At 38.1% G+C, this 61968-nt stretch overlaps 6 protein-coding genes across 14 annotated transcripts in view; 4 read left to right on the forward strand and 2 right to left on the reverse strand.

Moving 5' to 3' along the window:
• The window catches only part of LOC140802422 (putative disease resistance RPP13-like protein 1), an 8907-nt gene extending 7399 nt beyond the window's left edge, over positions 1-1508 (forward strand). Inside the window, exons 2-4 of one of the 2 annotated variants that reach the window (XM_073157945.1) lie at positions 1-867; positions 959-1075; positions 1196-1508. The exon at positions 1-867 is cut by the window's left edge and continues 2143 nt beyond it. In XM_073157945.1, coding sequence (XP_073014046.1) covers positions 1-867; positions 959-1056 — 965 coding nt within the window. In that variant the 3' untranslated portion in view covers positions 1057-1075; positions 1196-1508. Of the gene's footprint in view, positions 868-958 lie in introns of both variants that reach the window. The other variant, XM_073157943.1, reaches the window with a different exon arrangement.
• Positions 1509-5736: 4228 nt separating this feature from the next.
• LOC140802187 (putative disease resistance protein RGA3) lies at positions 5737-13731 on the forward strand. Its single transcript, XM_073157629.1, has 2 exons — positions 5737-6045; positions 10870-13731. The coding sequence occupies exons 1-2, from the start codon at positions 5737-5739 to the stop codon at positions 13729-13731; spliced, it is 3171 nt and encodes a 1056-aa protein (XP_073013730.1).
• A 1172-nt stretch (positions 13732-14903) lies between these two features.
• LOC140801802 (stromal 70 kDa heat shock-related protein, chloroplastic-like) lies at positions 14904-22655 on the reverse strand. Its single transcript, XM_073157093.1, has 8 exons — positions 21832-22655; positions 20713-20965; positions 19425-19504; positions 18107-18249; positions 17910-18008; positions 17483-17672; positions 16418-16816; positions 14904-15578 (listed from the first exon to the last, which is right to left on the reverse strand). The coding sequence occupies exons 1-8, from the start codon at positions 22396-22398 to the stop codon at positions 15174-15176; spliced, it is 2136 nt and encodes a 711-aa protein (XP_073013194.1). The 5' UTR covers positions 22399-22655; the 3' UTR covers positions 14904-15173.
• Positions 22656-30378: 7723 nt separating this feature from the next.
• On the forward strand, positions 30379-33482 carry LOC140802022 (lysine histidine transporter 1-like). Its single transcript, XM_073157428.1, has 7 exons — positions 30379-30608; positions 30707-31090; positions 31511-31904; positions 32421-32526; positions 32625-32716; positions 32883-32951; positions 33032-33482. Exons 1-7 carry the CDS (start codon positions 30424-30426, stop codon positions 33128-33130), a joined length of 1329 nt encoding a protein of 442 aa, XP_073013529.1. The 5' UTR covers positions 30379-30423; the 3' UTR covers positions 33131-33482.
• A 2975-nt stretch (positions 33483-36457) lies between these two features.
• On the forward strand, positions 36458-51136 carry LOC140801639 (uncharacterized). 4 transcript variants are annotated; one of them, XM_073156846.1, is made up of 16 exons: positions 36458-36645; positions 36737-36812; positions 38078-38209; positions 38343-38712; positions 38791-38886; positions 38967-39046; positions 39130-39205; positions 39298-39465; positions 42793-42897; positions 42996-43091; positions 43176-43268; positions 43465-43509; positions 43634-43675; positions 49731-49861; positions 49952-50078; positions 50469-51136. In XM_073156846.1, exons 1-16 carry the CDS (start codon positions 36570-36572, stop codon positions 50616-50618), a joined length of 1863 nt encoding a protein of 620 aa, XP_073012947.1. In that variant the 5' UTR covers positions 36458-36569; the 3' UTR covers positions 50619-51136. The 4 variants fall into 4 exon arrangements, with proteins under 4 accessions (XP_073012947.1, XP_073012949.1, XP_073012948.1 ...); XM_073156848.1 differs by having other exon boundaries at positions 43182-43268; XM_073156847.1 differs by having other exon boundaries at positions 36459-36645; positions 43465-43506.
• A 954-nt stretch (positions 51137-52090) lies between these two features.
• Positions 52091-59464, reverse strand: LOC140801835 (transcription factor GTE10-like). 5 transcript variants are annotated; one of them, XM_073157155.1, is made up of 11 exons: positions 59311-59464; positions 57428-58699; positions 57256-57304; positions 57024-57176; positions 54515-54585; positions 54012-54081; positions 53811-53891; positions 53598-53710; positions 53438-53504; positions 53223-53353; positions 52091-53137 (listed from the first exon to the last, which is right to left on the reverse strand). In XM_073157155.1, the coding sequence occupies exons 2-11, from the start codon at positions 58643-58645 to the stop codon at positions 52874-52876; spliced, it is 2217 nt and encodes a 738-aa protein (XP_073013256.1). In that variant the 5' UTR covers positions 58646-58699; positions 59311-59464; the 3' UTR covers positions 52091-52873. The 5 variants fall into 5 exon arrangements, with proteins under 5 accessions (XP_073013256.1, XP_073013257.1, XP_073013254.1 ...); XM_073157156.1 differs by having other exon boundaries at positions 57428-58662; positions 59311-59462; XM_073157153.1 differs by having other exon boundaries at positions 59261-59411.
• Between the last annotated feature and the right edge of the window lie 2504 nt (positions 59465-61968).

Here is a 61968-nt window from a genome sequence, read left to right on the forward strand (position 1 = left end):
AGCTCCCCACAAACCTAACCAGACTTATAATTGGCAACTGCCCAGTCTTGGTGGTTAAAGAAGATCTACAGCATGTTTCCCCACTGCCGCTGCCGACAGCGCTTAGAGAACTTACCATCAAGGCTTGCAACATTACCAACGAGGCGCTCTCTTCTTGTCTCCAAGAACTCAGAGCTCTTACCTATCTGCATTTAGTTGACGTCCGGTCAATGACCACTCTCCCGCCCGAGGATGTGCTGAGCCACCTAACAGGTCTCCGACATCTTCATATTGAATCCTGCTCTCATCTTGAATCTTTCGGCGGTTTTGGAGTTCTTAGTTCCCTGAAGCAACTCAAGATACGCCGATGTCATCGCCTCCTTTTGGACCGCCTGGTAAATAGTTCTTCCCGGATGGATGAGGGCAGTGTCCATGAACTCCAGCTCATCTCTCTCTCTGTCGAGGACTCTCCTGATTCAACATCCCTGCCCGCACGCCATTTGACATCACTCGTGAACCTAGAGGTCAAGCACTGCCCAAAGCTCGTCTCCCTGCTGTCATCGCTCCACAAGCTCACCGTAGATGACCCCGTGCTGCTCGCCAAGCTGCTCTCAAGGGAAGGTCTCGCTTCTCTGAAGGAACTGACCATCAAGAACTCTAAAGAGAAATCTTTTGCCGATGATGGATTCTCACACCTCTCCTCCCTCAGGAGCTTGCAAATACAGGACTGCACAAATCTGGAGTCACTGCCGCACCTGCCAGAATCACTCGAACGCCTTGAATTAGTTAACTGCAGTGCAGAACTACAGCAACGGTGCGGTGAAGGAGTCGGCTTCGACTGGCCCAAGATCAAGCATATTCCTATAAGAAAATTTATCCAGCTTCCTAGTAAGTTAATCCTTCGACCCGACACATTTTTCTGGTAACGATATCATTGACTACAATCCACTTATGATTCTCTCTTCTGTTCATCTTATAGAACCATCTGATGACGGGGAGAGGAAGAAGAGAAAAGGGCATGAGGAGGAGGAGGAGGAAGAGGACGGAAAAAGGGGGAGAAAGAGGAGAAAGAAGTGAAACTCTTCAGAACCAACTGGTACGCCTCCTCACTCTATTATGCTTCATAATGAACATTTTCACAGCATGCAATTGGTGTGGGGAAACTCAGTTGAGGCGGCCATCCCTGATAAACTTGTGCTTGCTGATGCTCTTCAAGGTCATGTTCGCTTATTAATTACCAGAGCTGATCATCTGAAAGACTGAAGCAGTCCTCCTCTGCATCTGACGTTGTGGTTTCCTAATTATCATTTAGTCGTATTCTGTCAACTATCCTAATTCTTATAGGATTCCTAAACTCAAAATCTTTCTTCTGTAAGTTTTCTATGTCAGAATGTCTTCTATTTAAATTAGATTCTTGGTCATTTTAGCATTTTTTTTACTCGCTTTAGGATAGTTTTGCGTTGTGTATGGTAGAGAAAGTAGTATTTTTTTTTATGGAATAAATTATTAGTTCTATTTGGCAGTAGTAATTTTAGTATGTTTTTATTATTTTGTGTAATATTTTTTAGATTCTTATAACTCTTCCAATCGTCGGCGCATTAGAGAAGAGCCTGATGTTATTTTTATACCAAGTGGGGTCCGGGACCCGCTATTATCCAAAATAAACTACACCAAAAATAGTTTGAATTGATCTAAAAAACATGATAATTGAATAACGAAGATAAACTCCTCTATTAACTATACATAAAAAAAAAAATTAAAGTATAAAAGAGTGCAAGACAACTTCGATAAATTCATGGATCCAGCCCCCCAACACAAACACAAATAATAGTGGCATCGTGACTCATCTGCTAACCTCATAAATGGATTTTGTTTGTTGACTTCGGTCAATGTCATTAAGGATATTTTGTTTTTATTTAAAAAGGATTGAGACACCCGCTGCTTACAGAGACAAAACTCCCAACGCATCCACAAGAATGATATAGTCAAACTCAAGAGGGTGAAATCAACCTCTCAGAGTACAAAAAATGCTTCCATCTACCAAAATGAGCAGCCTAATTTGCTACCCTATTACATTCTCTATAGGTACATTACTGAAACCCTTAGAGATGGAACACTGATAGATGAGGTTGTGAATGGCCCGAGAAAGTTCTCCAACTCTTATGATAGATGATGAGGTTGTAAATGGGCCCAAGAAAGTTCTCCAACTCTTAAGATTGTCGAGATGACTATTTGAGAGTCACCCTCTAAAATGGCGTTGGAGAAGTCATGTTTAGCTGCTAGAGAAAGTTCCTCTCTCAAGACTAAAGCCTCAGCTTCCAATAGGGACAAAGCTGAGACCAACCTTTGCACCGACAAAGTGGAGATTATTTTTGATATCTCTAGCAACAATTATGTTAGATTTTTAGTATCAGCAAATGTGTACAAAATAATTTAAGTGCTTTTATACATATACATGAGCATATCTATAAATTTTTATAATATTTAGACTAAAGATTTTTAAGATATAGAGAGATTCGCTAGGTATGAATTTTCATAGAGATAGACAATCTTTAATTAGACCTCCTATTCTTGATAGATTAAACTATGGATATTGAAAAGCTAGGACGAGAGCTTTTATGAAGTTTATAGATGAGCATGTTTGGCTTGCCGTTGTGAATGATTAAAGTGTACTTATGCACTTGGTGAACGATAAATTAATTGAAGAACTTCCTAAGTCTTAGGATAGGTCGGATTTTGAAGCAAAGCAATTATATTTTCAGTTGTGTTTCTTCAGATGAATTTTAAAAAAAATTTACATGTGAGATTGCTAGAGATGCTTGGATGATCTTAGAAATTACACATGATGAAATCATGACTGTTAAGCTTTCGAAGCTTCAAATATTGACAACTAGTTTTAGAACTCTCCGCATGAAGACCAATGAAAATCTTGATGAGTTCTTAATTAAACTTAGTGAATTAGTCAATTCTAATTTCAATCTAAAAGAAAAAAATTTATAAATATAGAATTATTCAGAAGATCCTTAGGTCCCTACTTGAAAGGTTTTATGCTAAAGTCACTGTCATTGAGAAAAATAAAGACATCGATACAATGAAAATTGAGCAATTAGTAGGTAATCTATAAAAATAGTTAACTCGACCGGTTCGCAAAAAACTAGCCAGGTTGCACAATTCACCAATTTAACCACTAGGTTAGTTAGTTTTTACCGGATTGATTGTTTATCCGGTCTATTAACAAAACTGAACCGATTTAGTGGTCGATTCACTAGTTCATCGGTCTGACTATCCAATCCGATCTGATTCTGATAATTATGTGAATTATGGTAAGGAATGAAAGTAACGCAGAGATGCCTCCACAAGGGCATTTCAACATATACATGGTAGTAAGAAAGTTAGTGTGGTTGTGAGTTTTTAACCAAAATGGGCCTACGCGTAAAATATTATTTTACTAGAATGTTCTACCAATGAAATTTATTATTAAAGGGGGCTTCTTTTATTCAGTTCAACTGTCATTTCGGCTGAATAGTTTATCAACTTACTACTACACTTATTTGAAGAATCAGTCTGTAGCTCGGTGTGAACCAAAAGAAGACTTTCTATTTCACAAGAGTAGTTCATCCTAAAATTCATCTGTGAGATAATTTAAACACTCAAACATTGCTATGTCGAGAGGGGTTGTAAGTATGTTTTGTTTCTATGTCTTAGCGGAATATATTTATTCAGTTTGATCCATAGTTTTTTTTTTTCTCTTTGATAAGAGAGAATTTTAATGTTAAAAAAATTATTTTACTTTTCCTATTCATATTTGACTCTCCTTTCCACTGGCTTTCGATTTTTAAGGTACATTTATAATCCAATTTTCTAATCCTTAGGATTCACTTTTTTCTAAAATTGATCCGATTCAGTTTTTGTCTTTGGTTTTGACATTTCATACATACTCATACTCATACCCAGTTAAATCAGAAATCCAATCTCTTCCAAAATTTTAGTCTTCCAAAGTCCACCGAAGTCCCGGCTTGAGGGCGAGGCGGTCAGCCGCCGTCACTAGAAGTTGACGGTGACCAGGCCAGGCAATCTAGATCACCAAGCATCCCATTGGTTGACAAAAGTATTTGCTGGTAGCGCTAGCAATCTCGTTGGAGAAGATTTTGTTCGATTAGGACCTTATTCAAGTTAGCAGTTTGCACATGAAGGAGCTCTCTCACCACCTTGATGGCTTGATATACCCTCGGGTAGATTGAGATCTGAGATACTGACGAGGTTGGATTGGCAGAGGTCACAGTCACAGAAGATCGAGATCTTGGTGTCATCCCAAGCTATCCACTTGTGTAACAGCCCATTAAGGGAACAGTTGAAAATAATTATACATTTGTTGTGCAAATACTCGAAAGGAAGCGCAAGCAAAATCTTCACCCCCAAATACTACAATTGAATGGTAATGGCAAAACCAATATAAGTTTGGGAAAATTTCTAATATAGTGCTAATAGTGATGGAATAGTAATAAACAAGTTCTAATTACGTATTAGGCATCCTAATGTAAGTAATCACAAGAATTGAAGCAAAAGAGACAATAGAGAGAGAGGGGGAGATAAGATTTACGTGGTTCGGCGATGTGTCTATATCCACGGGCGGAGCAATTTTCTTCACTATGCATATCTCCCAATTACAAAGAGTTTAGCAACTCTAATCACTTTCAATACAATGGTAGTTCACCCTCATAAATATTTTCTTAACAACCCAAGCCCTAAAATGGGGCTAGCTCAAAATGGGGCTTTTCCGCGGGGCATTCGAACGCTCGCGGGGCGCGCTCGAACGCGCTTAGTAAAAACACTACTGAACCCAAACTGGCGTTCAAATGCAAGGGTTCCGTTCGAACGCCAACATCATAGTTTGCTCTCAGATTGATATTCACATTCGAACACGGTTGGGCCGTTCCAACGCCTGCATCAAGTTTGCTCTCGGGTTAAGATTTACGTTTGAATGCGGCTCGGTCATTGGAACGGCTGCATCACGCAGCCCCAGGGCTCGTTCGAACGTACTAGCACAGAAATGCTGAAATTTGCTGAAAACTTATTGAAACTAAATCTGAGTCAAATTTTAACATACATATTTCTCCGGTCTCGTTCATGTGCTCTATGCCTCTATTTCTCCACTATTCCACCTGCCCAACATCACCCAACTTGCTCTATTCCTCCACGTACTGTTTTCTTTTCTCTCTTACCCTCTCCTACATGTTACTCACTACTTTCTTAGTAACCTCTCAGATACAGAGCTGTTAGGGAGGAAATGTTGAGAAGTACCCTTCAGCAGAGACGAGCTAAGAGGTTCGTACAATATAATTGTTATGCTGCTTATAACATTCGAGTATGTGACAACATGTGTACTTTTGTAGAACTTTATATGATATAAACAGGTGTTCTTAATGGCTTCTCATGGATTGTCATATGTGATAATGTATGCTGGAAATGTTCATTGAGATTATAATATAAGTTATTTCTGGAATAGATAGTTTTTTTTTATTATTACTCCTCGTCGGGTCTTTCAAGACATGATTATTGCCTTCTGGAGAGTGCTTTTCACGTTGAGGATCTGAGTTCCAAACCCAAGAGGCATCTAAAATAACTTAGATGCACTAGTTGACTTTGCAGCAGTTGACCGCGAATATATATAGAGAGAGAGAGAGAGATAGTAAGCGTTGTTGCTTCTCTTCTCTAAACTCACAGGTTTAACTCTCGATCTTGCTCGACAGCGATTCCATGGCAGAAGCAGCAATACTTGCAGGGTTGGGGTGGGTATTGTCGCCAGTTTTAAACAAGCTGGTCAACAAGGGGCTGTCCTACTTCGGAACCAATTCCGAGGACAAGCTAAAAGATCTGGAAGCCATCATCCTTCCCCAGATCGAATTAGTGTTGGAGGGAGCCGAGAACAGCCAACGCAAGGATAAGTTTGTGATGTGGCTTCAACAACTCAAAGAAGTGATCTACGAGGCAGAGGACGTGCTCGACATAGTCGAGTACGAACGCATTAGGACAAGGGTGATGGAGAATCAGAGAAACGAGAACGAGGTACGTTTAATATATATTTTAACATAGTTACAAGAAGTGCCGATCCTCTCTCTCTCTCTCACACACACACACATCTAGTCATCTCTTAAATTTCCTTTGATTTCTTTTACTCCTTTCAATAGAATTCAATGGATTTTATTTAGGAATTGTTGTATTGCACAGTCTAACAATGGATTTTCATCTTTTCTTTTCTTTTAAAAAAAAAGTCCACATAGTTGCAAGCTTACAAGTTTTTAAGTTCATACCTCGCGAGCTTATAAGCCCGTAATTATTAAAACTATATTGTCTTATATTTTTCCTTTTTTTCAAGTCTTATTTACATGCCCACAACCATCAATTTGTTACTTGTAGAGGATTATGATTCGACCATGAGAGTCGAGTCAGTTATGTCAAGTCGGATCGAGTCGGGTTACTTGATTTTACTTATTACTTTTTAATTTTAAATTAAAATAGTTGTAAGCTTAATGGGGCAAATTAGATTCGATTCGCTATGACTCTACTATTACAAATAAGAGTAGTCATGAGTTAACTATCATATGTGGAATGAATATTGAGTTCAGCTAATTATTTATTTGGCATTTATCATTTATTCATAATCATTATATTGTCTTTACTTTCCTAGGAGTAGACCTAAACCTTAGAACCATTTCAAGCTATTAAATCCTAATCCAAAACTCGACTCATGAGTCACTCTACCATATGATCGTCCTCCACCCTTAGTCGTTTGCTACCCTCCGACGACTGCTGCAATATCGGTTAATCCGGTTAGCCCAATTTTAACCTTATCCCACCATTTTGGCCATAATTTCTTGCTTTGATCTTTAAATCCACTCAGATTCTAACTTGTGAGGCTATATCGTGTATTAAAATTTCATAATTTTTCTATGAGTGAATTATTCTATATATGGTTTGTAACGGTGGTATTAGAGCAACTATTCCTCAGTTGACGATTAACACAAGATTGAGGAAGACGAATGAAAAAGGAGCACCCATGAAGGACTAAGAACTCATTTCCATACCTATGGAAGTTTTTAAGGCGCCACCACCACTACAGCCACAGACGTGGGCGAAGGCGATATTTATATAATTTTCAACCAATTTGAAAGAGAATTTGAAGGAGATACAAACTTCCCTCAAGAACTCAATCCAAGTCTTGGCAGAGGCTCTAGTAGCCAACTGCCATCACCCTACGCTGCTGGCCAGGGTGGAACCAGGCCCCCACAGCAAGAAAAGCTCAAACCATGAGGGAGGGGAAGAGCAGGCCCAAACTACAGCAACCACCTGTCCTCTGATTATGGTGGAGATCCCTTCACCCCTATAGACCCATCTCACCATAGCAGCATCGTTGGAGCAGCCCGCGGTAGTAGTTCCTGAGTCGTTTTGCCCACTTGCGATAGAAACAAGGGCCTAAAACCCTAGTTTTCCACCGGCAATGGTACGCCCCAGCTCAAACCATCAACGTCGGTCCCTTCCCTATGACCTCCACACCTGAGCCAGCCTAGGGGTAGATGCAAGAGATGGCCAATAGATTGTCCGCAATAGCCCTCTCTGTTGTAGCAAACCCATGCATGGCAGTCTCGAGGTCGGCGTTCCAACAACCATCGACGACCATGATCGACTTCCACTAGCCAACTACAAGCCCATGGTCAATTGACTTCACAGCCTTTGACAAGTGTTAGATGGTCGAGTGTGTCCCCCTTCTGCTCTACAACCTTCACTTAGGCTTATCTCGTCGGAGCGCCAATTAGATTGTCATAGCTCCACTACATTGGGGCCATGGGTACTAGCCAAGGGAACCGCTGGAGGTGCATCGTTGTGGTCCATGCAGCCAAATAGGGCTACCAAAATAATCAAGCCAGCTCGAGCTCAACTCGATAAAGCTCGATTAAGCTCAGCTTGAAAATGATTTGAACTGAGCTTGATTCTCAAAACAGGCTCAAAAGTTCAAGTCAAGCTTGTTCATGAGGTGGTTCAATCAAATAATCTCGACAAGGCTTACGATAATATAATATATGTACATATAATATGAGTAGTATTTTATATACTATACTATAATTCTATTATATTCTATTTTTAAATTAGGCCTTATTTTAAGTTTGATTTAAGCCTAAATCAAGCTTAATTTAATTCAAGTTTGATCAAGCTCAAAATTTATTTATCTTGAGTTGATTAAAGCTTGAAATTGTTTATTGATTGGCTCGTCTCGAGCTTGAAAGTAGCTCGAGATTGGCTCGAATTGAAATGATTTCAATTCAAGCTTGATCATATAGGCTCAAAATCAATTTCAATCCAAGCTTGATTAGAGTCGGGCTTGATTACACCCCTACAACCAATCCAGCCAAGAAGAATAATCTCCTCCCACCGTCGCATGTTGATATTCCACCACCATCGAGATCGGCTGGAGGTCGACTATCAGCAGCCCATGCCTAACCTGGCTACCACCGATGCCCATGCAACCCGTGGTGGCCCCTAGGCCGAAACACAATTTTGGGCCTAGGGCTAGGGTTAGGTCAATTAAGTGGAGGAAATGAAGTGCATGTAACTCGAGGCAGGTTGAATTTTTTTGAATTGGCTCGACCACCGTGTGAACTAGTTGGGAACTCATAAGCACAATTTGGTGCTTGAGTACAAGCCCGAGGACAATTGGTGGAACAACTCGATGGCCCCACGTGAGCTAACGGAGACGAACCCACATGCAACTCCAACCCGATGCGAGTCAGACCTATGAGCTCATGACCCATGTGACCAGCATCCATTGCGAGGTTGCTCGACTCACTATGGTGGACCATATTGGAGAATTCAAGCTCGGATCATCAAGCATGATTTCTAAAAGTTCTCAGGAGGAGACCCGTTAAACTGGACCTACTTGGTGGAAGAGTTCTTTTACATATCATGGCACACTCGACCACCAAAAAGTCTAGTTCGTATCATTTCACTTGAAGGGCGTGGTTATTAGGTAGTACCAGTCCAATAGAGTGGACTCAACCATTTGAGTCTTGGCAGGCTTTTGCTAATGCAATTTGTGCTCGATTCGGTCCGACTTAGTACGAGAATATCTAGGCCATTTTGACTAAGTTAACTCAGTCAAAAATAGTTCAGGCTTACCGACATGAGTTCAAACCCATCTACAACCGAGTCACCAACCGGTCGAAATCTGCCCTAAAGAGTACCTTCATCGGTGGGCTCAGATCTGACATATAGGCTAAGGTCAAGAATCTAAAGCCTACTATTTCTAATGATGCGTTCTCCCAAGATGCACTGATAGGTTCGAAGTTGGACCAATTGAACCAATTTCGCAAAGAGGAGAGGAGGAAGGTGACTCACACCCGCAGCCCACTTGTGCCTACTCTTGCTCCAGTTCAATTCAGCCTACACAGGCGGCTCAACTCAAAGGCTAGCAAATCACGCGTTGCTTATACCTAATGACTTGGAGGAGCGTAAAAGAATGGCTTGTGTTTTGCCCTAAATGCAAGCGCTAGCTAGCTCACATTATATTCCTAAGTAGGCTCAAAGAGGATAAACTTTAGTCCACTGATTGGCGCGATTAACCCTACGAGTATAAAGACATCAGGGATTAGTCACCTTAAGTACAAAGTGTCAGAAGCGTGATGGATTATTATGATCTCATGGTCGAGTCTAATCTAATTAGTTGATTTTGCCTATTGTTTTTAATTTCAAATTAAAACGGTTGTTAGCCTAATAGGGTGAATTCATCTAACTCGCAATGACTCCACTCCTATAAATAGGAGTAGTCATAGGTTAATTATCATGTGTGCAATGAATATTAATTTTAACTAATTATTTATCTCATATTTACTGTTTATTTGTAGTCGTTTCTTATGAATAGATCTTTAACCCTAAAACCCTTCCAACCTACCAAACACTAATGTACACTGACTCCTCCCACAAGCCACCCTACCATATGGATGTCCTCCGCCACCTATGATCATTCGTCACCCTTCGACGGCTACCGTAACGTCGATTAATCTATTTCAGCCTGATTCTAACCTTCCCTTATCCTTTTGAATATAACTTCTTATTTCAATCTCCAAATCTACTTAAATGAGATCTAAAAGAATTCTAACTCGTGAGACTATTATCCATTAAAATTTTATAATTTTTCTACGAGTAAATCGTTATAGATCTGGTTCATAACATAGGGTTGTAAGCTCACAAGTTTTTTTCCATCCTTTTTTTTTCATGTCATATAACACTCAATCCTTGGAGAATACTTGATACAAAATTGACTATATCTAGTTTGGTTCTACAAATCCCAATCATGAATCTTCACATACTATTTTACTATGCATTTATTTCGCGCCTACTATACAGAGTAAATTCACTGTTCGTATATATATATATATATATATAGTAATTGTGGATTAACTTACTCATTCACATGGTATATTTGTCTTCTTTCGTGGCCCAGGACACTCGATCTTTATTTTTTAAGTAAGAGAAAGCCAATAGGTTCTCTTGCAAGGCTGCAAAGGAAAATGAAATATTGATACTTTGGCACCAAAAAAAAAAATATTAGCTTTTCATGCAAATTAATCATCCCGTTACCCTTCATTAAATTTTATCAAAACAACCCACCACATATTTGATCATCCACTAGAGAAAACAAAATGATTTTACGAAGAGGATAAAGCCACTCAAAATGCACGCATGGTGACAAAGAGGATGGAAGCCAACTTGAGAGGTGGATCTAACAAACTGTTAATTCTGCTGCTCAAAGTTTTTTCTTCTTCTTTTATTAATTACTTAATATCTGCCGATTTCTCAAGTAATTAGTGTATGTTATCCCCTCCTACCCTTCCTCAGGTATCCGGAGGAAATGAAATGTCAATTGGACTCATAGAAAAGGAAAAACTGAAGTCTACTTTGGTGAAGTTAGAAGATGTGGCCACCAAAGCGAAAAGTAATATGCGTGAGCTATTGGACGTACAAATTCCAAAAGATAAGAACCTCATCAGCATGGTACCCCTTAACACAGTTGTAGGACGAGAGACAGATCGAAGAAACATAATAGACAAGTTGAGCAAGCCAGTGAGTCTCAGAGGAGGATGCACTGCACTTACAAGTCTTCCAGTAGTCGCCATATTTGGTCGGGCAGGGATTGGGAAGACCACACTTGCACAGTATGTCTGTGAACATGAGGATGTTAAACGTCATTTTAGCTGGATAACTTGGATCAATGTATCGCGCCCTCTCTCTATGAAAATGATCATGGAGTTTGTATCAGGAACTGAGGGCACTCTCAATGATTTAAATTTGCTTCAAGGAGCACTTCGGATGAAGTTGAGGAACAAAAAATTTCTGCTGGTTTTGGACGACGTCTGGTGGGACAAGGACTGCATTGAAGAATGGGAGCTACTGTTTAGATGTTTGGAGGTGGGGGAGAGCGGAAGCAAGATTCTCATAACAACTCAAGAAACTAAGGCGGCACAAGCATTCGGTGCAATAGGAGACAACTTTTACCAATTGCAGGATATAGAAGAAGGTGAGTTCGTGAAGCATTTCATGCGGTATGCATTGCCTGCATCATCAACTACTAGTCCATGGGACCTGAAGGAGTTTGAAGAGGTTGGCATGAAAATTGCTCGGAAGCTGAAGAGAGATCCAACAGCAGCCAAGAGAGTGGGCATGCAACTGCTTCAGAAGGGAGTGGAGTACTGGAGGGAAGTTTCCGAGAACGACTGGTTGGATGACACTTTACAAGCTCCGATGAGGAGTTTCCGGCGGTTACCAGCGTATCTCCAGCGGTGCTTCTCTTTTTGTAGCATATATCCGAAAGAGTTTGAGTTTGAAGAATCATATCTTATTTCTCTCTGGATTGCAGCTGGTTTCATTGTAAAACCTCAAGATTCAAGTGAGCGGATGGAGGACATGGTGTCTATAGCCAAGACGTACCTGGACGATTTGGCATCGATGTCTTACTTCCTCCAGCTGGCTAATGTTGGTAATAAAGATGGAACTTACTATGTCATGGATAAGTCATTACATGATCTTGCCGAAAGGGTCTCCAAGGGCGAATGCTTTCGAGTAGAGGATTCTAAAGAAATCCCACCAACTGTCCATCATCTATCCATCTGGGTGAGCGAGGTAGCTGAACACAAAGAGAACATCAGCAGATTAAAGAACCTGCGCACCCTCATCTTCATGAAGGAACTTGACACTAATGAGGCAAATGGTCTTGGAGAGCTTCTTAAGAACTTGGAAAAACTGCGTGCCATATCGATGTCTTTTCGGGGGGAAGTGATGTTTCTTGAAGAGATGGGTCGTCTGAAGCATCTTCGTTTTCTGGAACTAGGTAACATTCGAGTAAATGATCCCGATTCTTTTAGCAAACTTTATCATCTGCAGGTGTTGTCTTTCACCCAATGCTTGTCGAATGTACACCAAAATTTGGGTAACCTGATTAATCTGAGAGTGCTGGATATCATTAGCGAAGAAGCTTGCTCGATGCCGAAGATCGGAAGCCTGACTGCCCTCCGCAAATTAGGGAGATTTTTTGCGGAAACAGAGACCGGCTATGACATAGGACAGCTAGGTAGCATGAAAGAGCTTCGCTTTCTTTCCATTGACAGGCTAGAGAACGTCGAAAATGGAGAAAAGGCCATGGAGGCCAAGCTGAAGGAGAAGAAGCATCTTGAGTGCTTACACTTGGAGTGGCATGGTGATGAGATGGAAAACAGACTGGATGACGAAGACGTTCTCGAGAGCCTCGAACCACCTCCGAAGCTCGTAAAACTAACTGTGGTCGGCTATCAGGGTCGCATATGCCCGTCATGGATGATGGAGAATTCATGTCTTCCATGCATAAAATCTCTGACACTCTTCCGTTGCCTTATGGAGGGCCTCCCATCCATGAAGGAGTTGCTCCCTCGTTGCGAGACCCTTCAGCTGGAAGATCTCCCGCGGCTTGCCAGTTTGTCCGAACTCCCTGCAAACCTAACGAGGCTTGTGATCGTCAATTGTCCACGGCTTGTGGTTAACTGTGACGAAGATGTACGAATGAGTGACCAAGAGAGGTCTGCTTCAGAGGCCAGGAAAATGAAGCTGAAGGGTTTTCTGATAACAGACATCATTTATGACACACTACATGCTTCACCACTGCTGCTTCCCTCATCTCTTAGAGTACTTACTATCAAGGCTTGCAACATTACCGACAGGGCTTTCTCGGCTTGTCTCCGAGGGCTCACTGCTCTTACCTATCTGCACTTAGCTGACATCCTGTCGATAACCACTCTCCCATCCGAAGAAGTCCTGCACCACCTAACAGAGCTCCGAGATGTTCGTATCGACTCGTGCTGGTGTCTTGCATCTCTCGCAGGCTTACACGCGCTTCATTCCACAATCCAGACCGTGACCATTATGGACTGTCCCAAGCTCGCACATCTGCCGTTCCCAGTGAATCTGTCATCGCTCCACAGGCTCACCATAGATAACTCCGTGCTTCTAGACAAGCTGCTCTCAGAGGAAGGTCTCGCTTATCTGAAGGAATTGACCATCATTAATTCCAAAGAGAGTTCTTTTGCTGATGATCGATTCTCACGTCTCTCCTCCCTCAAGAACTTGCAGATGCAGGACTGCAGAAATCTGGAAGCATTGCCGCACCTGCCAGAGTCACTCGGACGCCTTGAAATAATTAATTGTGGTGCAGTACCGGATACGGCGCCTTGAGAGTCTCGGCTTTGATTAGAAAAATCATCCAGCTTCAACCTATTGCAGACGATTTGCTACCCCTTTATTCTCCAAGAGGGAGCCTCTTGCAATATTGTGATATATTCGATCAGTGAAAAAGAAATGGTGTACAACATATTTTCTTAGCAGATTTCAAGTAATTCTACTTTGTTACGTACCTTTCAATGGAAAGAACTAGTTCGTTGAATTTTATGCTAGACTGTTCCTTCTGCACTGCATCGGTGCATTCTTTCGTTGAATTATGACTCCTCATCTGGGATTATATTATTTTTAACAACTAGGACGTCGGATACAATTACAACTATGATTTCAGTCTTCACCCAACTTTTTGGACGACTTTCCTATCGGATGGTTGTTCGTGATAGTTGCCATGATCAATGAGGTAGAACTGATCTTTTTTATAAACTATTTTAAAATTACAAAAAACCTAAATTTTAAATAATAATAATTAGATAAATATAAATTACTTTCATGTATAATCTAAAATTAATAAAAATGACTGATTTCAGAGTGGGATCGGGATCGAATAACATTATAAAAATGATTCATATTTGAAGAATAAGTATGTCTTTAGATTACTAGGTTTTATTTCAATTTAGGATAGTTTGGGAATAAAAGGAGGGTTTTCTTAGTCAAACTAGCCCTCTTTCAAACTTTATAATGATATTTTTAAAAGTCAAACCTGATAGTTTTCAGGATATAGGAATATTGTAATGTTTTCAAACTTTTCAACAACCGATGAGTAAAAGGAATAGTGGCAGAGTTAATGTACTCGGCAATGAGAAAAGGGCTGGACAAGTATGAAGCAAGACACTCGTTGATTTCATTATACCTGTATAATATGTTCTCTCGATTCAATTTACACAGTTTAACTGAAATCCTATTTGAATATCTCTAATCACAAGCATCATGAATAAATAGCATACTGCCAGCATCTAAATTTATCTCATAACAATAGGAAAAGTTGAGAACATCTAGCCTACCATGAGCAATATCATAAGCATTTGCATTTCCCTGTTTTGCTCATACAAACGTATTTATCGGTTAGTGAATTATCATAGAATAAGCTCCTGAAACTAAATGATGTCTCACATTAAGATATGAATTGATCATTCATTCTGTCAAGCGACTAGAACACCCAGACAAATTCCTTATTTGACAAACATAAATATGAAATATAGTAATCATTTACAAATTATAAGGGATCAAAATAGACATCATTCATCCTTGCGTAATACTACTTTTGCAATTAATATAACTTCTCTGGAACTCGGCAAATAAAATAGTAGGAAAATGTCGAAAATTAACTAGTATATGCTGACAGCGCCCTGACTAACAACACCGATACCCTATACAAGTTTATGAAGAAAAAAAGAAAATTAAGACTTGGTTTAATGAATACCATCACCTCCTAGAATTCATCATTTGCTATCGGTAAAATCAGCATCGATTACATCTCCATTGTCAGGCCCCTTGCCAGATGAGCTTGTGGGACCAGCATCAGCACCTGGGGCTGGCCCAGCCTCAGGCCCAGCTGCACCCGGTTGGTTGTATAGGGACTGTCCAAGCTGCATAACCTCTTGATTCAATGCAGCCATGGCATCCTTCATCGTTTGGGTTGATCCACCAGCGACGGCATCTTTGAGCTCATTGAGCTTTGCTTCTACCTTCTCTTTCACAGCAGCAGGGACCTTGTCCCCAAGCTCTTTCAATTGCTTCTCAGTCTGGTAGATGACCGATTCGGACTGATTCTTAGTGTCAATGGCTTCTCTCTTTTCCTTGTCCTCCTTAGCAAATCTCTCAGCTTCTTTCACCATCCGCTCCACCTGAATTCACATAACAAGTGTTATGATTCTGAAAAATATTTAAAGCCCACTATGGAAGATGCACAACAATCAATTATGTTTGTGGAAATATATATATGAATCTACAAATTACAGACAGTTGTGAGCTGCCAAAGCTATTTAAATCTGATTTTCACTGTATTAACAGATTAAATAGGCTTGGATGGAATATTTACACAACACAAGACCTATTTCAACAATATTCGAGAGCATTTAACAGGAGGGAAGAAAGGACAAAGATCAAAGAGAGGCAACATTAACCAAGATATCAGACATCAGTTTACAGGAAATCAAAGAAAACAAAACCGATCAACAAACCTGCATTGAAACAAGTAATACATTGGAAAATGCATAATAAACTTAACGATGCACTTCATTAAAAGCTTATTAAAGATCAGAAAAAAAAATAAGGTTGAATACTTGGCCAAAATTTTAACTAGGATATCAAACATAATTTTGCAGCAAGCTAGAGAAAGAAGTTCAAGAAAGCAGCTTTGAAAAAAAAAAAAGTAAAGCTTTGTAGAATGTCTAATTCAGTGAAAAATGATCTTCGTTCATCATTCAGGTATTTGATTAGTTTGTTCAACGCCCAAACTCCACAGATATCTTAAAGCCAAGGCAACACTTAATAGTCATATACCATATATGCACAAATGAACCTACCAGTGCCAGTGCTAGAAGATTCCTAGCTAAAAGAAGAGGAAAACATTAGCTATTCATTTCCTGCTCATTATACACTAAAACAAATCATTTGAAATGGAAGTTACTAATCTCAGGTTGACTTTCAAGTGGTATTACTACTGACTAATGATATAACATACCTCATCGCTTGGCAAGGTGCTAGCCCCAGTAATGGTAATGTCTTGCTTCTTTCCAGTCCCCTTGTCCACCGCAGTAACAGAGAGAATACCATTGGCATCAATATCAAATTTAACTTCAATCTGAGGTACTCCACGTGGAGCTGGAGGAATCCCATCTAGTCGGAAGCTTCCAAGTGATTTGTTGTCCCTGACAAACTCTCTTTCACCCTGAAGAACATTGATCTCAACACTTGTCTGCCCATCAGCAGCTGTAGAGAAGACTTCTGATTTTGAGGTGGGCAATGTTGTGTTTCTTGTGATGATCTTTGTCATAACCCCACCCAACGTCTCCAAACCAAGAGATAGTGGAATAACATCCAAAAGAACAATGTCACTCACATCTCCAGATAAAACCCCTGCCTGTTACAGGAAATAATTACCAAAGAAACAAGAGAAAATGTCAAAGCTTAGGAAATCTATAGACAAATTGTACTGAGATTATGCAAGCTGGAAGATTTAAGGTAGTGGTAGCACATTGATGCCAGAGGGGCAAACTTATAGGGTAGAATGGGGCATAGTAACTCAAGCTACAAATGGCAATGCATAACAGCGATACACACCAGGATTCCTGACTATCTATAAGTTTCCTGGATTTTTCAATATGTACTTTTTTGCTATGTTCAAAAGAGACTAAAGTTGAATACCACCAAAATAGATCCACAACAAAAGTAAGCTGGTTGGAACTCCGAAATATTCTCTCCCAAAGGCCAAAACTAAAACAGAAACAAACCTTGCTTATGAGTTCTTATATTGTCTAATGAAACTATAACTGCAATACATTGTACTTAAGAAAGAGTGATGAGAAAACTTGCCAATTATGGTGTGTGGAACTATAGCACTGAATACTATTTTATATGTTATACCAACAAATCCTTTAATTCAAGGGCACAAATATTCATCTCATTTTTCAGTCTACCATTACAAGATGTGATTAATAAAATGGTAAAATAGATATTTTTCTTTTATTATACTAACAATAAGAAAATATGAGAAACACACATACTCAATGACATCTCAAAAACTGACCTGAACTGCTGCCCCAAGAGCCACAACCTCATCAGGGTTGACTGTAACATTGGGATCTTTTCCAGTCATTTTCTTCACAAGTTCCTGGACAGCTGGTATTCTGGTTGACCCGCCTACCAGAATTACCTCATCTATATCCTTGAATGAAAGCTTTGCATCTTTCAGAGAATTTTCCACAGGAGTCTTAAGCCTAATCAGCATGAAAAAGCAAACATGAGCTTCCCCAAAACAGGAATAAGTTCACATGACAAAAACTGGACATTACATGATCAAGATCACATAATCGTATGAGAAAGAATGGGTTGGGTCATGCTTTCCTCAAAAGATCAAAAAATCACAAACAAAGAAGTGGTCTTCTCCTGCAATAGGAGAAAAACCCATAATTTCTTGTCATATAGTATCAATGCAACCAACAATTAATGCATACCTGTCAAGAAGATCTGAACACAACTCCTCAAATTTAGCCCTCGTAAGTGTTGCTTCAATATGCTTGGGCCCATCAGCAGTGGCGGTAATAAATGGCAAGCTGCCAAAGAGCATTTAAAAAATAAACTAGGTTATAAGAAAGCAAAAACAGAACCCACAAAATCATGACAGAACTTAGAAACACATAAATAAGCTAACCTAACATTTGTCTGTGTTAATGATGACAATTCCATTTTGGCCTTCTCTGCTGTCTCCGTAAGCCGTTGAAGGGCTTGTTTATCTCTCAAAAGATCAATGCCCTCATCTCTTTTGAAGTTGGCAGCAAGCCAGTCTACAATTCTCTGCTCGGGATGAAAAAAAAAAAATGAGTATATTTTCAACCTCAACTGTGGTGCGTACACATGCATGTGTTGAAAACATGTTTCTAGGCACAAGCAGGTTACAAAGTTCTAATGGAACTACAGTTCTATAAGGCTTCTCACTGCAAGCAGCATAAGTACGGATTTTCTTTTTGGCCCTTAAACCTTATAATAAAGTTACAAGTTGCGACCATAGAGGAAACTAGTCCAAGAAGTTATTGAATCAACTAGCGTCTTTTTAATCAGAAGTATATAACAAAAGGGACATATACCACACTTAACTCTGTTGCAAGAAATTATAGCTTTGTAAAGTGCCGGTCAGGGCATCACAAAGAACTTAACGAGGCAGCAGAGCAGAAATGTCAGGATAATGTTGGTAACAATACATAGGGTAAAGAAATAACATGGATCGGTGTGATACGCCAATATGACAGAAGAACTACATTAAAGCATCAAGCAAACTTCTCAAACCAACAAAACTAATTTGGATATATATATATTAATCCCGAACAAATCCAGGATTTGCTGGAAGCTCACTTGCATTTTATAATAAATGACCTGAGACAGGATGGGAATCCCAAACCTATGAGAATGGCTTCGAATTCATAGAAGGAAATGAAGCTCATCTATATATATATATATATATATATATATATATATATATATATATATATATATTACCAGGTTCTTAAATGACCATAAAAATAAAACAGCAACCTAACCTTTCAGTTTTTCATGCGCAAAGAGATATCAGAAGAAATAGATCAAGAGAGATTCGCATTATGGCTCTCTTTGCTTAAGGCAGTAGAATAGGTTGTCCATCATTAGGGTCCTCTTTGCTGTAAGACTCATGTACATACATGCAAGTTTATCTTGACTTAGGGCTGCCATTAGCATGCAGTTTTAACTGTTAACAGACACAATACTTGCATAAAATGACATTGTGAATCTTCTTTTAATTTGCTTGAGCTCAACTCAATGAGTCACATTAAATGATTAAATAAGGAAATTTTGCAGATTAAGTGCATAATGGCATTTACATAAGGCATATATTTATGATGAAAGATGACACAAGATTATCATGTGTAAACATGTATCCAATTACTTCATATGACTAGTTATGCTATTGCATCATAAGGGAAGGGATGTAACACAACCTTGTCAAAGTCATCACCTCCAAGATGAGTGTCACCAGATGTAGACAGCACCTCAAAGACACCATCTCCAACCTCAAGAACTACAGCATTATGTAATGACAATGATCACTTTACAAGTAGTACTAATAAATAACCAAGAACAAGACCATTCAATGTACATTAGCAAAGTTCTGCACATCAAGCAACTGTATTTCCTACATAACTTTTTGTCAAGTTCTTAATAATATGTATACAGAAATTATATTCTAGCATAATACTTAAAAAACCAAAAATATAAGCTATTATTGATGTCAGACAATGTCTGTGGAGTTGCTTAGGTCAAATGAATTGCAAGTGAAATGCCACTTTTGTTGTAGTTTGCTGTGGGAATGTATCTGGCATTTAGTCCTGTAAGTTAATTTGGTTGAATGGGCCATTTTTTGGTAAAATCGCTTATTCATCCAAATTAAACTCCACAATGTGAGCTGTAAATCCAGTTCTATTCATTTTTTCAAAAGTCCATTTATGTTGTCCAACCCCATTAATCACTCTCAAAACCTCCATACGCAGAAGAACATGTCCATTTTTAGCTTACTAGACCTAATCAACCAAATAATAGTGGCCTGACTATGCCTAACTGCAGCCTTGAATTAAAATAACCAACTTTCAGAACAGATAGTTTGACAACTCTTTTCTTTCTTTACAACTCTTGTCTTTCTTTTCTTACTTTTTCAATTTCATAATCAGAGCCAACCTTTCAAAGCAGGAACACATTCCTCATCCCACATCAAATATCATGGAAAAGCAATCGTAGTTTGGCCTCAAGATTGAGTTCCCACAAGAAAAGCAAGGGGATAGAGGCACCAGTGGAACAAAGTCAAAATATTATTTTGGAGAGAAGATGCACTATTATTAACATTAATGATTTCAATTATCCTATTACTATCAGAGCCATATTGTAATATTACTTTAGCATAACAAGCTTCTTAATTAACACTCTTACCTATTTCCTAACAGAGAAACAACTCAACCTACATGACCAAGTATGCATCTCACAAGTAATACCCCTAAAGGAATCCTGTTTCATTCCCCTCTGCCATACAACATAGAATTCTACTTTTCTTTCTATCTTACCACAAAGCCCTCTTTCTTGAGTGTCTTCTCATCACATCAACGACGGACCTTAGTAGTCATTAGTCCAAGGCTGCTTCTAATAATTAGTTATCAAGGTTACAAATACAATAGCAACTATAATTCGAACCAGAAAAAGGAAAGATATCTGTTTCGGGCCTTTCAGCGAGTTTTATACCTGAAACATCAAAGGTACCACCTCCCAAGTCAAACACCAGAATTGTTTCATTGCTCTTTTTTTCAAATCCATAAGCCAGAGATGCAGCAGTTGGTTCATTTATGATGCGAAGAACTTCCAATCCGGCAATACGTCCGGCATCTTTTGTTGCTGTCCTTTGAGAATCATTAAAGTAAGCAGGAACAGTAACCACTGCTTTAGTGACCTTGTCATTTAAGAATTTAGAGGCATCATCAACTAGCTTTCTTAAAACCTGCAAAATGGATGTCTTTTAATGTTCAAACTCAAGATGAATATTGGTTCCTATAAATTTACCAACATCAAACAGCTTCAACTACCAGCAAGATACATATTAACAATTGACAGACATTAGCTAAGCCCACAATGTTGAAGCTGTTGAGCAAGTTTGGGATAATAACCTCCACAAAAATGCAAAACTACAAAGGAGATTGAAGGAATAAGCTAGCAGTAAAAGCACGAAACATTTTGATCCATACCAAGTGACACTTCCACTCCACTTTTAAAGCTTACAAGAAGCAAAGTGAACTCCACGAAACAACAGAGGCATAGGCAGTTAGTAGGTGACCGAAGACCCAAAATAATTCATGTCCTCATCAAATAACAGTAAAAAGAAGCCCAACAAATTGATATGGATTCAAAAGCCTAAAAGACTAAAAAAGCACGACATTCCCAAATGACGTTATATTGAAAAGAAATTAAAAGCCATTTTCACAAACGCTGATCCGTTTATTATAGAGAGGAAAGCACAATAAAACAAGTATACCTAGAATTGATAGGCTAATTAAATATTCCAAAGCGATAAAATGATAAATACTGATCTCAAAAAGAACACTCAATTTAAGATCTTACACTGAAACGGGAGAGACGGAAAAATGGCAATAACATATTGTAATAACACCCAGATAAGCACCAATTGCTATTTGAAGTTCTAAAGAAAACTAAAATCAGTGGAAAGCAGAAATCATACTGGAATTCTTCAAACTCACTTCGAGAATGTCAGTACTAAGACAGAATGCTACCTACTGGATAATATGCAGCAATAAATAAATCAAAGTTAACATAGAACCAATATAGGATTTAGAAGATAAAAAAGAAGACCTGAGCCGAAATCTCTTCAGCAGCAAACTGCTTCCCAATGGCCGGGCAATCGAGCTTCACATTCCCATTCTCATCCCTAACAACCCTATAAGACACCTGCTTGGACTCTTCGTCGACCTCCGACATCTTCCTTCCGATGAATCGCTTCACAGAGAAGAAGGTATTCTCCGGATTCACCACCGCCTGCCTCTTTGCGATCTGCCCGACAAGCCGGTCCCCGTTCTTCGTGTATGCCACCACCGACGGCGTCGTCCGCTGCCCCTCGGCGTTCGTCACGATCGTCGGCTTCCCGCCCTCCATCGCCGCCACCGCCGAGTTGGTGGTTCCGAGGTCGATCCCCACCACCTTCTCGCACACGACGCGGAGAACCCCCGCACCGCCGGACCGCCGGCGAGCCCTCGCTGCCGCCGTGAAGCGGAGGGGGGAACGACGACCGGTGCCGAAGAAGAGGGAGTTCGAGGAGGAGATTCGGTTCTTGGAGGAGGGGAAGGTGGCGGTGGCGGTGGCGGTGGCGGTGGCGGTGGCAGTTGAGCCGACGGCGTGGATTTGGAAGGAGGAGGCAGCCATCTGAGGAGCTCAAACCCTAATCCTAACCCTACTTGGGGGAGAAGGGAGAGAGGAGGGAGCTGGAGCTCAGAAAATAGAACGAGAGCTAGGAGAGAGGAGGGGATAAGGGGATGGGTTTTATTGGAGAAGAAGAAGAGGGGACGGAAAGGGACACGTGGATGATTCTGGAAGGTGTCGGAAGAAAATCGGAGCAATCTCGCGTTGTCTTTGGCCAATCTGAGCCTTCATAAAAACCTATTTAGCTTAAGTGCTTCACCGTCAAGACTTGATCAGATGGGTTGCAAGCTGAGGTTCTCGTCACTTACTGGGATGTCATTGATTGGGCCGAGCCTGTCTGCGGCTGTCATGTAATTCTTCGAAAACGGGGCATTGTCGGCAAGCTCGGGACGCACCTTCATCGCGCTGATTCTGAAGAAGGAGAACCCAACGTTGACTAAGGACTATAGCCTTATTGTGTTGTGCAACTTGGCTTATAAGGTGATAGCAGAGATCCTAGTGCGCCAGTTGAAACTATTTTTGCCGAAGCTTGTACAGGTAGAACAGGCGGCATTTGTCACAGGGAGGTCGATTCATGACCTCGCAGCCTAGGAGATGGTGCATTTTATCATGTAGAACCAATGTAGTCCGCCAATGATGATGGTAAAGCTTGATATAGAGAAAGCTTACAACCGTTTATTGTGGTAGGCTGTGAATCAAACCTTAGAGCTGATAAACTTCCCTCCCAAATGGCGCAAGTGGGTGGCAGCATTTGTCTGCTCCCCGCAATTTCGTATTCTGATCGACGGTCAATCGAGCGAATGGATCAAACCGCAAAGAGGGTTGTGGCAAGGCGATCCACTGTCACCGTATCTTTTTATTCTTTGTTCATAGATACTTACCTCGCTATTCAACAAGGAGGTGTCGCGAGGTGGGGTGGAAGGATTCAAAGTAGGTGATGGGCAGATCTCGCACCTCCTCTACGTGGGCGACCTATTAGTTGTAGTTCGAGCTAATGAGGGGAATGCAAGAGGGTTGATGAACATCATAGACAAGTACACAAATCTCACTAACCAGAAGGTTAATGCTGATAAGTCGAAATTGTTCCTCCCAGCCTGAATTGAGAAGTCGCTGAAGGTAGAGCTAGCCAGCACACTCAACCTGAAGCATGCTAAGATGACGTTTGTCTACTTAGGGTTGAAGGTCTCGGGAAATAGAGTCTATGTCCTTAGTCACAGAGATATTGTGGACAAAGTGAAAAAAAAAAAAACTCATTGGTTGGAAGAGGAGTACTCTCTCCCTAGCATAGGATCACGATGGTCCAAGGTGTTCTTATGACGATCCCTTACTATGGATGTAGTCGAAGTGGCTACGAGAAACTATACTCGACACAATCATGAAGATAGCTCGTGCGTTTCCGTAGGAGAAGGCTGCTAACCAGTGTAGGTTACATCTAGTGGGTTGGAACACATTAACCAAACGAAAGGTGGAAGGTGGTTTTGGGCTGCGATGTCTACGGATGGTAAGGAAAGCTTTGATGGGGAAATATGTGCTAAGCCTTTTCACCAAAGACATGTTCTCTGGGTTAGCATCATGTTACACAAGTAAGGAGAGTTCTCCGTTTGGGAGGAGATGAAGGAGAAGAAGACGTCGTGGATATGGCGTGGTTTGGTCCGAACTACTAAGGAGATTAGATAGGGGGCTCTGGCGATCCATAGGGAATGGGAAGGATACTCGAATTCTTCTGGACCCATGGATCAATGAACTACCTATCATTCGGACTCCATGCTTGGTCAATCTTCACAACGTGGATGAAAAATCCAAAGTATAGGACTTCCTTGCGGAGGAAGGGTGGAATGTGAAGAAACTATGGAAGAGTTTTGGTGAGGACGTAGTCTCCAAAATATGCTCCTCATGCATGGAGGAAGAGAGCTAGAAGATATATGGATTTGGGCTCTAGCAGAGGATGGTGAATCCAAGATCAGGTCCATCTATCATTTTTTTAAGAAAATCAAGCTAGTAACTGGCCCGAGTGAGCAGCTCTGTGAAAGGTGGCTATGACGCCTAGGATTCGGCTTTTCATTTGGCAGACTCTAGGGCAAGCTAACTGCACGAGCCTACTTGCATGGCATCAACTGTGGATCAGATGAGGCGTGTGAGTTTTTTTTTTTTTTTTTTTTTTTTTTTTTTTGAGGAAAGTAGAGCTTGTATTAGCTTAAGAAAGATTTGTCTCCACCCCTGGTAACCAGGATTAGGAGTCTACAACCAATAAGTTACATAACTCTAGGGAAAAGGGTCTTTCTGGCCCAATTATAGATTTCATGGTTCCCCTTTTTCCCCGGTGGGTTGCCCAGTCGGCCACCTTGTTACAACTCCTATCAATATGGATCACTTGAACATTCCCCAGTCCCTTAATCTATTCGAGACACTCATGGACAAGGTTTCTCACCCTCCATGGACAAGGTATCTCCCTTCTTATGATGCCTACTGCCTCTATCAAGTTCGACTCAATGGTTAGTTGCTGCGCTCCTTCCATCATTCTAAGACCCATCCGTAGAGCCCATAGTTCTGAGAACAACGTCAATTCACTAGGACAAGGCTCCCACAGTACTAGCTGCACCGACCCATCCTCCTTTCTAACCACTGCGCCTACTCCACCTTGATAATCACCTTCAGTGAATGCTCCATCAACATTCACTTTTAGCCAGCCTGGTCTCGGTGGTATCCACTTATTTATATCTTTGGTCTTGATCTTAGAAGCATTCAATGCTTGGCAATACTCTAAGGTGAGCTGAGTCGCCCTCATTACCGCCACCTTTGGACTCGCTCGTTCGTTCCGGAATGCTACGTTGTTCCGCTGCTTCCAAATGGTCCATAAGGTAGATGCTATCAGACATCTAGTCCTCTTAGTATGCTCTACTTCTTGGTGGACGTTTCCCATTAGCCAATCCTCTCTTGGGTTGTACGTCATCCCCTGGTTCTGTGCATGAAGCACCTCCCAAACCTGCTTTGCAAACTGGCATGTGAAGAGGAGATGTGTCATTGTCTCGCCATGCAGCCCACACATTGTGCACAAGTCATCCGAAGCCATTCTCAGTGATCAAAGGTAAGTCATTGTTGGCAATCTGTTCCTACATACCTTCCAGCAGAAAGTTTTTATGCGAGGTGCTATTGACAAGCTCCATAGCCTCCTCCACCCCGACCAGCTCTCCTTTTTGTGACCATTTAGGAATTTGTATATGGACTGCACTCTCGTCTCACCTGCTGGTTGCCAGCTCCAAATCCATTTCTCCTCCATGGTGCTACTCCCATACTGCCTCGACTCAATGTGAAAAGCCACCTCCTCACCCCCTTCCTATATTAGCCGTTGCCTCGACCATAAGCTACTGTCCAGGAGGTGTGCCACTAGGAGTTCTTCATTTAGCATAGTTGCGCTCATAGTTAGTGGTTGCTTACACCATGGCGTTTCGAACATCCAAGGGTCCTTAACCGCTCTGATTGAATTGCCATTACCTACCAATTTCTGGCAGCCGCCTTTAACAGAAGCCACAGCCTTGTTCAGAGCTCGCCACACCCATGAACACACTGGCACCACCCTCGTCTCCCACGGGTCGAGCTCTCCATATTTTGCTCTAAATAGGTTCACCCACGGAATGTTCTCACGATTAAGAACCTTGAAGGCTAGCTTACCTTGCAATGCCGCCCTCACCAACTTCAGCCGTCTAACCGCCAGCCCTCATTCATCTTTATTTAGTGTCACCGCTCCTAACTGATAAGGTGCATACCTTGACTTTTGTTGTTGCTCCACAAGAAAGCACGGGCAATACCTTCAATTTTGTCTAGGATCAAATCCAGCACCCATGTACAGCTTAACCAGTAGGTTGGTATAGCCATCAACATAGCATTTACTAAGGTTAGCCGACCAACAAGAGAAAGCAGTCCCTTCTTCCAACCCGCCAGTTTCCTCTCTACTCTATCAACCAACCCTTGATGCTCCTTAGCTCTGACTCTCTTTCCTAAGATAAGAATACCCAGATAAGTGAAAGGCATTGCAGCTCTCCTCAGGCCAAGCATGGCAGCTAACTGGTCAGCTAAGGCTGGACTCATCCACTCTGGCAGGAACAGTTTCGACTTGGAGAAGTTTACCCTCTGATTGGTTAGGGATGAGTAGGTTTGTAGGCACTTCAATAAGCATTCTACATTAGTGGTGGTAGCCTGAACAGTTGTAACAACTTGCCCAAAAAAAATATTTTAAAGTTTCTGGGCACGATGTGGCCTGCCACACTACGGCCGACCTCGTGCCCATGCAAGTTGCTCATGCAGCTTGCGTGGTGAGGCGCCACGCGCCCACTGCCGCTACCACAGCCAACCAGCTGCGGCAAGCTGGCCGTGGTGAGCCCTTGCGTGACAAGACCATCAAAGACCATAAAGGCGTTATTTTGGGATTCCGGAGGAGCCAGCTAGCTGACGAGATTTAGCATACTGTGGAGACCCCCCAAGCGAGTAGAGTTTATACAAGTTTAGAATAATGTAGTTGCAGTCATTATACATGTCATGACACTGTAGGAAAATATCGGTATTAATACATGCATTTAGCGTACCACGTTATATCTTTACATATATAGTTATTGATAATTTGCTCATCATGATATTATGAGATTGTTAATGTAGCATAAGCATTAGTATGATGATGCTCTACATATATCCTGTATGATATACTCTTGCATATATATATATATATATATGTTGTGAATATAGAATGTAACGATCATAATGACTATGACATGTTTTATACACTCATAAACACTGCACCACTTCCACCTATCATTAATAGTCGGAACAAAGAGTTCTTTAAACCAGATAAATGTACACAAATTTAATTTAGTAACCAAACACTAGTTTTTCTAAAAGCACAGTTAAAATTGAGCATGAGTGTTGGCTAATCTCATTTTGCTCCCTAATTTAAATGATCTTAGGCCCAAAATAAATTTACCATTTTATCTTTGACAGGATTAAATGGAATAACCAATCATTTTGTGCCTAAAACAGTCATTGCATACCTCCAAGCATGCATTGCTTACTTGTAAATAGGCATTGCATATATAAAAAATTTGTATTGTAAAAAACAAAGCTCATAAAATAGATGCAAAATAAGAAGACTATAATTCAACATACATGAGAAAAAAAAAATTTGAAGGTATGAATAATCGGTTCACCACGAAAAGTTCGTCTTCTTTGTTTTTAAAATGGGCAGTGGAAAGGGATTAATTGTTGTTGGGATTAATTTTAATTTTTATAAATATTATTTTAGTGTACTACATTCATCGACTCCAAAGAGTATTTTGGTGAGTTTTTTAAAATATCCTCAATCTTTACTCCATAAGTTAAGAGTAAGGAAACTTAATATGTCGAAATAAAAACAATGCTTACAGACACTATTAACTAAAGGCTATTTGAAGAAGAAAAAAAAAACTCTTACATTTTAGTAATAATAAGCTGAATGTATTTATTTCAGTACGTATATTTTTATAATGAAATATATAAAATGTATATAAGAGATACATGTAATTACCTAATTTTGTTAAATTATCATTTTTCCATTGAAAAAAAAATTCAAACAAATATCGTCTCTTTACTATCCAATATAAAAAAGATATTTTCACAAATTATCTTCTAAATGTATTACTTTTTTTTATATCATATCAAGTGTAATATTGACCTTAAAACTAGTTTATAATCAAATATCATATTTTCTCCAAACTAACTTAAACTATCTTAGTCAAGTTTAAAAAGAAAATGAGTGTAGCTAACCAGGAGTTAATGCCAGAATATGGCTGTATAGTATGAACACCATTTATATTAGTAACAAGCTCACATGAAACGTAACACTTCTCTACCATAAAAGAAGAAAAGGATATTGATATCAAACAGTGGAGAGGATGATAATAGCAATTCTACTCCAAACAAAATAAAAACAAAGAAACGGTGGAAAGAGAGTTATAACCGTAGGATTCATGTGAATGTCTCGTGCCTTAGACTTTGCACTCATTCATTGAGAAAGAAAGAAAGAAAGAGATATTCTGAGAGAGAGAGAGAGAGAGAGAGAGAGAGAGAGAGAGAGAGAGAGAGAGAGAGAGAGAGAGAGAGAGAGAGAGAGAGAGAGAGAGAGAGAGAGAGAGAGAGAGAGAGAGAGAGAGAGAGAGAGAGAGAGAGAGAGAGAGAGAGAGAGAGAGAGAGAGAGAGGTTTCTAAACATAGAATTAAGACCTAATTAACAACTGAGTGATGGGTGCAAAAGAAGGAGCTTCTTTTGTAGAGTTTTTGGCCAAACTAGTCTTATTATTATCAAATATAGTTTAATTCACTGCGACTCTAATAAAAATAGAGAACTAATTAGCGTCTTATGTATATAAATTCTTTTAACTTAATTTTTCAACAGTTAAGATAAAAAAATATTTGACTATAAAATTATTTATTAGAATTACAGTAAATTACTTCTCGTTTGATAATAATTTAAATGACAATTTATTTTGATAAAATATTATATAAAATGAGTCGAGTTTGGTTTAAAAAAAAACCTCTGTTTTATATGCCATCTATGTTTTAATATTACCAATATTTCATTTCCTCTTAAATCCTACCCAAACATAGCAACTTAGTTGTCAGATCCTCATCCACTCAATCTCTCCTCCCCGCCCAGCAAACAAAATAAAATAAAAATATTCCGGCTGTTCGAAAGATTCATCCCCTTCCACCTCCCCTTGCCTTTTCTATAGTTTTTTTTTATAACTATTTTAAGTTTATGCCTACATATTTAATTTATTTCAAAATTTAAAAATTAAATGTAATTATATGAAAATTTTAAATTCTCTGAAAAAAAATTGGTAAGTTTTAGTGAGAAATTTTTATATAACTCGTTTTGATATTTAAGAGCTTTCAAATATAATTCGCCTGTAAAGTTAACAACTTTTAATCGGTTCAACGATTTTCTCTAAGCTGTTCATTTCCTGTCCTTCAGTAAATATTAACTATTATTGGAAGAATAATTTACTACCAGCAAAAAGAAAATTAAAATAATAAAAGAATAAAGAATGGCAGAAAGAGTTTAATATGGGTGTAGAATCCTTTTGTCATGCCAAATATTATACCCAGATAAATAAGTTATAAATATATGATAATTATTTTTGGATGTAACTTATTAGTTGAGCAATTTATATAACCGCGCAGAGAAAGAGTGATGTATATTAAATAAAATTATTTAATTAAGTAATATGGCATTTATGTTGATAAAAACTCAATTAAGCAGGTAAATAAATTTATAAGTCATCTAAATATATTGTATAGTTTGCAGACTTAGACCAATAAAAAATTCTAGAATTTATGTGAAATATATGGCTCGGATTTGCAATCATTTACGGAGAAAATTATACTTTGAGAGAGAGAAAGAGAGATGTTTTCGAACGTAGAATTTAAGACCATATCACACCTCAATAATTGGGGAGAATTTGCAGCAGGGGAGCTTCATTTATTGTCATATATATTAATATTTCAATTTGGGATTTTTATACATATGTCATAATAATCAGTACATTTTTTTAAAACATCATTAATTTTTAAAATGATTTCATCATTTCAATATATTGTACAGTCCAAAGAAGCTTATTTTAGTCATTTGAATATATTTGTTCATCCGTTAGAATTTTTTTTTCCAATAACCATTATAATGTTTTAAAAAAATTTAGTTGTAATTACGTAGAAAACCCTAGTAATTTTATATTTCCACTTAAGTCCTACCCAAATATAGTAACAACGCTGTCCGATTCCACGTGGCAGATCCACTGAATCTCCTCTCTCCGCGATCCAAGATTCCCCTCCTTTCACCTCCTCTCTTAGCTGTTCATTTCCTGTCCTCCAGTAACTACACAAACCGGAACAAAGGAGTTACTGCGGCTTTAAATAGACAAGAAGATGATGGGAGGAAAAAACTACTCTTTTCTCTTATTCACTCTAACTCCCCTCCTCCTTTTAATTTGCGTTTCGGTCCTTGAGGATGGGCGGGGAAGACGAGCGCGGCCATGAGCATGAGAGGTGCGAGAAGGACAAGAGCATCGACGACTGGCTTCCGATCACGTCGTCGAGGAACGCAAAATGGTGGTACTCAGCGTTCCACAACGTCACGGCTATGGTCGGCGCCGGAGTCCTTAGCTTGCCCTACGCTATGGCCGAGCTCGGCTGGTGAGATGCATATATATATAGAGAGAGAGGGGAAAAAGTGATCTTTTTATATTTGTTTTCTCTCTCTAAACGTACGTCGGTTATCTATACATTCTCAGGGGCCCTGGAATCGCAGTTCTCGTAATCTCGTGGGTGGTCACCCTCTACACCCTCTGGCAAATGGTGGAGATGCACGAGATGGTGCCCGGGAAGCGCTTCGACCGCTACCACGAGCTCGGCCAGCACGCCTTCGGGGATAAGCTCGGCCTCTGGATCGTCGTCCCGCAGCAGCTCGTCGTCGAGGTCGGCGTCAACATCGTCTACATGGTCACCGGCGGGAAGTCCCTCAAGAAGTTCCACGACGTCGTCTGCCCAGACTGCAAATCCATCAAGCTCTCCTACTTCATCGTCATCTTCGCCTCCGTGCACTTCGTCCTCAGCCAGCTCCCCAACTTCAACTCCATCTCTGGCGTCTCCTTGGCCGCTGCTGTCATGTCCCTCAGGTAATCAAGAAAAAATTTCCAAAGCTATGAGCGACACCAGCTTTGATTTTGTAACGATATTTTAGGCAATGCATCTTGGAAGACAAGAGTGAATCACAAAATGACTAAAATATAGGATGTTATTTTTGAAAAAAAAAATTCTATATATATTATTTGAAAAGAGAATTGCTGAACTTTTATGCCATATGCTATCTCAAGCTATTATTTGATTGTATCCATAAACACAGACATGTCTCTGAGCATCAGAGATATTGAGATTTGATCGATTTATGTAAGCTGATGCTCAGCGATTGATGTAAAGGATTGCTGCTGAAACTTTCACTTGTAATCTCAACTAAGAATTAGACATTTAGACCTTACAGTTCAACTGTTTACTTCTTTCATACAATACTTCTGACCGATTCTTGTAACTTCCTGCAGTTATTCTACAATCGCATGGACAGCTTCAGTCAGTAAAGGGAAGCAGCCGCATGTCGATTATGGTTCCAGCGCGTCGACGACATCAGGAGCAGTCTTCGACTTCTTCAGCGCATTGGGTGATGTCGCCTTCGCTTATGCAGGGCATAATGTAGTCTTGGAGATTCAAGCAACCATTCCTTCCAGTCCTGAGAAGCCCTCGAAGAAAGCAATGTGGAAGGGTGTCATAGTTGCCTATATCATTGTCGCACTCTGTTACTTCCCTGTTGCACTGATAGGATACTGGGCATTTGGCAATGCAGTTGATGATAACATTCTCATTACATTGGAAAAGCCTAGATGGTTGATTGCAACTGCTAATATGTTTGTGGTGATCCATGTCATTGGAAGCTATCAGGTGCTACTTCTACTTCTTTTTCATCAATCTGAATCACCTGGCTGATGTGCCATATAGCCAATGTTATTGAATTTATTTGATAAAAAGTCTTAACAAATTACCAGAGAAAAAACAAGTTGATTAAATATTTCTATTACTACTCTTTGCGGCTAAAGTATCTTAGTTAGATGGGTAGATTCTAAATAGTAACGATTCTTTATCATGAAATTGTATGTCTGCTTTGTATATTTTGATGAATCTCATTTTTCCTAATAAATCTCTTTAATACCTGAAACAAGATTTTATTTATCAATCTCAGAAACAAAATTTCAGAACAACATCAAGTATTGATCAAAGAGATCAAAACTTATCTCTGTTTTTGAATCATCTTCAACACATAAACAGCCAAATTTACAGTTTATGTTATGCAGTATGCTCAAATTAGGAGATATGATTTATGGAGAAAGGATCATCTACTCTTTTATTGTAACTAGTTACAATTGTTTAATGAGTTTCCTATCTAAATCATTTCTGCAGATCTATGCCATGCCTGTCTTTGATATGATAGAGACAGTTCTGGTCAAGAAACTTAATTTTCCACCGGGCCTCACTCTTCGCTTGATTGCACGTTCCGTTTATGTTGGTAATGTCATTTTCTCGAACTATCTTTAAAAATATCTTCCTTTATAAGCATGCAAAGAAATAGCTCTCTTCAACTCATAATGTTTCGACAAAATGCAGCATTTACTATGATTGTCGCTATAACCATCCCTTTCTTTGGTGGTTTGCTTGGATTCTTTGGAGGCTTTGCATTTGCACCAACAACCTACTTCGTAAGTAACTATACAACTTTTTCTTCTTCTAACTTCAAATTCTTAGCCTTCAAGTTACTCTCTCTAGGATAGCTGCAGTGTCTAAATAAGTTGTACTCCTAATAATTTCCTCCTCATCTGCCTGAATAACTATTGATTTTTGAATTCATTTGATCAAATTCTACAGCTTCCTTGCATAATGTGGCTGGCCATATACAATCCGAAGAGGTTCAGCTTATCTTGGTTCACAAATTGGGTAACTTGTCTGCCAATAGACTTATTTTTCTTTTACTTAACTAATACAAAAGCTGATACATTGCTGTTCATGGTCCTCAGATTTGCATCATACTTGGTGTTCTGTTGATGATCTTATCGCCGATTGGAGGACTAAGATCGATCATATTGAGTGCGAAAAGCTACAAATTCTTCTCTTAATCCTGCTAGCTACTATATAATGTAAACGATCAATCGTTCTGAGTTCGGATGAAGATGATTAGATCAACATGCTGAAGCATTGCAGTTTATAGTACTGAAATGTGCCGCTGTTCGTAATATTTAGACTCTGGTCAGTTAATGTGCTTAGGCATATATCAAGATTGTCATCTTGAGGACATGTCGAGCAAGAACTCGTTGTCAGTCTTCGTGTTTATGGTTTATTTTGTCTAGTATTAAGTCCTTGCTCTTGCTTGTATTAAAATTATTGTTGTGATGATATTAGCAATTAAATGTTTGTGTCAATGCTTAAAATAATTATAGAATTTACTATTATAGACTTAGATCAGTTATACTTTGAAGTTCCGAAACTTCTCCGTTGGCTCTTCGATAAAAGATATTCGAAAATTATGTATACTACTAGTTGGGAGAGAAACAAATGAAATCATTGTAAGAGTTCAGACTCCCGAATGTTCAAGGTGAATACTTCTTCTAGATCCAGCTACATGAGTTGCATAAAGCATATATTTGCTAAGAATTAATAATATGGAACATCACATTGGTAGACTATAATTTGAATACAATTTATTATTTTCTTTCATTGTTTCATATGTTCCCTTTCATACGGTTAGTGTTTAATTGGAATACTCAAACACCTCACATGTGATTGTAATTAGGGCTGTCACAAAGTTTGTTGGCTCATGAGGATAGAAATCTTGACTCAAGCTATAAACAAGTCGACCCGAGCTGAAATGAGTTTTTTCAATTAAAAAAATTAGCTTAATATTTTTAATATAATATAATATATATTGTATGTGTTATGATTTATGATAATGTGTTATAACACTGTTGGTTATATACTTCAACCTTGAAATAGGATGTGATATTTAAATTGGTTGGATAACATTTAGTCCCCAAGTCGAAACTAAGAATTGGAATCATTTTTTTACCCTCAAAAGTTATAGTATTATAGCTACGAAGTAAATATGGAGTTTTTGACCAAACTAGCCATGTTCCAAAACTTTTTTACCGAAACAAACTATCCTCAAACTTATTTATCAAATTGGGTCTAATTGACTATAGCCCTAACAAAAATGATAAACTGATAAGTATTTTTTCTCTCGACAAAAATACTAATTAATTCAGCATTTTTGTCTGGTCCTAAAATGTTGATCAGTTCAACTTTTTATATATGTAAATTCCTTTAACTTAGTCTTTCTGTAGTGTAGGAAAAAAATTGTTTAACTATAAAAGCGTTGAATTGATCAGCAAATTTAAAAATTATCTGGCTATAAAAATGCCGATCAATTCAGCGTTTTTATTAGGACTACAGTAAATTAGACCCATTTGTTAAATAAATTTGAGGCTAGTCCATTTTGGTAAAAAAAAATAAAAAAATGGGTCTATTTTGGTAAAAAAAACTCGTAAATAAGGTATAAAACTTTGGAAAAGCTTAGCTCAGTAAACCTATATTATTAGGCTTGTCACGCTCAACCTTATACCAATAAAACTTTGGCTTTCATTTATTAATTTTTCACCAAACTAGCTCTCTTTTAAAACCTGTGTCCCCGGGTAGATTTTACCTCAAACTTAATATCAAAATGAGTATGTGGCACTGTAGCCCTATGTAAAACACCGATAATTTCAATTTTTTACTCAGCAAAAAGTGAAACGCCGATCATATTAGCGTTTTATATTATAAAACTCTAAAGAGTTAACGTTTTTATCAAGAAAAACTAGAGAAAAAATTTTAAAAGTAAAAATCAAGAGGAGCACTGTTTTTTTTTTATGCAATTGAGTATATTTAGTTGCGGGAAATGACTATGTGATTCTAATTTATAGATTTTACTTCAAACTTAATATCAAAATGAGTATGTGGCATTGTAGCCATACGTAAAACATTGATAATTTCAATTTTTTACTTAGCCAAAAGTAAAATGCTAATTATATTAATATTTTATATTATAAAACTATGAAGACTTAGCGTTTTTATCAAGAAAAACTAGAGAAATTTTTATTATTATTATTTTTTTGTGCAATTCGGAGTGTATTTAGTTGCGGGAAATGATTCTAACTTATAGAACTTTTTCATATCTTCGTGACATATTTTGTGACTAAAATAGATAACCCAACGCAAAGTTATGAAGTTACAATTTTTTTTTCTTTATAATTTTACTTATATCTCTCTCGTTTAGCATTTTCAATAATAAAACACTTAATTTTTCAGCGTTTTAGGTATATCATCTTTTCTAATAAATCGTTAAATTGTTAATTATTTTTCTTTTATGTTTTACTTAAGAAAATGTTGATATAATCAACATTTTACTTATGGCTGGGTAAAACGCTTTAATAGTTCAATATTTTATTTAGGGCTACGGTGAAATAAACTCTTTTAGTATTAAATTTGGGTATAATTTATTTTGGTAAATAAAACTTAAAAGATGTTTAGTTTGGTGAAAAACTAATTAATTTTATTATTATTGTCATTGTGGTATTGCTGTCGGCATTATTATATATTATAATAATAATTATTATCGTTAAATAACTCTATTCAATTTAGTCTAATAACCACGAATGAGAAATAGAGTGCTAGTTTTTGACCAAACTAATAATTTTTTCAGAACTTATTTATCTAAATAGATTATACCTCAAACTCGATACCAAAGTAATATATCACCCAATAGCTCTACATAAAACACTAAACTTTTCAGCGTTTTATATAGCTAAAAGTAAAACATTGATCATATTAGCATTTTATATTAAAAAAAGTTAAAAATTTAAGCAATGTTTTAGAAAGAAATGAAAAAAATAGAGCTAAAATTTGGAGAAGCTTTTTTTTTTTTTTTACGATTCCGAGCATATTAGCTTATGAGATGACTGTATGATTTCAATTTATAAAATTTTTTATAAACGACGTATTTTATAACTAAAATAAATAATTGAACACAAAATTATAACGTTAGAAACTTTTCTTTATATTTTATGACATGTTTAATAATTTTAGTATTAAAATACTGAATTTTTAGTATTTTCTGTGTATTATTTTTTCTTCTAGTAAATTGCTAAATTGTTTAGCAATTTTTATTCCAATAAATACTGATTAATGTTTTATTTCGAAAAAAATACTGATCTTATTAACGTTTTAATTTTTGGGAAATAAAATATTTAACAATTTAGCATTTTATTTAGGATTACAGCAAATATATCTTTGGTTAAAAGTTAGCCAATTCGGTAAATAAAATTAAAAGTAGTTCTTTGGTTAAAAAAACTCAGAGGGCTGCCTACATTTTCCCGCCATTTTCTCGATCCCGCCTTCTCTCTCTCTCTCTCTCTCTCTCTCTCTCTCTCTCTCTCTCTCCAACTTCTGGGGTTTACAAAATCTCCTCTCCTCCAACCTCTGGGGTTTCCAAAATCTCTCTCTCCAAAACCCAAATCTTTCGCCATGGAAGAAGAGATCAAAGCGGAGTTCGAGAAGAGCGGCTTCTCCATCGACCAAGACGACTGGATCCTTCAGACATGTACCTTCCCCCCCTCTCTCTATGCCTCGTTTTTCTTCACGAAACCCTAAGAATGATTCACCTCTTTCTTCTGATTTTTTTCCTCTGACAGTGCTTACTTATTGCATCAATTACAAGCTCGCGCCATCGGATCTCGTCTCCAACTGGGAAATTTACTATCTTAACATGTAAGATTGAAAGAAGCATTTAGCAGCTTGTTTACTTTATCTTTTCCCTCTTTCTGTTACTTTCAAGAAATTACCTGGTATGGAGGAAAATCGAAGAAGGAAGCAATAAAACCACTAAAAGGTAGCAAATTTTGACGAGCCCATGATTTTTTTTTGGCCCTGATATCAAAGTTGTGAGCTTTGATTAGTAGGCTGTTTGCAAACTTTCTGGTGATTATTTTAAACACCTAAATTAAAGCAAAGGTTGAATTAGCTAGCGGTTTAGCATAATGACGAAAGTGAATTAGTCAGCATGTATTTTCACTTCTGAACATGCGATTCAGTATTTTGGCGCTAAAGCTTGCTTTGTTGATACAGTCTGACTCTAACATTGGCAAGTCGTTGGGTGTTGTTCTTAGCAGAGGTCTTATAACTGCTTCCCTTTTCCGCTTTAGTGTAGTCCAGTCTAGCTCTAGCATCGGCAACAACTTGCTTGTAAATGTTGTATCTGATCCATTCATAGTGTAATTAGAATGATCTGCGTAAAGTCAACTAAATCTAACAGTCCATTAATTTGGTCCCGGCAAAGACATCATGCAGAAATATAATTCTGGATTTTCATTTCACATTGTGTTACAATCATGTGTTGATATTTATTTCCATTGGCATTCACTGGTCGAATGCCAGAAATGTACTAGACTTGACATGCTAGAGTGGCCTTGAAGGAAGCATCTTACTCAAAATATCAAAAAGTGAGCTAAGAGACCAAATAGCACTACCAGTACCAGAGTTATGGGGTCTGCATCAACAAGAACTTTGGAAAGATCGAGTGATTTAGTCCTGTGGCTTCAAAAGCATTAGTCATAATGTTTTCGTAAGTGTGTTGTTACAAATGTTTATGCACATAGAGCAGCATTCACATGCAGTCTGCGGCATCCTGCTGTCTTCTGCAATAAGTTTGTTTTAGCTCAAATGCCCTTTTCCATCCTTTAGATCTTCTCTTATATCCAATGCTCCTTCTAAAGTTCATCAGATGTATAAAATGCTATATGATCAGGTGAGGTTCCCCGTAAAAAAATTGTCTAAAAACACAGAAGCTTACAAGTTATCTCATTTTATTAGTCATGTAGTATATATATTCTAGTTTCTATGTAACTTTCTGGTTTTCTGTTTGATATGAAGTGCCTCTCTGAAAAGTTAATATATAGTTGGACTAATATAACAATTTCAAAAATCCCCTAATCAATAGTGCATGTTGACATGTTGATACAACGCATGATGGTCAGGCAGCTAAATGGATTGAAGGTGGAAAACATTCACATGGATGGTTTTTTATCACATCTTCAAAATGAGCTGAAGGAAAGACTAACTAAAGAGGAAGCTCGCCTGCATATTTACTCCAGCAATGATGTCGACATGTGAGTTAAAGATGTTACCAAGCTTACATGTACAACTTTGTGTTTTCTTTTACCTATTTTTTAACATTAATATTCCATTTTGTCCAGGCATGATTTTCCACAATAAAAATTCCTAAAAGGTTCTTTTATGCAGGCTTTTAAGTAATGAACATGATCCTGAAGAGGGGTTCCTTGACACCCCAGGCAATCAGTATGAAAGGCCATATGTGGAGTCATATAATTCAGAGTCAACACCTAGAACGAATGAAAAACCTTCATCTAGTAAAGAGTCAAAAACCCATAGCAACATTGTAACTCCTTTTGGACAGAGAATCAACAAATTTGCATCACATTTTGCTTTCAATGCTCAAAATATGGTTAATGGATTAAGCAAGCAAGAGGTAGGAGACATGGACGAAGATATCATCAGAAGAGTTCAACCTAGTGAAAGATGCTCATTGCAAGTCCACCGTTCACAGCCAGAATCAGGATGCAGGTTCATGTATGACAGAACAGAAGATAGGGTAAGGGGCACCACTTGGCATTACAGATTCATGGTACTTTATTTATATTTCGTCTATCTAATTATTTTCTGGTCACAGTTTAATTCACTTGACACCCGTATTAGAAAGTCTATGAACTTGCTTGCTGCATCTGGACTTCATGGAGAACCTGCAGATGCTACAATGGCTTCACAGGTAATTGGTTGCTAGGATCAGAGCTTCATGACTAGTCGTGTAATTTTAAGATAATGACTTAAACTTATCTTTCATCTCAGAAAAATGTATTTTCAGTTGGTATGGTTATTTGTGATGGAGAAGGTCATCTAAATGAGAAATCCGTCTTGCTACAGGGAAGGTAAAATCACCTATTCACTACATTTTTAACAGTCAATAAAATTTTGGTTCCAGCTTACTGTTGATATCTTTATCTTGTGATAGCATTGAACATTCTCAAGGCCAGCGTGTCCGCCTTGATCTCCAGAACCTGACCCAGTTTTCCTTGTACCCCGGTCAGGTACACCTCTTCGACTATGTCTACACGCCATAATTCTGATCTATTAGCTGTATTTTGGTTCTATGTTCTAACTTCAGTATGGTAGGATATAGGCTGTGGGCATTGAAGGTCATAATCCTAGTGGACACTGTTTTATTGCATCAAAACTGGTCGATTCTATACCCATATCTGTTGAAGCTGATTTGCCTCCTAATAAGAAACCAGCTGTCGCTCAGGAAAGTCAATCATGTTCTTCCTCCGCATCAAGAGCACTATCCGTGGTTTGTATTCCTTATAGGCTTATACCACTTGTTAGTTGTCAACTTGTCATCACTATGGTCTGCACATACCCTGTTTTGATTATTAGTTGTTAGTACTATTTTCTTTCCTCAAGTCTTTTATTCTAAAATATGATTTTCCACTTGTGAATGCTTATTTTGAGAAACTCCCAGATGTACATCCGACTTTTAAAGGTAATCTATTTTTTATTTCCTTCTCTTGAATGTTTGTTGATGCCTAAACAGTAAAGAGCTAACCAAACATCAAGTGGAAATTAGTGCCATTATGTCAATGATGCTATGATGTGCAGGGGAACATATTGCATATAGACATCACTACCATTAGTTAATACTACACTTACATAAGCATGAAAGGATTAGAATTTCTGGGTTTTTATGCTTCAGGAACATATGTGATATGAAGATATTCATATCATGTTGCTAAAATATCTTTCTATGTAGTATTAATCTCAAACTGCGAAGCATGGATACTAATACTGGATACGTGGATACGATAAATTCTTAAAAATTAGGATACAAATACGGCAATAAAAAAAATAAAATTTTAATATATTGGAAACCAATACAGCATATGGTAAAAATTAATGCATATCATTCTATTCATTGAGTGAATGAATGAATAGGTGCTCCAACATGATCGCAGAAAACATCAATTAGGAATGATAAAAACGAGCAATAAAAACCTCAAATTCTCATATCAAATACAGAGAGAAACATAGAGCAATAGAGCAAGCATAAAGTGGGGTACCTCAGTCACGTGTCACTGGAGGGAATCATCGTCACGTGAGAGAGTTGCTGTTGCGTGAGGGAGTTGCTGTTGCGTGAGGGAGTCATCGTCGAGTAAGGGAGTCGTTGCGCATGGGAGGGAGGAAGGCCTTCATCACCAACTTGCTGGAGGGAGGACGAGAAAAATAGTTGCCGCCTGCAGGAGAGATGAAGCTTCGTCCCCAGCGCGTGAGGTTAGGGTTAGATCGCGAGAGGGAGAGGAATGAGATTGAGAGATTGCTAGGTTTGGATCGAAGGTAAGTTTTTTAAATGTTAATGAGTTGTTTAGCAGGCTAATGGGTTTTGAACCAATTTTAATTGAAATCTTGACCCGCTTAACATAAATAACTCAAAAACATTATCCTAACGCATCCCCGCTATATCCCGCCATATTGGGTTATTAAAATTACTTATTTTAATTCACATACTTTTGTCAACTGTATTCAATATGTATAGAGGCCGTATCCAAATTACGTATCCGAAATCGATACGAAGGCCTAAATGAATTATCCGTGCTTTATAGATTTTAAGCCAAAAGAAATAACTTTTTGCTCAATCAGTGGCATCAACTTCATCTTACCTATGCTTGGATTCTCAAGAATCTCCTGGATTTATTGTAACACCACCAAATACACGTGCTTCTCACATGGATGGAACCTACATGATTTTCACATGACTTGTTGGTTAAGGTTTCAATACAATAAACAGGAGAAAAATCCACATTTTCATAAATAATATAAATAAAAAGAAGTCCATCACATTATAGACCACAACAATTCTCAAAATATATATCCATAGACAGATACAATTGCCCACGCAGAGGCAACAAACCGTCTTGCTTAATTTACAAGAATAAAAAAAAAAGAGAAATAAACAACAATTCTTTGCCAAATCCTCCACGAACTCCGTCTCATCTACTAATTTGAAAATATTTCTATCAAAAGGTGGTGAGTATAAAGCTCAACAAGTGACCACTTCTACAGTTTAAAAGTAGTGAAAATAAAGATGCAACTATGTGATAAATATAAATATGCTCATCATGTTCACAATCTGTGTATTAGTACCAAATACTCATCATGTTTATCTAACGCACACATGCATTAGCACTCTTATAACATGACATGCATCAATTCATACTATCATGTCCTTAAATTCAAACTCACACCGAGTATCACCCATAGGCCATGTCAACACTATACAATAAGATATGCACCACCTCAGTCTATTAAGTCTTTTACTTAGGCCTAGAATACCCAATGAGGGAGGATAACGAGAGGAAGCTCAAGGGACTGGCAGGGCGAGTCACAAGGTTGTCAACCGGCTGAATTCTCGGCGAGACTGAGAGGAGGAAGATGCGAGTGGAAAAACACTAAATCAATTAAACTAAAATTAACTTCATAGAGTTGAAGAGGACTCACCGGCGGTGCGGGCCACGGGGTCAGCGAGCTCCGAGAGCACCTCGGCGTGGGGAGAAGAAGGGGGAAAAGGGGTTGCTGCGAGCGAGAAGGAAGGAAAAAGAAAAGAAAAAAAAGGAAAGCAAGAGAAGAGAAGAGGGAAGGAGAGAGGGAAGGGGCGCACGTGCCCGGTACGTGTGCGCCTGAATTATTATTATTATTATTATTATTATTATTATTATTATTATTTATTTTTTTTCAAGGGATGCTACATTTATCATTCAATTGATGAAGATGAATATTCAAAAGAAAGAAGAAATAAAGCCATTTTTATCTCCTCATCTAGTATCAAGCATTACCATTGCCTTGGCTCTGGTTGCTATATCACCAGCTAGCATCAGTTGATGCTGTCTTTCCTCTTCACAGTATATCCAACAGTTTTAAAGAAGAGCCTTGATCTTAAATAATGTTTCTGAAGGGTTGTGGTCTATTGAACAAATGTATTAGTTAAACTGTGATACATAAACTGAACTGTCGATAAGGCTTTGGTGTGACAGTAAGGCTTTCCCCTTGCATCCAAGTGGCTGCGGTTTTGTGTCAAATGACCTCTTCAGTAATGAGTCAAGACTGTATGCATCTTGCTCTTGTCAGAACAGCAGAGTCATCGTGTATCAGGACATCTTTAAACTAAGCATCATTTGACAGCCCTCTCTTCTGGATGCTTCATTCTTCATGTCAGACATCCTTAGTGTCTCTAAAATGTCTAGAAAATGGCTAATCAATGTGGTAACTCATATAAGAAAACCATATGAAGCCAATTATGATGACTCAAAATTCCTTGTGTAAGATAATATGAACAATGGTGCACACTGACAGAAAATGAAATTTTATTACATAATTTAATTACATAAAAATGGCGCATATCGACAGAAAAATGAAAATTTATTTTTTGGTGTAGAAACATAATGCAGTGTGCTGATTATTTATGACATGCCTTATGTATTCAGGAACTTGAGAAATGTACTTTATGTGAGAATAAGGTCACAAATCACCTGTACAAATTGCATGTAACATGCTTTATCAGGAACAGGATAGTTAATTCAGGAACTTGAACTAATTCAATTATGGTGGCAATTGGTTTTTCTTATAGGTTATTGCAGCAGGTCCTTTCACAACAACTGATAATCTGTTGTTTGAGCCACTACAAGACTTGCTTGCATATGCTAGTAGGAAACAGCCTCAACTGCTTATCCTGGTGAGTACAAAGTTTATTGATGCAATTCAGGAAATAGTATCCTATGTTTTATATCAAGCATCACTCTATCTTTTCTATTATTTAAATTGCTTTCACAGATGGGACCATTTATTGACTCTGAGCATCCAGATATCAAAAAGGGTACTGTTGAAAGGAGCTTCTATGACATTTTCCATCTTGAAATCCTTAGAAAGGTTTATGATGCTACATTATTCATGCTGGCAAATTTAGATATGATATGGTTGAAAATTCATGGTTTTTATGTTTTATCCATGCAGTTGCAGGATTACATTGAGTATATGGGTTCCCATGTCCGTGTGATTCTTCTTCCATCAGTACGCGATGCTCATCATCATTTTGTTTTTCCTCAGGTACTTATCTTTTTGCAGTTCCAGTATATAGTTCCCCATGAAGCACCAAATGTTAATAGTTTATCTTTAGCAACAAAATTTGTTGTGTTACTTGGCTGTTAAGATGGCTATATTTTCAAGTAGTCAAACAACTCCTTTTCTCTGATATTTCTATATGTTCCGTAAGTGATACTTATGTTGGCACTCTTCTTTGCAGCCTGCATTTGATATTGATCTTCCTGAAGATAGTAGACCGCAGGTATTAGTGTCCTCATTGCCACTTTATCTGAACATCATCTTGGAGCCATGCATTAGAATCATGTACTATTTTTATTACAACACAATTACTAATTTTGTTGTCTTTATCATCATAATGATTCCTGCAGATAACTTGCCTTGCAAATCCGGCCCTGTTCAGTTCAAATGAGGTACAAATTTGTGAAATTATGAAGATAGTAGTTGATGTCAACATACTTGTTAGTTAGTGTGAGCTACTTATGACATGCAAAGCTGATTAATTAATATAGTTAAAAACTGCTTATTCCTCTTTCAAAAATAAGATAGTTATTTGATTCTTTAGTTATTCTTATTTTTATCAAACATGATTATGTACTACCTATGGATGGTTGTGCCGGCTGCCTACCGGCAAGTGGCACTAGGAGTGCCGCACGACATCCCTCCTAATAGCTTCGCCGCTTGCCATCGATCTCGTCGTCGAGCTCGCCATCGTTGATTGTTACCGACATCGCCGGATCCGAATCCACAATTTAAGTTTTTAACCGATAACCCCCTTCTCCCTCTCTCTCTCTCTCTCTCTCTCTCTCTCTCTCTCTCTCTCTCTCTCTCTCTCTCTCTCTCTCTCTCTCTCTCTCTCTCTCTCTCTCTCTCTCTCTCTCTCTCTCTCTCTCTCTCTCTCTCTCTCTCTCTCTCTCTCTCTCTCTCTCTCGATCTTTTTTTCTCCCTCCTTTGGGCTAGGGCACCCAATGCGAGCTCGGGTGACGGTGACGACGAAGGCAAGGGCAAAGTCGAATGTGAGTATCCTTTACCTTTTTCTCTCGTTCTCTTATGGCACGGCCGGCACGTACCGGTTGGCACGGTCCATGCTTGTGGCATGGTCCGTGCTTGTGGCACGGCTATCATTGATACTACCAACATGCAAACCTTCTTGACAATTAATACTAAGTATTAGTGCATAAAGCTCTGACTGCCATGGGCTTCCAAGTCTCCTTTTTAGAGATCTGGAACCAACGCCAGTCTTGCTTCCCCTCTACCCCAAGCTTGTCATTTGAGCTTCTCTTCTTTCCTTCTCTTCTAATTTCCTTCTATTTTTTTTATATAAAAAGAGTTGAAAATCAGCTAGTTATAATTTTGGGCTGGCAAGCGCCAGAACATCAAAAAGATGTAACGTGTCCTAGGGAAGGGAATCACCCTCCTTAACAAAAAAAAAGGACTTGAAAACCTGCCATAGTTTGCTACTGAATCTGTCATGCTATTTTGTGGGCAGTAGCTACGGAAAAAGAGGAGCAGCTCAAAGTCTTTGAGTATATCAAAAATTTTCCTACAATGTTGTGAATCCTCCAAGGAGGGGATTCCTTACTGTTGAGAACATTCACCCATCACCAGAGAAGCTTCAAACATTATGTGCGAAGAGAACCCCTTGCCTCAAGCAAGCCTATGTAGACTGCCCAAGCTTCGGAGGAGAAGCCAGAGACTAATTGGGGTTTTATCCACACCTGCACAAAGGAGACCACCGTTGGGTTTTCTAACCACAAAGCCAATAGATCAGATCAAGAGTGATCACCGCACTTGTCAGGGGCCGAGTTTTTCTTGACCCACCCCAAAGGAGGTGGTTCCCATCGGAGCCAAATAGTATGGACATTGCTACGAGTAGAGCTCATGTAGTCCTGAGTATAATCAAGAACAAGATTAACCACCCTTCTAGTAGCCGAGAGAGGAAGGGACAACTGTTCTCCAAACACCTTAGCATTCCTCTTCCAAATAGGCCACAAAGTAGAGGCAAACACATGTAGCCAGAAGCAGTTAGGCCTATCATCACAGGCCAAATTACTAGAAATCCAATCCAGCCCAATGGAGCAAGCAAGAGAACACCTCAAAGCCTAACAGATCAGCAACATGGTTCCAAATCTCCACAGCAACCCTACACTCAAAGAAGAGGTGGGTTGTAGTTTCAGGCCAGAGCCCACAGGATGCAAAGATCATTCATGCCCAAAGCCCCGTGCCGTGACGTGTCATGGCGTGCCGACTAGCATGAAGGTGTGTGGCATTGGCACAACAAGCATGCCAACCTGTGCTTATCAACACGAGTCAAGTGATGCTCCAAAGCCTCCAATAAGCCAATATAAATGTCACTTGCAGCCCACTTTACTTAATTGGAATGAAAGTGAAAGAAGGTGAAATAGAGGAGAGTGCGAAAAAAAGGTGGTGGCTGCTGGTGACACCACCGCCGAAGGTCCAAATTGAAGACATCAACATTAGCCCTATGACTGCGATAACCCACGCAAGGTGGAGGAAAGTTGAGCAAGGCACGGTTGAAGGCAAAGTGAGTACCATCCATGACCGATGACCATAGTGGTGCTTGATTCTCTTATCTAGGCCATAAGCAATTACAAAGGATATCAACAGACTCCTCATGAAGAGATAAGAACATTAGGAAGGTCGAACGCAACCGACATCGATGTTGTCGGCCAAACGCGACAAGCAAATCCAACAATGGGAGACTACATGGTGTAGCCTCCCTCAAATGCCTAGAACACTTGTGAATAACCACTATCTACTTTATTAAACTAAAATACAAAAAAACTATCTACTTTATTAAATACAAATGCCTAAAATAAAAAAAAAACTAACGCAAAACACTATCTACTCTATTAAATTGAAATTAATTGCATGGGATGGAGGACTCATGGGTGATCTATATGTAAAGTCTGATTGCTCCGGCAAGGCTCCAATGGACAATCTAACAATGCGTGCTCCAATAAGGGAAGAAAAAGAAAAGAATGTGACTATGATGGTGTGAGGAGTGGGCAAGGCTAGGGTTTTTGTAAATGAAAATTTTCTATGGTTAGTTGTTAAATAAATTGATGATATTGATTGAGGAAATCAGCCACCTCCATCGTGGCGTAATGGGCGAGAGAGAGGGGAAAGAGATGCATGTGGCTGACTTTTTTTTTTTTTGTTGGTTTTTACACAAGTATGACAATTGCCAATAAGGTTGACAAGCCCATCCCTCATGTTCACGACTACTTTACACAGACCCCTCCAATACTAAGAGGATTTAGGAGTAACCATAGAAGACCAATGATTTGTGCAGCATAAGTTAAATCCACACGACCCTCTCACCATTGAACATACCCACAACCTGCTTTCCTTGGAGGATAATTTTGCACACCCTCAGATTTCCTAAGGCCAAGCCACCATCAACTTTGGGTCTTAAGACAAAAATTCCAGTTAATGAGATGCAACCCTCTCTCCCCCTCTGTCCCATATGAACTTTTGAGCAATCCTAGAGACAACATCAAGAGTAGAGTTCAAGATCCAAGAGCAATTGAACCAAAAGTTAGGGATAGTAGTGAGAGCAAAGATTGACGTGTCATGGTATGACAGGCATCGTGGACGATAAGAAAGGAGAAATAAAAAATAAAAAGGGAGGAGAAAGACTATAACACAATTACCAATTCTGTGCCACCACTTTTGTTGAGATATTTTGCCCTCTTCTCATGTGGCATGCCCTAGATCGGAAAATCTGCTCTTTTTTAAGCAGATAGTCTCTTAAGAGGATTTGCTTCAATGGTTTTATAAGGGGATCTGCATAAGTTAGATCTAACTTAAATTAGTTAGATCCATCTAAGTGGATTTCACTTATAACAAACTGCTCGAAGCTAATCATGAGTAAATCATTGACGGGGCGTACCAGTTGCACACCCCTGTGCTAGTCCGGTTTCTGTGCCAATGTGGAGCATTTTTTTTATTTCTATCAATTATCATCAACTTAAGTCTTTGATCATTCCCGTTATTTTACGTTGAACTAGATATTTGTTTTAATTATTAAACTATTATCAATTAATATTATGTGTTGAATGTTACAATGTGTTATGGAGTATTCAATCATATTATTGAGTGTTCAATCAATAATATTAGTTTTAGTGAATATATCAATCATATTATGTGTCAAATAATTATTTATATTTAACTATTGCTTTATCTTTAATAAAATATGTCAGTTACAAAAATAATCTAAAGATAAAACACTAAATTGTAGATTTTAATACGTATATTTGAACCAAAAATTAAAAATTGACATGTCGAAGACCTAAAAACATCTTTAAATATTTTAATTTTTTTATTAAAAATATATTAAATGTATGCTAGTAGCATGTGGGGACGCGCTGAGGGTGTGCTGTGCCGATGGTGGCACGGCCATCGTTGAGTGTTACAAGCCATTTTGAAGCTAAGTTGGTTTTTAGGGATTTAACAATGCTATGCATTAGCCTATATTTGGAAATAGGGTTGCCTTGAATAATATAAGTGGGGTATGGTATGTGGAGAGGACTTTGATCCTAAAGAAAGGCACTAAAAAGTGGTGGAAAATCTGGATGGTTGCGTTTGTGTGGTCTATTTGGCTAGAATGTAATAGGTCATTTTCTTCTTGAAGAGTATGAAATATTGGGATGAACTGTTATACAATATTATCCTTGTTATCTGTTGGGCTGGTTTGTTGGGGGAGGGAGGAATGCAGAAGGCAAAACTTATTCTGGAAGGCAATAGCAGTTGAGTTGAAGGCGTGCTGATTTTGTTTTTTAATGTTTCGGTTGTATTTTGGGTGAGCAGACTTGGTGGATATTTATGCTTTTGCTGGTGGCAGATATATGTTAATATGCAATATGGATGACTTTTTGGTAGGGATTTGTGTTTTTGGATGTAAATAATTTGGTGTAGTATAAGGTTTACTGTCGTGTTGTTTGTTAATAGTAGTGTAATGGCTTAGGATGTGGTTATAGGAGGTATGCGCCTTTAGTTGTATGTTTCAGGTAGCTAGGAAGTTGCAGCAGGTCGCCAAATAGATTGGTAACCTTCTGAACTGTTACTTGGGGCCCCGTAAACATGATAAGAAAAACCTGGGATAGAGATAAAGTGAGGACTTATCTTGGGATAAAGGTAGTTTTTATCCCAATTTCATTTTGGGTATTTGGTCGGAAACGTTGGGATAAGTATTGAATAGAAATATGGGATAAGAACAGTATTTAGTTGTGATAAGAGATAAAAATGATCAAATTAACCTTATCGCCCTTTTCTTAGTTTAATGTATAGATTTTTTTTCCTTTTTTGGAGAAAGATGAACAATAGGTTTAAAAAATTAAATATAAATTGTAATTTTATTTTACAACTATTATATTATCTTCTCACGGGTAATTTTGGAATTCTTGGCCAAAAATTAAGTTGACTTAATTCACCAAAATTTACACAATATATATCATAAATAGCATCACAAATGAACATTCCGCATCACAATATTTTTATTCCAAATATGTTTTAATATATTACTAATTACTATATTATAAGGCCATATGACAACATGAGTACCTGAATATAAATTGGGATAAAGATTGGTCATTTTAATATATTGTCAGCTGCAAATTGGTTATTTTTCCTTTGGGATAAAGGAGTGACATAACCCGTTTTTTTTAATCCCAACCAAAACCTGAGATAAAGTTACCCCAAAAAATCCCAATTATCCCATTGTTTTTATCCCGACATTTTAACACTCGTTTGGCACTGATCTTTGGATAGGGGTCTATCCCACTATGCCAAACTGGCCTTGGTTTTGCATGTTGTAGTGAAATAGAGCCCATGAAGCTTTTATTTAAAAAAAAGGAAACAAAAAAGGAGAGATTTACTCCTCTTTCGTATCTTCTTTCTAATCCTAGGTGTTCTCTTCATCTCACCTCCATTAACAGTCTTCACTTCTTCCTATTACTTTAATCTAGAAATACATCTATTGTAAATCATCTATATACAGAATATGCTCAATTTGCTGATGCACAAGTTATGAAACCCTGACTAATGAGAATGAGACTCAGTGGCAGAAATATTACCCTCTTTAAGGTTTTTGATAGACTTGTAGAAGGTATATGTTTAACTAAACTTAACTCCCAAATGCATGGACTCATTTTGCTTCCTAGAGTGGTGGAGATCCTCTGCATTATTTGAAGCCGCACTTGATTTATTTCACAACAATAACCTTTTCTTGTCCATCCATAATTCTTGATACCTTGTTTGAATTATCAAAGGATTGCAATAGACACAAATCCTAGTATTATACAGCTGATGTAGAATTGTAGATTCACTGTTCAGTTTCCTGCACTTCATTTTCACCTTTGCTTTTGATCAGCTAGCTTCCATCCTTGTAGTTCTGCATCTCTGCATCTTATATGGCTAGCTCTGATCCAATCTTTTCTTTCACAGATAATGTTTGGTTGTTGTACTGTGGATATCCTGAAACAGCTCAGTAGTGAAGAGATTTCTCGGAATCCACCTGATATACAATCTTCTGACAGGATGGGCCGACTTGCGATGCACCTACTGAGGCAACACAGGTAATTGCAATAATTTCTTTTTGCCTCAAACAAAAAGTTCTCAGATGATTATTGTGTTGATGGATTGACATAATTTTACTCTTTCAATAGCTATTATCCTCTATACCCGCCCGCGTTGGGTGTTCCTTTGGATTTTTCGCTTGCACCAGAAGCTTTGGAGATCCCATCAATTCCAGATGTTCTTGTTCTTCCTTCTGATCTTGCTCCTTTTGTGAAGGTAATAGTGGTTAGATTTATTTTCCAGTACACACAGTAGAATTGATTTTCTTACCAATGTTTTCTGTAAGTGCATAATCACGGTCCTGCCATGAGTTGTTACATTTTGTTTTAAATATCTATTACTTAATTTAGTTAAAAGTGAGGCTGATAGTCAATCCTTCAGTGAGATCACCTAATGAACTGACTGAGTTCCTTGTCATGAGATTCAACAGTTTTTTCACCACCTTTTTTCTTTAAGAGAGTTTTTGCACCACATTACCTGCATACCTAAACCAATGATAAAGAAAAGTAGTGTACTACTGCTTGAAACATGGGGTTTATGTGCATAGCAGCATTTAATCGCTTGAGCAGCTTAAACGATGTGACAAGGAACGGTTGGATGATGCAGGTGCTGTCCCTTGGAGAAGGAAATGAAGACAAAAGGTGTTTGTGTGTGAACCCTGGAAGATTGGCCAAGGGTATTGGCGGGGGTACTTTTTTGGAGCTCTACTACAATGAAAACGTTGACCAGACAAATGCCTCAATCATCCGAATCTAGTTTTACAATTGCCAGGTATTTGATACATCCAGCAACTCATTTCAATTTTCCTCCGTTTTTGCATCATCTGGAGTATAGCTTGCCCACTCCGTTATCCATGAATCCTTGGAGGTTATATGTCCTATATTCAGTCAAATGATGCAGTCATTTGATCAAGGATGGTTTGATGATTAACCTCCTCTTCAGTCAGCGTAATTGGTTGTTTAGCTAATTAAGATTGGAGGGAAGGCATCTGTTGTCACGTAACCATGTTCACACTGAAATTTCCTTTAACGTGTAACTATTTCAGTCCGACTCTTTGCCATTTGTGTCAAATGTAAGTTGTTTTAGCAGAAAGTTGTATTATCAGCATTTGAAGCTAGGAGGGAGCATCAAAACTCTTTTTTTTTCCTTTGGTGGCAGCTTTAAATGTTTGAAATTCATTAGAATGAACTGATTCCAACACTTACTCGATGTATGATACATAATTTCCTGTCAAAATGTTTTAAGGTAAATAAGAGACGTTGGTTTGCAATGTATTTCAGCTATGCTAATTATGGAGTTGGTTTCTGCTCTGCCTTCACATTGGAATTGTCTCATTTATCACGACTTCAGAACTGCTCTTCGTTAAAAATATCAGATTATTAGAGGCTTCAGCTATTCTCTTATACGTTATCTCATTTAGTGGGTCAAAGATGGTTTAGTAATGGCAATATTTAGTTCATTAAGATTTTTTTTGTCCGTTCTTTGGTATTGCAGCATTAGTCAAGCAAAAAAAGAATACTGCTTAATGCTTTATCAATAGTAACCTCCAAATTCATAGTCAGGAAAATAATCTTGGAACTTTATTTATTTTTTTATTAACAAGTTTATAGGCCAAGTGAACTGAACATGAATTACCTACCTCTTCAATTACAAAGCTCAATGGGCACTCAAAATTTCTGCATAACACTCGTGGACACAATATCTCGCTCAACTCGTGACATGATCGCTTTTAAGAAACTCAGTCTACCTTCAACACAATTCAGAGACATAGTACTACAAAATTTGATGCTCTCATGGTTAAAAGATGAAGGCAGAAAAAGGATGAATCAATTTCGAAAATAAAACGGTGGAATATAATATAGTAACGAGCAAACTTACTCAGCAAAATCTCATCCAGAAAACAGCAACCACATACATGCCCAAATCAAGTTACTTCAGCACACTAGCAACTCTATAACACTCGCAAGTCTTCCATTACAAAAGATAATTTACATCACTTCTGCCAATCTCCAGATCACACGGCCAAGAATTTCATCCAACTTCCAACAATATCACAAAAGAACATACATACACATATATGCAACCACAATAAGTAGACAAGCGTTGCATAGTCCACACATCAGTTAAAAGTGTCGTCCCATCTAAAACAGCGAGACAAATAAGCATATATTTTCAGGCATATGCACTAGTTTTGAGATAACATACATGACAAGGAAATGTCCGCGGTGTAATGCTAAAAAATAAACATGCTATGCTTATGAAGAATTTCAACTAACAATATTTGATTCTAATGTTCCAAAATTGACACCATTGAACAAACGCAGACCCTTGTTCTGGCTTCAATACTAAGCTTTCCCTATTTCTGATACCGGAAGTATACAAAGCTCATTTAGTACAAACTACCAAAGGCGAAAATTGAGAAAGAACAGGTGGCTTTATAGCCTACTTTAAGTATAGAAAATGAACAAAGAAACAGTGAGGCACTCCTTGGAAAATGATGCTCTCTCTCCCCACCGTTTCAAGTCAGGATTACCTTTTCTCTAATTATAAACAGCAATCTAAACCTGCCCCCGCTGACTGCCGTGCAATCACACGTCTGATCCAAGACAAAGGAACAAGTAACTGCAATGTTCCCAAACCATGCCAAATGTCCAAAGATAGAGAATCCAATGCCATGAACTAGCAACTGTGTCCATCAGTTGCAACATGATACATAGGCAGGCTTCTCCATCATTTGCTGAGCTCATAAATAAATTCCCAGCAAATCCAAAAACAAGGACTGCTTAGAAATGTCTGAAGCAAAAATTTGGACATTTCTCAGACCTCACATTATCCAGCAACAGTCTTGATCTGGTTGGTCCAAAAAGATATATTCTATTGAAAGCAACAAGCTTGGCAAATAATCCTCAATCTCCCCATGTACATTTTCAACTTTCAAGGACCTCAGAAGTCAGAACCAAGTCATCTGAGTAATTCAAGAGCAGGGACGGTACAGATGGACAAAAAAAATCTCAATCAATTTCACCCTCCTCTGCATCATTAACAGGACCACTGCTTGGCTCACCTTCTTCCTCTTCTTCATCATCTACTTTAATATACAGACCAAGTTGCTCTAAAGGGTTACTACCACCAAGCCTGAAACCTGCCATACCATCCTGAGAGTGCTCTGGGCTTGTCTCATCAACAGAGATCGGCATATGCTCAGGAGGAACAGTTCTAAGCATTTCTAGATCCTTAAGAATTAGACAGTCATTGATCTCCACAGTCTTTTCTATCTGCATTCAGTGGAAATATTAAAAACCCAACAACAAGAATGAAAATCAATATTTATCACCCGCAAAAGAAAGCATAGGTACTTGCCTTCAGCAAGGCCTGCCGTGCTGCTTCCCTTTCAATTTCTCGTTTTTTCTTAGCTTCAACTGCAGCTTCTGCTTCAGCTCGCTTGCGGGCATCCTCAGCAGCTTTAGCTTCAGCTAATATCCGTGCCTTCTCTGTTTTCAAATTTAAATGATAAGCACTTAGCAGCACCAACGAATGATCTCCTATAACTGAAGTAGGCATTGTGCACTATATACCTTCCCTCTGCTGCCTTTCAAGTTCCTCCCGCTCAAGCCGCAGTTTTTCAGGATCGCCTTTTTCACCCTGCTCTCATCAAAGATTTTGCCAAGTCAAGAGCAGTACAACTAACTGAACACAGGAGTTACTAGAAAACAAATAGAAATCTATGCAACCAACCTGAAGTGTCTTTTCTCGAGCTTTAACAATTGTATCAGCAAAACGACTCCTAAGTAGTGCTGCTCGGTAGAGCTTGTCTGGGGAGACCTGCCTCTCAGATTTAGCATTCTCCCCTATATTTTTTTAATAGGGAAAGGATAAGCTTATCCGTGCAAACTAAATGCTTAAGACCCTTGGGGTCTCATATATTTCTTCTCAGAAATTCATGCTTACCCTCTACATGTTCATTAGCCCCATCAGATGGACGTATAGAGTCAGAATCTTGTTCGGGATGATGCGACCCACTAACAGTTCCTGTACATTGCCATAAGCAAGTTTATACCATAAAAATGTAGAGCAAATGAATATCTAGATTCTAACAAGCTTCCTTCAAAAAGATACAAAAACTAAGACTAACTCAAGTAACAAACTTACTGTTTACATCAACTGAATGAATAGCATCACTCTTTTCTTGGTCAAAAGCTACCTCAAGTCTTGCATCTTCCTGAAAGGAAGATTGGCAATTTAGTATAAGAAAAAAAGAAGTGTAGGCAAGCTTACTTGAAAGGAGAAGAGTTTGACATATGAAAGTATGCATGCATGTAAGTGCATTCAAATTAAAATTCCAGCAAAATTAGAAACTAATTGAAAAGATTGCCAGCAGACATGTAGAGTATGCAGTCAGCGTGATTTAAATATTTCTAGGTCATAGAAAAGAAACTGTGAGGCATCGGTATGGTACTTATGTGAATTTTTTATGCTTGTAGGAGTATATTTATGCAAATTAGGTTTATTTGAAAGGAAAATATGAGTTTAATATATGTGTGTATTCATGTATATGTGAATAGTCTACAGATATACATAAAAACGCACGCAAAAGAAGAGGGAGGTGTGTGTGTGTGGTGGTGGGGTGGGGGGGTGGGTGGGTGGGGGTGTACCTTTGGACTTTTTGTAGGGTTAGCAACTCTCTCATGTGATTCACTTCCAGAGGAACTACCAGAGTCCGAATCTGCAGTAGGAACAAAATTCAAAATCATTTACCAGAATACAACAATTTAAAATAAAAAGAGTTCACATCCTTACAGAGAAACCAGAACTCTTCAAAAAATGTGGATGAACATTTATTCTTATTCTAAAATATGTTTGGCTTGAATCATGTTGCAATTCACTTTCATGCCAATACATTAGTTAGGCTCTTCCATTACATTCAGAAAGTGATTCAAGCCAGATATGTCAATCTGATATCTTTACTAGCAAGCAGATTCGGCATCATTTATTAGCTAGAGTAAGAAGCAGGAGTCTTCAAATCTGTAAGTGCTAATCTTATACTATCCAGTTTCAAGCCAATCAAGCAGATTGGCCACAAAAAAAAAAAAGTTAGTGAATGCAGAAATCTAACTCTAAACTCCTAACTTCCTGAGTAATAAAAAAAGAAAAAGAAAAGTGATCTAACTTCTAAAATTAGTAAGGTGGCTGCCCTGGTGTTCTGGCACCCATCTGCCAAAGCAAAAAGCGTATGGGATTAAGGTGGGCAGTAGATCAACTGCAGAACCCGCAAACATATTAACTTATCCTTTAAGATAGGCCCAGTTAGCTAAAAGGCTTCAATCAATCTCAGAAGCCCTAGGTTTGTGTGAAACAAAAGACAGCAGAAAAGACTGAGGGAGAGAGAAGAAAGAGAGGGGAGGACACTGTTGCTGCCACATGCACTTGCCAGCCTTGCTGCACTCACTACCCGCTCCAACATTCTCTTGAGTTTCCTCTTTGTTTTCCTTTTTTTCTGGCCTTTCTTCTATTTCCTTAATTTTATTTTATTTTTCAATTTATGCCTCCATTGCACAACCCACAAGGTTCTAGTTCTTGCTCTTGTGCATTTTAACTTGGCTATGTGAATCTCTGCAGCCCAGTACAGAAATATCCTATAATTGGGTACTTCCTCTGTAGCCTAGCAGCAGAGATTTCCAGCAGCCAGTTTCCTCGTTCGCAGCAGAATGCAATCATCTGCAGCCCTTATTGCAGGAATTTCCTGCAGTGAGTACTACAGATGACTGCAAGAAAGCGCTATAGTCAGGGCTGTAGAAGATCGACTCTGTATTAAGTGGTATATACGGAAAATTCTTAAATAGTCACATTTAAATGCAAAGTCTCAATTGAAGAATCCTCCTTTTCTCTTTTACTGATCTGCAAAAGTAAATGAGTAGCAGAACACCAACTTTTGATGGATGAATGAAGAGGTTAAATTAAATAGACTTGCTGACATACAAGAATTTTATATGATACATCCCTAGCTGAATAGTTCTTACGTCTATCTTATTGGATTGCATAAGAAGAGTAATTTAGGAAAGGTAAATTGCTAATATATTTTTAGACCTGCCTCGAGCTCATGTCACCCACCATGTTGGGTGCCATGAAATCTCTTGGGTGCTATGTGTCCACTACACGCTTTTTAAAACACTGAATAGAGAAAGACAAAGGTTTCAAAATTTTCTTTTGCAATTGAACTATACATCCTCTGGCAGTAAACATGATCTTTACATAGAGCGAGAAATATGAACACTGCAACCATACTTAGTATAAGATTAGCAATGAAAAAAATCTGTACATAGGATGAAATGATTTAAAATACTGAAGCGGTTAATTACATAGACTCTTGCTCACATACATGAATTTTATATGATATATCACGAGATGAATAGTTCTTATGTCTATTTAATTGGATAATGTGGATTGGACATAAGATGAGTAGTTTAAGAAAGGTAAAAATGCTAATATATCTTTGAGACCCGCCTCGAGCTCATGTCAGGTGTGAGGAAACCCCTTGGCCGCTATGTACGCAATATGCGCTTTTTAGAATATTCAACAAAGCAAGATAGAAGTATCAAAATGCCGAAGGCGTCCTTGGGGTGATCTCATAGTTCCTATGGGGTGGAGACGATGGGGTCAGTCCATGGATTTTCCTTCCTTTTGCCACATTTTGATCAAAGGGTTGTATACAATTAGACTTTATCTAAATAGAGGGTTTATACATATACATACATATGTATTCTCCGAAATAGAACTATACATCCTCTAGCAATTAAAAAAAAAGTAGATATTACAAACATACTCAATATACAAGCAAGATTAGTCATAAAAAAATGTTGTACATAGGATGAAATGATGCAAAATATGCTACCCCACAAAAACATCTAAGATGACAAAAATCCCAGTAAAGACAATGTTTCCACTGGAAACATGCTAACTCAAGAGCTGCCTAAAATTTAAGATGTACACTATAAACATTATAACCATCAATATAAATTCGTTTAGTACAATTGACCATTACATGTAAAACCAAGATGTAAAAGGAAGCACATGAAAGAAAAGGAGTATTAGGAGAATTCCAAGCAAGGCAATAAATGATGTACAACAAAGAAAAAAAAGAAAGAAACATATAGGCAAACGAACCACTAGAAGAGGATCCAGAATCACTGCTAGAACTGCTAGAACTGCTGCATTTACTGCTTCTTAGTTGTGCATCCTTTTCTATAGAAATAGCAGGATAGCTTGAGATAGGAGGATCATTGCCACAGATATCAATATCCTCTTCAACAGGATCACCTGCATAAACAATATATGACTTTCCCGTTCCATATCCAGATATATCATTGGAAAAAGTAGAAATGTACAGATTGCATACCTTTGCAAGGATGCATTGATGTATTGCTAAGGCCAGATACATTCAAAACCTGCACAGAAATGTGTAAGAAAAGACATCTGGTGGTACATAATTGAATATCACAATTTCACCAAATGACATACGATACTGTTGTTTTAATCATAAAAGATAGGACAGCCTTGATTTCACAAACCTCTGGTTTGGCCTGCTGACCCTGCTGCTTCTCTAGCAAATAGTTATCCAAAAGCTTCTGCAACTCAAATAGTGTATCATCGCCAAGCGAATCAATTTCAACCTCTATTTCCTCCTCATCATTCTGATTTGCATTGTCGCTGTGCCGCCTCAAGAAATCAATAATGTTAACTGGTAGTTCCGCAATCAGAGATATCAAACGTGTACCCAAATTTTGCTTCTCCTCGGCTGTCATCCGTGGTTTCAACTTCTCTGTCGCAACAACATTATGGTCTGCAGAAGGGGTCTTCCTCTTCTTTGATTGTGGTTCAGTTTTGACAGACTCAGTGTCTTTTTTAATGCGTGCGTCAGCTGCAGCCAACTTCTTCTCTATGGGTTTCCATCTTGTTTCAAAAAATTTGCTCAAGGTATCTGCCATGATATGGACATCATTAGTTGGTGGGTTATAAGTCATCGCATTTGTAAAGGTGAGCCTCACATCTGCAACAAAACCCCACGGAGTAGTATAGTCACCTGAAGCAACTTTAGTCTTGATGGTTCCAAAATCCATTGGATGCTTAATAATGGTGTAATAATCTGGAATGTTCAACTTCACCACATCAACAGGACTATTAAAGACCCAACCATACTTGTGTGACATCAGTCGCTTAAGAAGATTCTCGCACTCTTTCATTAGCATTGCATCTGAATTACAAACAGAAGCTGGAGGTGGAGCGCCTTTCGCAGACTCAAACCGTCCTTTAACACCTCGTTTCACCTGGGAAACATTCTGTCCTCCAGCACCCTGTTTCTTACCATGACCATTGGCTGACGACGACAGAGCAACACCACTAAGAGCACTTACATTTCGTGTGAGTAATTTCTCCTGAAAACCCTGAATCTGCTCAAGTTCTAACCTCAACTTCATTTCCAACGCTTTCCTTTCTGAACTAGACATCTTTGATATAGAAAACACTTGCATTGGGACATTGAAACCATCACCATTTAAGCGTATGCACTTCCTCTTTGGCACGGAGGAGTCCTCCGAGTCAACATGCCCCTGGCTACCAAACCCCTCAGACTCACCAGTTGTCTCCAAAGCATGCCGATACTCGGGCACAAATCCAGATGAGAATCCTTTCGAGACCTGTGATTTCCCCATCATCATGATCGACAGTTCCTCAGAATTTCTCTTCAGCTGCTTCTCTTTCGTGTACTCATAGAGAACCGTAGGTGCCATTAGGCTGTCCAAGAAATCTGTACATGTCAACCAGGGTACCGTCACTCAATTTCCCTGGCAGCATCCAAATGCATTTAATCACTATACTATTGTATTAAAACCTCAATTAACTTTATTTTGTGTTTTTATATTCAAACTATCCGAATGAGTCGCCTTTCAACCCCCTTTCATTTCAGGATCTATCTGTCAACTATTTGAGAGTGAGATTAGCATCAAAATCGAGAATTTGATATCCACAAAGGGGATATCATGAAACTACTTATTAAAACCTAAAGACCTATCTATATCCAATGAAACTCTCATTCCCAGAGCAGTGTAAAAAAAAACAACCCAACTTCGAATTAATAAACCTTGAAAAATCCCTAAATCAGAAGCTCAAAACCTAAGTCTCCTATAACCTCCCTTGAATCAAATAACATAAAACCCTAACCCTAAATCTTCCTCCCGCACACCAAATCCTAACACCGCAAACCAATAAAAACCCTAGAATTGCTAGAGAACAGCCATGTCCAATCTCCGAAATCTCCAAATTAAGCGCGCGAGTAGATGCAAAGAATACCTCTAAGGATTAAGAAAAAAAATCCAAAAATCCTAAAAGAAAATCTAATAAGAAACCTGAGCCTGGAGCCCGAGTAGAGCAGCTTCCTCGCTTAAAGAATACTAACCCTAAAAATCGAATCCCTCTTCTTCTTCCTCTTTCCTCCCTTCTTCGCTCCTCCTCCTCTCTGTCTCTCTCTCTCTATCTCTCCTCCTCCTCCTCGGCCGTAATGAGATATTGATACGAAATTTCCCCCAAAAGCCGAAGCCACTAGCAGATGGAAGCGATCCAAGCCCCTGTCCCGCTATTTATAATCTCCAGCCGACCCAATGGTCGGTGCTGGACGAATCTACACCGTCCGAACGGATTGATCGGACGGCTGTAGTTCCGGATCGAGAAGTGTTTCCGCGTCGGATCCGCGAGATCCGGTGTTCGGACCCGAACGGCGGAGCATTGTGAAAGCGAGAGAGAGTTTTGTTTGACTTCGGATAAGTCTGAGGATGCGAGTGCCGTTGTAGAAAATCTGTGCGACGATGACGCGGGGCATTCGGGAAAACGGCACGCGGCGAAGGAAGCCAAATTACGCGCGCACGTGATGGAATTGTAATTCGGTGGCAATTTCACGAGATCCGGGATCGTGCTGTGCACTACCGGTTATGGTCACCGCCAGTGCGAATAACGAGTCGGTGACGGTATGGAAGCTCCCTCTACCCTAGCATGGAAAGTTTCCTACTTTGGATCACGTAGGTTTATTGTTTACATAATTACATACGTGTTTGGGCCAGGCCCATTGGGCTTACTTAATTAAGCACTCAATCCCCAGCCAGATGTGGGTTGGGTCCGGAGCACTAAATGTTGAGATGTTAGGACACTTATTATATGTATAGCATATTGATAAAGGAATTAAAGCATGCTCAAATTTGTTTCTATTTCACTATTTTGTAGTATTTTTAAATTATTTAGATATATAATGATAGATTTAAGTATTTTTTGATGACCTATATACCTAATATGAATTCAAGTAGTAAGATAGACGAACAATTTTAGGTTCTATTTATCAAATGTGCTCTAATTTAATATGGGATATGAGATCATATATATACGTGTTTATGTTTAGATAACTCATGATACTAACTACTACATAATGACATAAATTATTTCATATAATAAATATCTAATATATTTTTAATTTATAAATATGCAAATTTTAGAAGGATATTTGTAATAAAATTACACTAGAAAGATATTTATTGAAAAAGAATCTAACTAAAATATTTAGAGTCAACAATTATACATAGGGTCAGGGTCTTACTATTTTATCCAACACAAATGTATTACACTAGTTGTAATTCCTATAAATAATACTCTCTGGCATGACTGCAGAGAATTTTTAAAAGGGGATTAGTTTCTTCTCCCCAACAAAACGTGGAAAACAAAACTCATAACAATTTACTTTCAGCCTTAGTTGATAAATCATCCGTAAAAAAATTATTAGGATTTCTCAATTCACACCTCATATTGTGTAAATATTATTCTTTATACTATATCATTGTACTACTTTTAATTCGAGTTTATATTTTCATTCAAACAAGACAAACAATATTAGTTTTGTTATTAATTTTTCGAAGATTATCTTGAGTTATGTTTTTGTATAATTTGATAGAAATTATGAGATTACTATTAAAATAGTAATAAAACATACGCAAGTCGTAATAAACATAGAAATGAATATGTGAAATGATAGAATCTCGAAAAAAAATGATAATTGATTTGATAGTAAATCACTACTTCCTAGTAATTCAACTTTAGTAATTTTTTACAACCCGAGATATAGACCATTATGTATTTTGTTTCAAATTGATTATATGAACACTTTGAATGTACGATTTTTTTAATTTCTAGTATCAACTTTTTTCTATCCACATAAAGATATTCAGTATGTAATAGTAAAGAATTACTGTTCTAATAGATTTAGATGATTCATGTCCCTTACTATAATATCTTAATGAGAGAAAAAGCATAAAAATATTCTTATTTAATTATTTACTTAGGTAGTTAATTAAGCTTAGTTAAAATGATTTTATAAAATGATTTTATCTTACTTGTGTACCTCTTTCTTATATATATATATATATGTACAATTTATAAGTAGATGAAGTATCAATTCTACTAAGATATATAATATTATGTAATAGTCATATGCATTTTTATATTTATATATCCTATATGTATACTTATAGAATAGATTATTATCTTATTCAATCATTCTTGAAGAGCTGTCTAAAAGTGTCAATTGCACTAGATGAGAGAGTAATAATAAAGAAGATGATGCAATCTTTCTTCCAATTGAAGCAACTCTCTTCTTATTTCTTCATCCAAGGGCCACTCTTTTTAACTAAGTATTTCTTCAAATAAGAGAAATTCAAGTTTGGTAAAAACGGTTGCTATAGCTAAGCACATCTTCATTTCCACAACTAAGAAATTTTAGGATAATTATTATTATTATTAATGTCATTTTAATTTTAAGATATCTTAAATATGATAACTAGCATAGTAGTGAAAGTTGCGAATATGATACACAACTAACAATTATCCATGTTGATAGGTTGGAAAAAAAAGATATAATGTATATGAGATATTTATGACGAAAAAATCTTTTAATATTATATATGTAATAAGAATGAAGACGTGATAATTTCTCAAAGATTTCCCTAATCTTGTTAGTCTTCTCCTCACAGTATTACTGTTGATCAACTCAGTCAACTTATAAAGTGTACTCTAATTA

The sequence above is a fragment of the Typha latifolia genome, chromosome 15 (genome assembly GCF_019914945.1).
Source record: "Typha latifolia isolate L0001 chromosome 15, TyphaL0001v2, whole genome shotgun sequence".
In the NCBI taxonomy this organism is placed as follows: domain Eukaryota; kingdom Viridiplantae; phylum Streptophyta; class Magnoliopsida; order Poales; family Typhaceae; genus Typha; species Typha latifolia.

Coding starts and splice junctions, on each gene's coding strand:
- LOC140801802 (XM_073157093.1), bottom strand. CDS start 22,398: ATGGCTGCCTCCTCCTTCCAAATCCACGCCGTCGGCTCAACTGCCACC. Junction 19,505..20,712: donor TGGTACCTTTGATGTTTCAG/GTATAAAACTCG, acceptor ATAATGCTGTAG/TTCTTGAGGTTGGAGATGGT. Junction 18,250..19,424: donor GAGGTGATGACTTTGACAAG/GTTGTGTTACAT, acceptor CATCCCGAGCAG/AGAATTGTAGACTGGCTTGC.
- LOC140801639 (XM_073156846.1), top strand. CDS start 36,570: ATGGAAGAAGAGATCAAAGCGGAGTTCGAGAAGAGCGGCTTCTCCATC. Junction 42,898..42,995: donor AGCCTCAACTGCTTATCCTG/GTGAGTACAAAG, acceptor TTGCTTTCACAG/ATGGGACCATTTATTGACTC. Junction 43,092..43,175: donor ATCTTGAAATCCTTAGAAAG/GTTTATGATGCT, acceptor TTATCCATGCAG/TTGCAGGATTACATTGAGTA.
- LOC140801835 (XM_073157155.1), bottom strand. CDS start 58,645: ATGGCACCTACGGTTCTCTATGAGTACACGAAAGAGAAGCAGCTGAAG. Junction 53,505..53,597: donor CTCGAGAAAAGACACTTCAG/GTTGGTTGCATA, acceptor TGATGAGAGCAG/GGTGAAAAAGGCGATCCTGA. Junction 53,354..53,437: donor TGAAAGGCAGCAGAGGGAAG/GTATATAGTGCA, acceptor ATTTGAAAACAG/AGAAGGCACGGATATTAGCT.
- LOC140802022 (XM_073157428.1), top strand. CDS start 30,424: ATGGGCGGGGAAGACGAGCGCGGCCATGAGCATGAGAGGTGCGAGAAG. Junction 31,091..31,510: donor GCTGCTGTCATGTCCCTCAG/GTAATCAAGAAA, acceptor AACTTCCTGCAG/TTATTCTACAATCGCATGGA. Junction 31,905..32,420: donor ATGTCATTGGAAGCTATCAG/GTGCTACTTCTA, acceptor TCATTTCTGCAG/ATCTATGCCATGCCTGTCTT.
- LOC140802187 (XM_073157629.1), top strand. CDS start 5,737: ATGGCAGAAGCAGCAATACTTGCAGGGTTGGGGTGGGTATTGTCGCCA. Junction 6,046..10,869: donor ATCAGAGAAACGAGAACGAG/GTACGTTTAATA, acceptor ACCCTTCCTCAG/GTATCCGGAGGAAATGAAAT.